Source organism: Oncorhynchus clarkii, chromosome 26 (assembly GCF_045791955.1).
Source record: "Oncorhynchus clarkii lewisi isolate Uvic-CL-2024 chromosome 26, UVic_Ocla_1.0, whole genome shotgun sequence".
Lineage (NCBI taxonomy): Eukaryota > Metazoa > Chordata > Actinopteri > Salmoniformes > Salmonidae > Oncorhynchus > Oncorhynchus clarkii.
Window position 1 is genome coordinate 4,779,369 of NC_092172.1, and position 72,089 is coordinate 4,851,457.

At 41.9% G+C, this 72,089-nt stretch overlaps 2 protein-coding genes across 6 annotated transcripts; both read left to right on the forward strand.

The window, feature by feature from the left end:
- The first annotated feature begins 815 nt into the window (after window positions 1–815).
- Window positions 816–22,225, forward strand: LOC139384785 (retinaldehyde-binding protein 1-like). Its single transcript, XM_071129667.1, has 8 exons — window positions 816–907; window positions 2,615–2,655; window positions 5,604–5,732; window positions 9,192–9,396; window positions 13,624–13,802; window positions 16,209–16,367; window positions 17,574–17,684; window positions 21,179–22,225. Exons 2-8 carry the CDS (start codon window positions 2,647–2,649, stop codon window positions 21,323–21,325), a joined length of 939 nt encoding a protein of 312 aa, XP_070985768.1. The 5' UTR covers window positions 816–907; window positions 2,615–2,646; the 3' UTR covers window positions 21,326–22,225.
- Window positions 22,226–34,360: 12,135 nt separating this feature from the next.
- LOC139385256 (src substrate cortactin-like) lies at window positions 34,361–55,398 on the forward strand. 5 transcript variants are annotated; one of them, XM_071130419.1, is made up of 15 exons: window positions 34,361–34,455; window positions 35,937–36,020; window positions 36,269–36,342; window positions 36,632–36,761; window positions 37,419–37,529; window positions 37,868–37,922; window positions 38,522–38,632; window positions 46,265–46,375; window positions 47,711–47,821; window positions 51,238–51,293; window positions 51,383–51,452; window positions 51,579–51,856; window positions 52,260–52,410; window positions 53,224–53,292; window positions 53,498–55,398. In XM_071130419.1, exons 2-15 carry the CDS (start codon window positions 35,937–35,939, stop codon window positions 53,632–53,634), a joined length of 1,548 nt encoding a protein of 515 aa, XP_070986520.1. In that variant the 5' UTR covers window positions 34,361–34,455; the 3' UTR covers window positions 53,635–55,398. The 5 variants fall into 5 exon arrangements, with proteins under 5 accessions (XP_070986520.1, XP_070986523.1, XP_070986519.1 ...); XM_071130418.1 differs by having other exon boundaries at window positions 34,379–34,513; XM_071130420.1 differs by lacking the exon at window positions 34,361–34,455 and adding an exon at window positions 34,891–35,155.
- The last annotated feature ends 16,691 nt before the right edge of the window (window positions 55,399–72,089 follow it).

A 72,089-nucleotide genomic window follows, 5' to 3' on the forward strand; every position in this document is an offset into this window, starting at 1 on the left:
TTATAGCACTGTGGCATGCCAGGGGATGGTCCGTGTGGAACATTAAGTTGCTTACGTTCTCCTTGCAGCAGTCAGCGAATAGTCTCTCTGGATTATCCTTGAGGAACTTATTTTATTTCCCTTACTTATTCCTTGCAGTGTTATTTTTAATATCCATGGGGTATTGTATTGTAATGACCTCTGGACAGGGATAAGCCATTTGGGGTTCAAAGGCCTCTGCATTTGGGGGGGGGGGGGGACTGTGAAACTCTCCTGACATTGTTTTGGCTCAAGAGTTTTCACACATCTGACTTCACACTTCAGTGCTAATTGAAGGTACCTCCAGGTCGGTTCTGTCCTAGCAGCTTGGTACTGTAGTGCAGTATACATTTATTTAGCTTTCTATAACAAAATTACCTAAGGATTTTTCTGTTACTTTTTGGCTTCAGAAGTAGCTTCAGACTGAAAATGTCTCACCCAGTTTTATGTTGGATGGTATCTCTAGGTTCTGAATGTTTCTTCTGCAGGTTTTGGTTTGTTAAACCGTTTTGTCTTGATAGTTGTTGGTAGTAATAGTCCATTCCGGTAATTGTGTCCAAAACTAAGGTTTTAGGTATGGAAGTTTGATTTGGATTGAAGGTTTTAATGTTGAGGTTAGTATCCTGTATAAGTCCTTGTGAAAAAAAATTCTAGTTGATCGACATTTATCCAACTCTAATTCTATTTTCTTTTGCAGAAGAACTCAGGAGTCTCTCGCTCTCTCTCGCTCTCTCGCTCTCATTATGTCACAGTAATGTAGTGTGACAGGTTAATCCAATCACTCCTCTCTCACTCAGGCATGCCTTATCCTCTACCACCCGGTCTCTCTCGCTCATTTTCTTACTCACTCCATCCCTGCCTGTGCAGCAACCGGACCCCCATCCCCAAGGTAAGGCTTGTACTGTCTCTGTTCAGGAGAAAAGAGACAATACACTTTATTTAGTGTGCTGCTGGTACCTGCATAGGTTATACAGTACAGTCAGAAAAAATGGTTCTTCAGCTGCCCCCACGGGATAATCCTTTTGGGTTCCATATAGAACCCTCTGTGGAAAGTGTTCTACATACAACCCGAAGGGTTCTACCTGGAACAGAAAAGATGTATCCTATGGGGTCAACCGAAGTACCCTTTAAAGTTCAGGATAAAAACCTTTTTTTCTAGGAGTGTACAAATCGCTTGCTAAAACACATTCATAGAGTTTGCTTTGGTTTACTTCCTGGCTGTGTCTGTAAAGAACTTTAAATGGTCTCTTTTTATTTGTTCACTCTTAGAAAAACCAAACAAGGTTATTCGGCTGTCCCCATTGGAGAACCCTTTGAATGACCCCTTTTAGTTGTAGGTAGAACCTCTTTGGGTTCCATGTGGAGCCCTTTCCACAGAGGGTTCTACATGGAACCCGAAAGAGTTCTACCTGCAACCAAAAGGGTTCTACTTGGAACCAAAAAGGGTTATCCTATGGGGACAGCCACAGAACCCTTTTGGAACCCTTTTTTCTAAGAGTGTTCTGATGAAACATGTGTTGTGTTGACTTTGTGGTTATGATGATGATACAATCTAAAAAGTTGTGTAGAGCTTGTTTCACTGTTTCAAAAGACAGGCGTTTAGGTCTGATTCTGTTTGTAGTGATGCTGGAGTGATGCTAAAAGCTGCCATCAAGGCAAAGGGTGGCTACTTTGAAGAATCTCAAACATAAAATATATTTGGATTTAACTTTTTTGGTTACTACATGATTCCATATGTGTTATTTCCTAGTTTTGATGTCTTCACTATTATTCTACAATGTAGAAAATAGTAAAAATAAAGAAAAATCCTTGAATGGGTAGGTGTGTCCAAACTTGTCTGGATACTGTATGTTAAAATAAAAAAATTTGCACAATATTTGAGTTTTAAGAAAAGTCAAATGCAAATCTAGCTGTAATGCACACAGTGATGTGCTCTCTTCTTAAAATTCCACATGTAGTTTTATATCTGGATTAAACAAAAAATTTACTGAAAGAGAAACATTGGTTGATCAGAATAACTATCAGGGGTTGGCTATATGACAAAGTGCTGTGTTATGTCTTTGTTATGTGGATGATAGAGGAAGTAGCTTTACTTTACTAAATATTTTCTTATAGTCAGATGCTTCAGTGATGCATCATTTTCTGTTTTTTTTTTCAGAGAGCTTTGACCACCACGTTTGTAATGCAATGTGAAAAAAATGTAAAAAATACATGGTAATATGTCAATAATACAGTTTGTATTACATGTATTTTGTATGTATAAATACATGGCAGATTACAGAACTGATTGGAAAACATTTTCTGATTCAGAGTGGGGTTCCCAGTGCCCCCTCATTGTAGCCCTGTAGTTAAGAGAAGATGCATGAAATAGGATTATCTTACCCCAGGATCTTTCTTTCTTTCATCACTTAACTTTACTGTTGTTTTCATGCGAAAGGGGCCGAATGTATCAAGCTTCTCAGAGTAGGAGTGCTGATCTACGATTGTTGTATTGAACAACAAAAAAATTATTAGATGGGTTTTCTGGGAGCACAGTAATTCAAGTGTTCTGGAGAGTAAGCCAATGTATTCTCTGTTCCAACTCTTTTCTTTTCAGCGTCAGTGAAACTGCTGCAAGACCCTGTGACAATGGCTGCTGTAAGTTGATTTAGTAACTATTCAAAAGGTTACAAGCCTGGATGCCAGTCTGTTTATACTTTAGCCAACTAGTGAACTATTCTAAAGGCTTTTATAGCTATAGTGGCAGTCTTCTGGCTTAACCAGTGCAACGGTGTTGTATCGAGGTGTTTGGGTTGCCAACAAGAGTTGTTTCCCACTGGACAGCAGTTGCTTCCCACCGGGCACCTGTGCCAAATGTCTAGAGTGGTAGCTAAAGTGGCCAATTTTGAGAAATAACTTGTAATATTGGTAGTAAACATCTGGATGTAGTCTTGGGCTCCCGAGTGGCGCAGTGGTCTAAGGCAATGCATTTCAGTGCTACAGACCCTAGTTCGATTCCAGGCTGTATCACAATCGCCTGTGATTGGGAGTCCCATAGGGCGGTGCACAATTGGCCCAGTGTCATTAGAGTTTGGCCGGGGTAGGCGGTCATTGTAAATAAGAATTTGTTCTTAACTGACTTGCCTAGTTAAATAAAGGTAATTGGGGAGAGTTTGCGCTGCAAGCCGGCCACACAACACGGGACGCAGTGTCCTTCACCTGGAGCCAATATCAGGCCAGGATAATGGCTAAAGCACGTTTATAGTATTGATTTTCACTGAAAATATGTCTACATTTTTGTAAAAAAACAACAAATGTATCTGATAAAAATGGAATGATTCTGAACACTTTCCCAAGTCCCAACTTCGGCAGGCAAGTTTCAAATTCTCGCTGAAGTTTCAAGCCACAACCATAAACTAGCTAGCTGGGAAGGGCTCATCAGGACGATTGACTGAACTGAATCCGTTCCTCTACGCTCGACTCTCATCTGCGCGACATACGTCATCAATTTGGGCACCAGACGTGTTTGTATATCTGCCCCCTTTCGGGGTACAAATGAATGTCACTGTACGTAGTTCGTTAACTCTGTTGTTGTAAAATATGCAGGATCTGGCATGGGCTCCTCCTAATCTAAGAGGTGGCTTTAACAGCTCTCTGTCATACCCTGATCTGTTTCACCTGTCTTTGTTCTTGTCTCCACCCCCACAAGGTGTCTCCCATCTCCCCTCATTATCCTCTGTGTATTTATACCTGTGTTCTCTGTTTGTCTGTTGCCAGTGCGTTTTGTTCGTCAAGCCTACCAGAGGTGTTCCCCTTGCTCCTGTTTGTTTCTAGTTCCTGTTTTCTGGGTTTAGACCATTCTGCCTGCCCTGACCCTGAGCCTGGCTGTCGTCCTGCACCTTGTCTCACCACACTTAATTGACCTCTGCCTGCCCTGACCCTGAGAGTGCATGCCGTTCTGTTCAACTTCTCCCTCAACCAGGATCCAAGAACATCAGGCCGGATGCGTTGTCACGCCGCTATAGCCCCGCAGCTACGCCCTCAGACCCCGAGAACATCCTTCCCATCTCGTGTCTGGCTGTAGCACTCAGGGAATAGGGAAGCAGGGCCTTGAGGTGCAGCGTTCCCAGTCGAATCCCGGGGGGGGGGCCCAGATAACCGGATGTTTGTGCCTGATGCTGTCTGCTCCTTGGGTCCTGGAGTGGGCCCACTCCTCCAGACTTGCCTGCCACCTGGGCTCCCATCGGACCCTGGCCTTTGTGTGACAACACTTTTGGTGGCCTACCATGGTCCCGGACATCCCTGCGTTTGTCACAGCCTCTCCGGTCTGTGTGCAGAACAAGACTCCTCGGCTAGCTCCGGCTGGTCTTCTTCAACCACTGCCAGTCCCTTACCATCCCTAGTCTCACACATCCCTGGACTTTGTCACAGGTCTTCCTCCACCATCTTGACAGTAGTGGACTGGTTTTCCAAAGCCACCCACTTCATTCCTCTCCCCAAACCATCTGCCAAAGAGACGGCCCAGCTCATGGTGCAGAACATCTGCCGGACATGGTCTCCGACCGGGGTCCTCAGTTCTCGTCCCGGTTCTGGAAGGCCATCTGCACACACATTGGGTCATCCCTTCCTTGCTCTACCACGGGTCTCTTGCCCTTTGAGCATTCCCTCTTCCAGGAGGAAGAGGTTGGCATAACTTCGGTCCAGATGTTTGTCCGCTGCTGTCGTCGTACCTGGAAGAGATCCTGGTAGAGAGCCCGGTAGACTCTAGGTATCGACGACAAGCGGACCGCCACCGGACCCCGTCTCCCCAGTATCGTCTCGGGCAGAAGGTATGGCTGTCCACCCGGGATTTGCCCCTTCAGGTGGAGTAAAGCAAATTGTTATTGGCTCTTTGCCCATCTCCAAGGTCATTAGCCCCTCTGCTGTTCATCTTCTGTTGCCCCGTACCCTCCGTATACATCCCACTTTTCATGTGTCAAAAGTCAAACCCATGTCTCACAGCCCTTTGTCTCCTGACCTCTCTCTGCCCTTGACCTGTCGCTTTGCCTGAACCCCTGTTACTTCGACACTGTCTGCATCTGGGTCTTCCCTAAAACATGATACCTTCCCTGTAATAATGTGAGGCAGATTAAACACTCCATTCACTCACTGGTCTGGATTATTTGTGGTCTGTCCCTGGGATGTAGTGCAGGGGGATTTGTGTGTATGTGTTTGTGTCTTCGCTTGAATGTTTGCTTGTATCTGCTGATGTGAATTTCTCAAATGTTTTTGTCTGCACCTGCAGTTTGTCCGTAGACATTGAGATTCCCCCTGTATTGACATGAATTGAAAAATAACTGAGCCCAAACACTCTCTTACAGGGTGAGGTTTCCCATTCCAATTACCTTTCCATGAATTAAGTAAAGGAATGAAAATGTTTTAATTATTCAAATATGGCCACCAAAATACAACAGCAAAGATTCAATGATGTTACTTTCACCGATTTTTAAATCATGTTGGATCAATGATTACACAAGGAAGGGAGGTAATAAGGACGGAGGAAAGGAATGAAGGAATTCAAACAGGTTCTTCTATCAGTGAAACCCTGATTGTGTCCATCTGTCTAGACCGGAACGTTCCGTATGGTGTCGGAGGAGGAGCAGGCCATGAGGTCCAAGCTGGAGCATCTGACTGTGAAGGACCACGGGCCTGTGTTTGGACCCTGTCCCAAACTGCCTGTACACACAATACAGAAGGTACTAACTATAACACCTTAAATCCTTGTTGTTAAATTTTAAATCCTTATAAAATATGTATTATAAAAAATTATGTATTGCCAGTTTTTATTAGGTGCACCCATCTAATACCGGGTCGGACACCCCTTTGCCTCCAGAACAGTCTGAATTCTTTGGGGCATGGAGACGTTGCTCAATTGGTATCAAGGGATCTAACGTGTGCCAGGAAAACGTTCCCCACACCATTACACCACCGGCACCACTCTGTACCATTGAAACTAGGCAGGATGGGGCCATAAACTAATGCTGTAGACGCCAAATCCTGACTCTGCCATGACACTACAGAAACCAGGATTTGTCGGACCAGGCGACGTTTTTCCACTCCTCAATTGTCCAGTGTTGGTGATCTCATGCCCACTAAAGCCGTTTCTTCTTGTTTTTAGCTGAAAGGAGTAGAAGCCGGTGTGGTTGCATGTTGCAATAGCCCATCTGTGACAAGGGCCGATGAGTTGTGCGTTCCGAGATGTCATTGTACACACCACTGTTATACTACACCCTTATTTGCCTGTTTGTGGCCCGCCTCTTAGCTTGCAAGATTCTTGCCATTCTCCTTCGACCTCTCTCATCAATGAGCTGTTTTCACCCACAGGACTGCCGCTGACTGGATATTTTTTGTTTGTCGCACCAGTCTCGTTAAACCCTAGACACTGTCATGTGTGAAAAGCCCAGGAGGCTGGCCATTTCTGAGATACTGGAACCAGCGTGCCTGGCACCGACAAATATACCACTCTCAAAGTCGCTGCCTGCTTTATATAGCAAGCCACGGCCACATGACTCATGTAGGAGTGAACCATTTTCACGAACGGCGTGGTGTACCTAATAAACTGGCCACCGAGTGTATGTAATCAATGTTAGCACTATCATTACCCGTGATTGTGGTTGGTGACAGGTTATGTCTCGCTAAGGCAGCAATATAGAATTGTTGAATGCCGAAACAATTACAGCTAAAAGTCTTATCTCTCTGTCAGTAAGGACACTGTCATCTTTTTTTTTTGTTGCTTTGAACACAAAGCTCTCTGGGTTCGCTTGGCATTATTCCAGCACCACACATTAGGCTAAAGCGACACTGTTTCTCCTTCCATAACCCATCACGTTGGTGCCACAAAAGAGAGTAGATGATGAGCAGGTTCACAAAAAAAGTGCTATTCTGAAGTATTGGTTAGTGATTGTCAAGGATGCACAGAAATTACTGACACAATTTTCAGATTTTAGTTTGCAATATGTGATCTATAGGCTAAGAGCTTCATAAGCTGTTTATTCAATTGTGGGCTTTCAGTAGTGTGAGAAAATCACAACATAGGGTACAAAATCAATCTTAGCTCTTAAAGGAGCAGTAGCCTACATTGGGTGTACAATTTTCAATGACATTATTATTAAATCTGCAGTTATTCTTCTGCTGTTTATTCTGTTACCAATAATATTTACATGTTAATATTACCTTGTGATTATAATTATTATGTTTAATCTTTTGACTAAATGCAATCTATTAGCTTCCAAAATGAAAGTAGGTATATATACAGTGGGGCAAAAAAGTATTTAGTCAGCTACCAATTGTGCACGTTCTTCCACTTAAAAAGATGAGAGAGGCCTGTCATTTTCATCATAGGTACACTTCAACTATGACAGACAAAATGAGAAAAAAAAATCCTAGAAAATCACATTGTAGGATTTTTTATGAATTTATTTGCAAATTATGGTGGAAAACTTTTGTTATTGACCAAATACTTATTTATCTCAATACTTTGTTATATACCCTTTGTTGGCAATGACAGATGTCAAACGTTTTATGTAAGTCTTCACAAGGTTTTCACACACTGTTGCTGATATTTTGGCCCATTCCTCCTTGCAGATCTCCTCTAGAGCAGTGATGTTTGGGCAACACAGACTTTCAACTCCCTCCAAAGATTTTCTATGGGGTTGAGATCTGGAGACTGGCTAGGCCACTCCAGGACCTTGAAATGCTTCTTATGAACCACTCCTTCGTTGCCCGGGCGGTGTGTTTGGGATGCTTGTCATGCTGAAAGACCCAGCCACGTTTCATCTTCAATGCCCTTGCTGATGGAAGGAGGTTTTCACACAAAATCTCACAATACATGGCCCCATTCATTCTTTCCTGGTCGTCCTGGTCCCTTTGCAGAAAAACAGCCACCCCAATGCTTCACAGTGGGTATGGTGTTCTTTGGATGCAACTCAGCATTCTTTGTCCTCCAAGCATGACGAGTTGAGTTTTTACCAAAAAGTTATATTTTGGTTTCATCTGACCATATGACATTCTCCCAATCTTCTTCTGGATCATCCAAATGCTCTCTAGCAAACTTCAGATGGGCCTGGACATGTACTGGCTTAAGCAGGGGGACACGTCTGGCACTGCAGGATTTGAGTCCCTGGCGGTGTAGTGTGTTACTGATGGTAGGCTTTGTTACTTTGGTCCCAGCTCTCTGCAGGTCATTCACTAGGTCCCCCCGTGTGGTTCTGGGATTTTTGCTCACCGTTCTTGGCATCATTTTGACCCCACGGGGTGAGATCTTGCGTGGAGCCCCAGATCGAGGGAGATTATCAGTGGTCTTGTATGTCTTCCATTTCCTAATAATTGCTCCCACAGTTGATTTCTTCAAACCAAGCTGCTTACCTATTGCAGATTCAGTCTTCCCAGCCTGGTGCAGGTCTACAATTTTGTTTCTGGTGTCCTTTGACAGCTCTTTGGTCTTGGCCATAGTGGAGTTTGGAGTGTGACTGAGGTTGTGGACAGGTGTCTTTTATACTGATAACAAGTTCAAACAGGTGCCATTAATACAGGTAACGAGTGGAGGACAGAGGAGCCTCTTAAAGAATAAGTTACAGGTCTGTGAGAGCCAGAAATCTTGCTTGTTTGTAGGTGACCAAATACTTATTTTCCACCATAATTTGCAAATAAATTCATTAAATATCCTACAATGTGAATTTCTGGATTTTTTTTCTCATTTTGTCTGTCATAGTTGAAGTGTACCTATGATGTAAATTGCAGGCCTCTCTCATCTTTTTAAATGGGAGAACTTGCACAATTGGTGGCTGACTAAATACTTTTTTGCCCCACTGTAGCTGTCCGATAACACGGAATCGCTTGTCCTGCACTTCGTAAAAACCCAGAGAGCATAAAGTGAATTTTGGAAAAAGATCTTGGTTCCTTTCTTAATATAGCAACATGAATGTAAAGAGGACTCAGACCACAAAATGGGTAAAGTAAGCTTTCAAGAGAGTCCTCATTCAATGGAGAGGGCAGTGTGATAACAAAGAGAACTGAATTCTTTAGCTTTTTTTACCCCAGAGTTCACTTTAAAGAGGACTGAGATCGGTTCTTTTAAAGAGGACGATATGTGAAAACATCCTGAGCAAGAGTCGCATCTATTCCTTCCAAATGAGATTCACTCGTGTCTCTTCCAGGCGAAGGATGAACTCAATGAGACGGAGGAAAGTCGAGTGTCATCTCTGAAGGAGCTTAGGGCCATGATGAAAGAAAAGGCGGGAGATGGGGATGACCTGGCTAAGACGGTGCAGGAGCGCTTCGGGGACAAACCCGACTCCCTGCTGCTCCGCTTCATCAGAGCCCGCAAGTTTGACGTTGCCAGAGCCCACGAGCTCCTGAAGGGTGAGTGGGAGAGGCTATAGTAAGTGTAGAGTTGCAAAAATATCAGTAACTTTCACAAAATTCTCAAGTTTTCCATTAATACTGGACGATATTCTACTGATTTCTTCCTGATTCTGGAATCTTCCAATCAGGATTTCTGGAAAAACTGCGTAAGAGGTAGAGAGGTTGAGTACTCTGTGTACACTCTCAGAAAAAAGGGTTCCAAAAGGGTTATTCGGCTGTCCCCATAGGAAAACCTTTTTTGGTTCCACGTAGAACCCTTTGGGTTCCATATAGAACCCTCTGTGGAAAGAGTCCTACCTGGAACCAAAAATGGTTGTTCAAAGGGTCCTCCTATGGGAACAGCCCGAAGAACCCTTTTAGGTTCTGGATAGCTCCTATATTTCTAAGGGATACATGTTTTCTGCATTATGCTCCTTTTCTCATTGGCCGGAAAGATCAGACTAGCTAAATCCATCCATCAGGAGTGAATTGGCCAATTGGGCTGGTCCATTTTCAGCCCAGTGGGCCTGTCTGACTTGATCATTATTTGGCAAATAATGGAGGCCTCAAGCACAAAAATTGTCTGGTGTGGGAGCTTCAAAGGAAAAAATGCCATCCATCCACCCACCCACATCTATCTGTGAATCATCCATCCACTCACTTACCAACCCATCCATCCATTAATTCAAGGTGTGGTAAATTATCAGTCAATGAATCAAAGAATTGTAGAGAAGAATATTGGGAAGACATCATATGAAGTGTTGTCATCATCTTCATCCATCCTGTCTGAATGCCCCTGTTCAGATGAACATCTCTCTGTCCAAACACCGCATACTGTACCTCTGGTCTCCCATGTTTTCTCTGCCATAAACGTTGTGCAAAAGATTGAGTAATTTAGGGCCAAATATATATTTTTTGCACTGTCTTGAGTCTCTGAATCCAGTTCATCACTAGGACAGAGAGAAGGCTGTTAATTAATTGTAGACTTAGTTGTTTTCAAAGTCTCCCGGACAAAGGAGCTTTTTTACACACAAATAGGGCAGAAAGTCTGTTAAGCCGATACGCATCCAGTGTTCTGCTGGGAACAGAGACAGGCTGTGCTTTCATCCCTCTTCCTCTCTTTCACGCACACACACAGACGTGCACACACACACACACCTGGCTATAAACATGCTACGGAGATACATGCAAATAAACATGTCTCTTACAGTGGACTGGGTTAAGGAAGTGAAATAGTTGTAACTTTTGTTGCATTATACTGTGATTATGTAACACACACATTCTTTCCTTGTGGGTTCAATGTGAAAGAGGAATGCACTTGTTTCTGGGGTTAATTGGTGGTCCAGTATAAAGGGATTGGCGAGGCACACACACACCGTGAGGTTAATTGGTTCTGCAGTATGAAGGGGCTAGAGCAGGAGAGAAGCGGAGAAACACTGGTGTTATTGTCTTTGCTCACCATGTGAAAGCACAGCGACAAATGTTTACAATTGCAAACTGTCCTAAATACGAGTGGTGGAGCATACTCTGCTTTTAGTTGAGTCAAATGCATCAGCGAGGGTCGAACTCTGTATACAGAGCCCACAGCGCACTCGCCCTCCATGCACTTTACACATTTAGATGTAAAGGTGCCTGAAATAACCTTTTGGGTTGCCACACCGGCGGAACCTTTCTAGTTCAAAAAGGTTCCTTGGGGAAGCCCTCTGAAAAAGGTATTTGAGGAACCCCTGTGTAAAGGTTCAAACCAGAACATTTTTGTGATGGGAGGGGTTACATTTTGAATCTTTTTAATAATATATTATAGAGGTGGCAGCCGAGGCTTACCGTCAAATCAAAGGGCACTCCTTCGATATAAAGTTTGATATTTTTTGTTTTATATTTATTATTTTTTATGAAAATGAAAACGTGTCCGTTTGTAACTTTTCACAAGGTTGGAGTAATAACATGTTCAGTTACTTAAGACGTTGGCTTAGGTTGTGCCATTCGATTTCGAGAAAATGAACAACTAAGAAATCATGTTGGACTTTTTTCTCTGACTTCCCAAACCCCGCCCTGGTCTGTTTCGCAAGCGTTCCTATAAGTCGAGCGATGTTGTGCCTCTGGGTTTAGAAACTCTGTGATAATACAGTTCATGCGAAAATATTTGGATCTGGTAACAGGCCGACATTGGTAAAAAAAAATACTATTTGTATAGAAATGCAAATATTGTGATTTTAGAGCCACAAAGTACCAATAGCCTATGATTAAAGGGACTGTATGGGAACCTATTATTGGGCTCTCTCCATCATGTCACATGCAAAATGATCAGCTTTCTTGTTAGCCTATTTCAATCGCAATTTTTACATGGCAGAGAGTAACAATTCCAGACAGAATAAACTTCAGTTTGTTGGCAAACTCCAAGATCCTATGATAAAGCCTATATGGTTTGTGCGGTTTTCCGAGACATTATAGTTTGACAGGTGCTGTTTGCAGTTAGAGCAAGAAAACAACAACTGATTTGATGAATTGATTCTTAAAACCAAGTACTCCGCACATATTTTACATGAATGGACTACATCAAACTTTTTGGAAATGGCAAGTTTACTTTCTCATCCATTAATGCATCTCAAGTGCAAGTGCGCTGTTCAGCAACTCACGTCAGCAGGATGGGCTGCCTTTTCATTAGGAGGGAGGTCAATTTAAATATTACGTGGACACCTATACATTTGACAGCCAAGCACAAGATATCAGTGTAGCCTTTTATCATCTAGACATGATGTTGAAATATCTTCATGCCTAGAATAAAAACCTCCAGGCTTCCATCATAAGACTCAATTAAATGAAAGAAAAATGAATGCCTTTTCGAAACATCTTTGCTTTCTTTGTTAAATCTTACAAGAAGCTGCTTTAAAAATCATGCAGACAATAGCAGATGAGCAACATCAATTTAGGGATATTGACTAATTGTCCTGTTGATGGTCAATCAGGTGTCAAGTCTTCAGATTGATTATAATGAATCTTTCCTCGATGGAGTCTGGGGAGATTCGGTGTGCTGCTGACAAGTTCGAGGGGATCGGCCAGAACAAACCACAGTGTCTTGCTAAAGGCAATTCCTATTCAACATATGCTGTTTGAGTCTACTTTTCAAAGAAATATTGTAGGCCTAGTTGTATTATTGACAATTAGATTCTAGAGCAAATTGAAAGAAAATGAATTATTAAAGTTAAACACTTTTCTTTCGGTTTCTTAATTTGTTCTAGGCTATTGAATATGTGCACATTTTTATTTATTCATAAATATATTAGTAGGCTTACAGATAGGCTAGTACATTTTTCAAGTAATCCACCCAACCCTTTTTTTATTCTGTCTACAGGGAAGGCAACGGAAGGAGCGCATGCAACTCAGATGATGTTTTTTGACAAAGAAATGCACTATGTTTTTTGACAAAGAAATACCCCCTTTTGCCCTCAGAGCAGCCTCAAGTTGTCTGGATGTCCTTTGGATGATGGACCACTCTTGACACACGGGAAACTGTTGAGCATGAAAAACCCAGCAGCATTGCAGTTGCCGTTGACACAAACCAGTGCACCTGGCCCCTACTACCATTAAAAAGCACTTAAATCTTTTGTCTTGCCCATTCACCCTCTGAATGGCACACATACACAATCCTTGTCTTAATTGTCTCAAGGCTTAAAAATCCTTCTTTAACCTGTCTCCTCCCGTTCATCTACACTGATCGAAGTGGATTTAACAAGTGACATCAATAAGGGATGATAGCATTCACCTGGTCAGTCTATGACATGGAAAAAGCAGGTGTTCTTACTGTTTTGTATACACAGTGTAGTATAGAATCTTTTCAGACAGGTTTAAACAGCCAAGTAGGGGTGTCAGCCTTATGAACTGTACTGAATGAAGGGACTTCATTCAACTGAATTTGCGGGTGTTAGGATTAGTTAAATCACTGACCCCATTTTGCTGGGGTTTTCAGTCAGGTTAATGTATTCACTAAGGTTAATGTATGAACTCTTTAGGATTGACCTCATTGGTGCCAGTCTGTTTGTATACAATGTAAGTCAACTTTGTGTTGCCTAAATTCCTCTGTCACTTCAAACTGGCTTCAAACTGGCTTCAAACTGACACCAATGGAGTAGACAAGAGCCCAAACAGATCTGGGAACTGGCTACATTGGTGTTGTTCGGGCAATGTTAATATGTGCTCTTCAAGAGGAACCTCATTGATTTCATATCTGTGGCTGTTTCTGCACAGGTTATGTGCGCTTTAGGAGGGACTACCCTGAGCTGTTTGAGAACCTAACCCCCGAGGCAGTCCGCAGCACCATTGAGGCAGGCTACCCTGTGGTCCTGCCCAGCAGGGACAAGTACGGCCGTGTAGTGCTCCTCTTCAACATCGAGAACTGGGACCTGGAGGAGGTCACCTTCGATGAGGTAGAGTATACAATCTACTGCTGCAAAATTCCAGAAACTTTCATTTTTTTTGTTTTTATTTTAGAAATCCCAATTGGAGGAAATCCTCCAACTAGGATTTCTGAAAATCCTGAGAACTTTAGGAAAGTTTGCTGAATTTTTGTAATCTTCATCCAAACCCAAAGAGCAGACTGGTTCTGTATGTTCTGTGTAGCCAATGTTGTCCTCAAGTTCCCAGCACCATCGAGGTGGGCTACCCAGGACTATACAAACAGGCTGTCACTCAGACTACCACCAATGAGGCCAATCCTAAAGAGTTCATACTTTGGGCCGGAGAGAGGTGTTAAAGAAGATCTGGACTACCAGGAAAGCTTACCTCTCAAACTGAAAGCCAAAAGCAATGAGCTACTTAATTTAGCACACTGCAGTTTCTCTTAGGACAAACATCAAATCAAATTCTATTCGTCGCATACACATTTCTTAGCAGATGTTATTGCAGGTGTAGCGAAATGCTTGTGTTCCTAGCTCCAACAGTGTAGTAGTATCTAACAATTCACAACAATACACACAAATCTAAAAGTAAAAGAATGGAATTAAGAAATATATAAATATTAGGACGAGCAATGTTGGAGTGGCATTGACTAAAATACAGTAGAATAGAATACAGTATATACATATGAGATGAGTAAAGCAGTATGTAAACATTATTAAAGTGGTATCATGTATATACGGATTTTATTTAACCTTTATTTAACTAGGCAAGTCAGTTTAAGAACAAATTATTATTTACAATTATGGCCTACCCCGGCCAAATCCGGACGACGCTGGGGAAAATCACGGCCGGATGTGATACAGCCTGGATTTGAACCAGGGACTGCCTCTTGCACTGAGATGCAGTGCCTTAGACTGCTGCGCCACTCGGGAGCCCAAGGGAAGCATATAGGGAAGGAGCCTATAAGATGTAGGGTTTTGTAACTGAGTGGTAAACCAGCTAGTGATGGCTATTTAACTGTCTAATGGCCTTGCGATAGTAGCTCTCGGTCCCAGCTTTGACGCACCTGTACTGACATTGCCTTCTGGATTATAGCAGGGTGAGCAGGCCGTGGCTTAGGTGGTTGATGTCCTTGATGATCTTTTTGGCCTTCCTGAGACATTGGGTGCTGTAGGTGTCCTGGAGGGCAGGCAGTGTGCCCCTGGTGATGCGTTCGGCAGACCGCACCACTCTGCGGTTGTCGGCGGTGCAGTTGCCATACCAGGCGGCGATACAGACCGACATGATGCTCGCAATTGTGCATCTGTAAAAGTTTGAGGGTTTTAGGGGCCAAGCCAAATTTCTTCAGCCTCCTGAAGTTGAACAGGCGCTGTTGCGCTGCCTTCACCACACTGTCTGTGTGGTTGGACCATTTCAGATTGTCAGTGATGTGTACGCTGAGGAACTTGAAGCTTTCCACCTTCTCCACTGCGGTCCCGTCGATGTGGATAGGGGTGTGCTCCCTCTGCTCTTTCCTGAAGTCCACGATCAGCTCCTTCATTCTGTTGACGTTGAGGGAGAGGCCCTCACCTCCTCCCTGTAGGCTGTATCGTAATTGGTGGTAATCAGGCCTGCTACTGTTGTGTCGTCTGTAGACTTGATGATTGAGTTGGAGGCGTGTGCGTGACCATGCAGTCATGGGTGAACAGGGAGTACAAGAGGGGGCTGAGCACGCACCCTTGTGGGCCCCTGTGTTGAGGATCAGCGAATTGGAGGTGTTGTTTCCTACCTTCACCACCTGGGGGAGGCCCGTCACGAAGTTCAGGACCCAGTTGCACAGGGCGAGGTTCAGACCCAGGGCCCCGAGCTTAATGATGAGATTGCAGGGTACTATGGTGTTGAAGGCTGAGCTGTAGTCAATGAACAGCATTCTCACGTAGGTGTTCCTCTTGTCCAGATGCGATAGGGCAGTGAGATGGCGATTGCATCGTCTGTGGATCTATTGGGGCGGTAAGCAAATTGAAGTGGGTCTAGGGTGTCATGTAAGGTAGAGGCAATATGATCCTTAACTAGCCTCTGAAGTCCACTCTGAATGCCTCTTCTCCACCGGCGGTGTCTTGGAGTAGCCTCTGGGATAAGTTGAATTGCCCTGGGGGGTACTACCAAATAATCAAATTCGGGAAAGTCTTATTCCTGATCGTAATGCTGTTGAGTTACTGCCGCTCTGATATCCAAAAGTTATTTCTGCCTGTATGTAATAACACAAAGAACTTTCTGGGCTAATAATGTAAGAACTAAAACACACAAAAACAAAATACTGCAAAGTTGCTTAGGAGCTAGAAGCAGAGCTGCCATGTCTGTCGGCACCATATTAGAGACTCATGATACAATCAATCATTATGAATTTCTCTCTCCTTTCACCCTTTTCCCCCACTCTCTCTACTCCTCTGAAATAGACCCTGCGAGCATACTGTGTGATCCTGGAGAAGTTGTTGGAGAATGAGGAGACCCAGATCAATGGTTTTGTACTGATTGAGAACTTTAAGGGTTTCACCATGCAGCATGCCTCTGGCATCAAACCCACTGAGCTCAAGAAGATGGTGGACATGATGCAGGTCAGAGCAGCAACACACACAAATCAACAGATAATATCAGACTTAGAGGCAGCCTCACACAGAAAATAGTTATACCTACAGATTGTTAGTTCTGGATGCAGTTCAGTAAGGCACAATGTAGAAAGACATTTCGCAACAAAAAACGAAAATAGGCATTTTTCATGGGACAGTTCAAGTGGTAACACTTTACTTGGCGATAACCATGTCATAATATGTCATAACAGCAGACATAACATCTCATAACCTTTTATAATATGGTAATAACACTGTCCTTACACATATATTTAGACCTTTTGTGACATATGACACCCACATAAGAGTGTAAAAATCTACCACAGTAGTTATTTTATGGCTCGTTATGACTTTACACCATAGCCTTCCATTACACCATAGCCTATGTGTCAAAAGTATGGTTTTTGTTGATGACCATATTCAATTATTGTAATTGCGCACACATGGACGTCAGACATGAACCTACCCCAATGCTCTGTTGCTGTCATACAGTGTATTTTCTACTAGTTATTAAAAATGTGATGAAAAAAACATGACTGTAAAGAACTCATTACAACAACAACAAAAGATTTAAGAAACAAACGTTTAAACAAAAGGAAACTTCTTGGTAGGGAAAAAAACCAATTTGAATAAATGTGGGTTTTGACATTCTTATGTAGGTGTCATAACCATACATAAAAGAATGCAATATATATGTCACAACACGTGTAAATATATGGGTCATGACAGTGTTATCACCATATGACAGGTTCCGTTAGCTATTATGACATGTTATGACACTGGGTGTCAAGTAAAGAGGCACTACTTGAACGGTAACAATCTGTTTCAGTACATTAAAACAATTATAATAATGAATGCCTACTGAACAAGGCAAAGCCACTGGTCTGATTAGGGCCATCACTAGCATTCGTCCATTCTAACATTACCCTCTAGGAACTACTCAGATCTGATCAGACCAGACAGTCCAAACAAAACAGAAAGATCAATGTGCAGTATGTGATCAGCCTAGCTGTCCCACTTCCCACTAACAGAAAATGAAGACCACTCAGTATGATCCCCGATACTATTTGTATTATGTGCTTTAGGATCCTTATTGGAATGTCTCTTTAGATGTGCTAAATGTGCATATTGCCTACGTGAGTCTGAGTTGAGTTGAGTCTGAGTCTGTGTTGGTCTCTGTTGTGTGCACTGCAGGACTCGTTCCCGGCCCGTTTCAAGGCAATCCATGTGACCCACCAGCCCTGGTACTTCACCACCACTTACAACGTGGTCAAACCATTCATGAAGAGCAAGCTGCTGGAGAGGGTAAGGAGGAGGAAGAGGTGGGGGAGGTGGAGGGTATGAATAGAGGTGCAAGGGGATGGTGGAAGAGGGTGAGATGGAGGAAAAGGAGAATGGCAGAAGGGATGGGGTAGGTAAAAGGAGGGAGAAGGGCAGCAACCCATGTGCCAGTCTGTTTTTTATTTTTATTTTTAGCAAACGCTCTTATCCAGAGCGACTTACAGGAGCAATTAGGGTTATGCTTTGCTAAAGAGCACATCAACATATTTTTCACCTTGTTGGCTCGAGGATTGGCACCAGCAACCTTTCAGTTACTGGCTCAACGCTATTAACCGCTAGGCTACCTGCCGCTTGGCTAGCTGTTTCTCTTTCAGCCTCATCCATTTTCTTGTTTGGCAAGGTTTGTGCACTGTAGCTTAGATACCACAAGATGTCAGCATTAGGGAACATAGGCAATGTATTTGGCGTAATAGTTTTGCTGTAGTTCCATACAGAATAATAATAATAATACAAACAAACAATGAAATAATAATAATAAAAAAACATTGTCAGCAACAACAAAAAATAAATACTGCTACAACTATTAATACAACTAATAAAACAAAGTGTATATGTAATACAGCCATACATATTACATGGTGATGTTTCAGCATAAATACAGCTATTTCACTTTTGTATGCAAAAAACTGAATGATCACTGCTGCACATGCTGCCACTGTTTTGAACAGATTAAATTATATTATTTAGAACGAGCTGCCAGCTGATGTCACTAACCCACGACTTCACCAGGGAGAACGCAACAAGCATGCAAAAGTGAAAACCCATTATCTAAGTGGGGATAGCTAGCTAACATGTCACAAAGGATGATGCTCTAACCAGTTATTAACTTTAATTCTGAAAACTTCATATTTCCAAGTTAGTCAGATATTAGTTTAGGAAGACTTGAAATTGGCATGGGAGCTACCTAGCTAGCAAGCTACCAGCTAGCTATAGCTGTTAAATATAGCTAGCCGCTTATCAAAGGTAGATAACTACTTAGACCAAAAAATCTTCACAATGTTTCTCAAAATTACTGTAGCTGGCTAATTTAATTGGATCATTATTTGTGATTGGATCATATATTTGTGATGCCCTTTGACCTACAATAGAACCTGATGAACAACATGGGGGGAAACAATCAAATTGTCCATGCTTTTTTGTCCTACCAGATCTGCAATGAGAAGGTTCTATTCTATTCTAGTCTATTCCTCTGTCCTTCAACTCTTGTTTGATTATAGTTGGGTGGTTTATTAGGTGCACATGCTCCCATGACTGTTATGATCATTTATTTACAATTAACTGTTTGCTTTAGGGCCATCTGTACCTAATAGAGCAGATCTAGTCTCACTTGTAGAAGTAAGCCGCATGGCACAAGCAACTCATTGGGAGACTAGAGCAGACCCAGAAGTTCTGGCTGAATTGATACATATTTGAATGCCGCAGGACAGTCCATTTACTTTGTTCTGTTAAAATGTATGCTATGAAATCCTGCCATGTCATTGAGGCAATGTTTCACACGGCCTCTGCATGCAGCTGCTGCTGGCAGCAACTGAGGGGCAGAGTAACTGAACTGCTTGTTTTTAACAAAATGTATTTGAAACAGGAAAATGTACACATTTACTGCACTTCTATGAGCATTTAAAACATAATCCATGAAAATGTGTATATATATATGTATATGTATATGTATATGTATATGTATATATACATATACACACACACACTACCGGTCAAAAGTTTTAGAACACATACTCATTCAAGGGTTTTTCTTAATTTTTTTACTATTTTCTACATTTTAGAATAATAGTGACGACATCAAAACTATGAAACTACTATGAAATATTTAGATTTGTTTAACACCAAGAAAGTGTTAAACAATCTAAATATATTTTAGATTTGAGTTTCTTCAAAAAGCCACCCTTTGCCTTGATGACAGCTTTGCACACTCTTGGTGTTTTCCAACAGTCTTGAAGGAGTTCCCACATATGCTGAGCACTTGTTGGCTGCTTTTCCTTCACTCTGCGGTCCGACTCATCCCAAAACATCTCACTTTGGTTGAGGTCGGGGGATTGTGAAGGCCAGGTCATCTGATGCAGCATTCCATCACTCTCCTTCATGGTCAAATAGCCATTACACAGCCTGGAGGTGTGTTGGGTCATTGTCATGTTGAAAAACTAATTATAGTCATTCACCCACACCATTCACCCACACCGCGTCTCACAAAGGCACGGCGGTTGGAACCAGAAATATCCAATTTGGACTCCAGACCAAAGGACACATTTCCACCACTCTAATGTCCATTGCTCGTGTTCCTTGGCCCAAGCAAGTATCTTTTCTCATTGGTGTCCTTTATTAGTGGTTTCTTTGCAGCAATTCGACCATGAAGGCCTGTTTCACACAGTTTCCTCTGAACAGTTGATGTTGACATGTCTGTTTCTTGAACTCTGTGAAGCATTTATTTGGGCTGCAATTTCTGAGGTCAGGGCATTGTGATGGCCACTCCAATACCTTGACTTTGTTGTCCTTAAGCCATTTTGCCACAACTTTGGACCCATTTGCAAACAAGCTTAAACTTCCTGACTGATGTCTTGAGATGTTGCTTCAATATATCCACATTATTTTCCTACCTCATGATGCCATCTATTTAGTGAAGTGCACCTGTCCCTCCTGCAGCAAGGCACCCCCACAACATGATTCTGCCAACCCCCACAACATGATTCTGCCAACCCTGTGCTTTCCGGTTGGGGTGGTGTTCCTCGGCTTGCAAGCCTCCCCCTTTTTACTCCAAACATAACAATGGTCATTATGGCCAAAGAGACCCTTGATGAAAACTTGCTCCAGATTACTCAGGACCTCAGACTGGGGCCAAGGTTCATCTTCCAACAGGACAATGACCCTAAGCACACTGCCAAAGCAACGCAGGATTGGCTTCGGGACAAGTCTCTGAATGTTCTTGAGTGGCCCAGCCAGAGCCTGGAATTGAACCCGATCGAACATCTCTGGAGAGCCCTGAAAATAGCTGTGCAGCGACGCTCCCCATCCAACCTAAATTTCAGTCTGTACCAGAGCAAAGGATTTATCGAGGCAATTCTTATTAAATTCACTTAAGATTATACATTTATTTGACCAATACATTGCATTAACAGTGGTGGTGATATTGTTTATGGAGTCTACTAAATGTAAACAATCATCAATTACTTTTTTTCTTGTAGTTATTTTAATAAATAAACCTTCAATATCGAAAGGGATAATCTCAGTTGAAATCTTCATAGAAATTAATTATTCGAGGATATAGGTTGCTACTGCCCCACCTCAAGTGCACCTATCAATTCTAGATAATATAGAAAGGATTGGATTTTTTACTCAGTGTCTGAAATGTTGGTATTCAACCATGTCTCTGAAATGGTTCATTCTGAACGTATTGTGCACCTACCTTTTCCTCTCCTCTAATTTTGGTCTGTGGCTCCTACCCTTGGCAGGTCTTTGTTCACGGTGATGAGTTGGATGGCTACCTGAATGATTTTGACGCTGACATCCTGCCTGCAGACTTCGACGGGAAAGCCCCCCTCACTGACTGCAAGGCCATCGCTACCAAACTGTTTGGGTCCGAGGACACAGCGCTCTAACACCTTACTGTCACATTATGAAGCAAGGCTGGATCAGTGAGGCAGATCAGAGAGGCAGAATAGGTGGGGTTGACATTTCTACCATGTTGCCTACAAGGGTATTCAGTTCGATCAGCTCTTCAAGTGGGCATCAAGATGAGTGTGTTGGGTTTAGGGGGCTAGTGGTTGATTTGCGACTGGGCAATAGGAACACAAGCGAGAAAGAATAGGAAGGTTGAATAGAGGACATGGGCAGTAAAAGTGCATAATATGAATTGTTTTTTACAGCACAGAAAAGTGTAGCTCCTCCATATACAGAAGTTAACTTTTGAATATGCACAGGGAACAAGACGGTCCCTACTGTATGTAAGAGCACAGAGAATGGCATTTGGTGATGAGATGACCCAACAGCTTATTACTGTAGTCTGAGGTGAATTTGGTGTTCTTTGCCTTAAAGGTTACTTTCACTGTGACTTTACTAGAGGAGCCTATTGCCTAGCCTGAGATTGCTAAAAAAAACATATTAGATATGTATAGAATTTAGTAATACAAGAATGATAAAATAATATATTTAAGTTAAGCTAGTTGGCTATTAAGAATATAATAGATGGTCTATGAACAAATCATATGAAAATATGTACATTCCTTAACATAGTGCCATTGCTTAACTCCCCTGTTCACATTACATTTTGTGTATACCGAAGTGTCTATATACTATGGGAACTCCTATGGTGTGCTTAGCTAGGATTGCAGAGAGAGTATAGTAGACGGTTGATGTCAAAAAGTGATTGATTTTCCTGTGTCAGGGTGTTTGACCTTTTAAGGACATCCTGTCCGGATGTTCTCATGTTGTTTAGTGTGTGCTTATGTAACTTGATACTGCAGCTGTCTCTTTGAAGTAAAGCACGTTTGAAATAAAAAGTAATGGGCTGGTGATTGATGTGTTGTGTAGTGACCTTGCTGAACTTAAGGAAATGTTTTTGTGTTTGAACATTTGAAACAGTTGGGTAATTTTTGCAGTGAACTTAAGGAACTGCTGTGTAGTGACCCCTTGTAGAATGAAAAAGTAATTTCAGGGTAGGTCTGCTGATTATAAGTAAGTGTTAGACTTCTCCTGTGAACACTACGAGCGACAAGAAACTTCAGAGATAAACCACAAACTATAGAAAACATGTCTCCTAGACTAATTCTAGGTGTGATGTGTCCTTCATGTCTGGGCCACAATGACAAAACCATTGATGCCATTCTTTGGGATGCACCTGATTGTTTTAAATGTGGGATTGATATGAGTGAAGGCCATATGGGTTACATTTTCCAACCAGATTATTAATTAAACAGTGAAGATTTTTATACACAGCTGCCTCAACACCCCTTTTCAGCCAATGACCGGGAGTTTGTCTCCTGAGATTCACGAGAGAAAGAGCAAGTCTTACCTTAAGCAAATGTCAGATTAAACAGGCCCTGAGTAGAACATCCCTATACGCATTGGAAGAGGAAGTCTGTGGGTGAGATGATTTGAAGCCATAAGAATCCTTTCAGTAGTGTATAGTCCACACTCCAAAATGACAATTTTAGATTGTTCTGAATTCAACTGCACAAATGCCACCAAATCTGAAAGTTCGTATGTATTTTCAAAAGCTTGCACAGAGGTCAACTATTTTGTGCCTGTCTTTAGCTTCAAGTGGCGAGATTTGTTTAAGGTGCCTGGTTTGATTAAACAAGTGCAACAAGTGCTTCTTCCATTATTGTGAACATATACGAAGATGGTCCCTTCTGTCCTCAAAACAAAACTTGGGCTTAGATCAACCTTCTTCCGCTATCATTGAAAAGAAAATATGAAACCTTGAAGGCCATGGAGAGTGTCACGTCTACTCCCGCTCCTCCCCTCTGGCGTTCGACATCGCAGGGATACTAACCACTGGTTCTGGGATCCATCATTACGCACACCTGCAGATCATTGTGATACTCACCTGACCTCCATTACGTTCCTGATTCCCTCCCCTTTATCTCACTCCCTTGGGTTCCTTCCTCAGTCAGTATTGTTCCTGTGTTCATGCATTATCACCACTGTTATGTTTTCTCGTTTCAGGGTTGTTGGTTTATTAAACATTTCACCTGCTTCTCGACTCACAGCGTCTCCGTTACATAATACCGACTCAAACGATGGTAGCAGCTGGAATATTGAAAATCTCTCATATGGTTGACAAACAGGGTTTGTTTGTACTGTGGACAAGGAGTGTACAAGCTCCAGAGGTGTCCGGCATATCCAAATCTGCGATCCACAAGAGCAGAGGGATGGTCAAGTGATCTTCCACCCCCTGGGGCAGGAGTGAGTATTCCATCTTCATCACTGTCTGCTAGGCTCTTTTTGGTGTCCATCACACTAGCTGACTATCCCTCATGCACTGTGTCTATAGCTTTAGTGGATTCCGGTGTCGCGGGGAACTTTATTGACCAGATCCTTGCCTCCTTCCTTAACTTCATCTCATACCTGCTCTCCTCTCCTTTTTTCGGTTCCTACCTCGGCATTTAGGATCCAGAACCATCAACCACATCACTCAGCCACTCACCCTCACCGGGGAGTCCATTCAGCAGGAGAACACCCCCTTCTTCATTACCAGTGCACCAGTCCACAAAATCATCCTCGGCCTCCCTTGGCTCCAATGCCATAACCCTACCATCTCATGGTAGAGGATGAGAATTACAGACTGGTCAACCAAGTACCGGAGGATCAGCTTCCCTGTCCCCTGTGGTTCCATGTCAGTTGAGAGTCCTATGGTGGCCCTTCAGCCCAACATCCTGTAGGTATACCATTAACTGCGGGAGGTATTCTCCAAGACTCGCGCCAACAGTCTTCCTCCTCATCGCCTCTGGAACTGTGCCATCAATCTGCTCAGCTCCTCCGCGCAGACGCATCTACCCTCTGTTGGTGGCGATGACCCAGGCCATGGAGGATTACATCCAAGAGGCGCTCTAACAATGTTTCATCCACACGTCCAAAAAATAATAATTTCAGGACTCAACGAAATCACCACAAATTATCTCCCATTGGTGACGTCAGTCATTGAACAGCTCCGTGGGGCCCGGTTCTTTACCAAACTGGACCTGCAGAGTGCTTACAATCTCTTCCGGATTCGGGAGGGGTGTGAGTGGAAGGCGGCATTTAGCACAATGTCTGGTCACTGTGAGTACTTGGTGATGCCATTTGGCTTAGCCAATGCTCCCTCAGTGTTCCAGGCATTTGTTAACGAGGTGTTCAGGGACATGATCGGACGCCAGGTGGTTGTGTATATCGATGACATCCTGATCTACTTGGCTACCCTGAGGGTCACAACACTCACGTTCGAGCAGTCCTAGAATGCCCCCTGGCTAATCACCTGTTCTTCAAGGCTGAGAAATGCCAATTTCACCAGAGGGCTGTCTCCTTCGGCTACCAAATCAGCCCGCAGTGTGTGAGGATGGCCGACAAGAAGGTAGATGCAGTCAGGTCATGGCCAGTCCCAACCACCATAAAAGGGTTTCAACGGGTAATGTTATGTGAATATAGTCACGCAACATCTCAAGACATCAGTCAGGAAGTTAAAGCTTGGTCGCAAATGGGTCTTCCAAATGGACATTGACCCCAAGCATACTTCCAAAGTTGTGGGAAAATGGCTTAAGGACAACAAAGTGAAGGTATTGGAGTGGCCACCAACCTGACTCAGTTACACCAGCTCTGTCAAGAGGAATGGGCCAAAATTCATCCAAGTTATTGTGGTAAGCTTGTGGAAGGCTACCCAAACCATTTGACCCAAGTTAAACAATTTAAAGACAGTGCTACCAAATACTAATTGAGTGTATGTAACCTTCTGACCCACTGGGAATGTGATGAAAGAAATAAAAGCTTAAATAAATCTCTCTCTACTATTATTCTTACATTTCACATTCTGAAAATAAAGTGGTGATCCTAACTGACCTAAGACAGTGAATTTTTACTAGGATTAAATGTCAGGAATTGTGAAACTGAGTTTAAATGTATTTGGCTAAGGTGTATGTGAACTTCCGACTTCAACTGTATATTCAAATTCACACTTTCTCATATTTTGGTTGCTAATCGTTTGTTAGATTGGATTGTTCTTTATGTTCTGTTGCCATGCTCACTCGCAACGTTCTAATCCCTTGCTTGCTTGCTAGCTGTGGCTAACACAGTCACAACGTCTACAGCCAGAATAACAGCAAAGTACATATGCTTTAATCATTAATACTTTTTGTGCACTCTGGAAAACAACACATACTTAGTTTTACACACATTCAAATGTAAGGTCATAGGCTTTCTGCAAAACAATGAAAGCCAACTGTAGTTAATATAAAGCATGGTCAACAGTGGGAGCAGTAACATACACAAGTATTGTCTGTATTATTATATATTTTGTTACATACAAACCAATATTGTTAAATGTATACAATAACTTTTATACCACAGCATTGTTGAATACTTATTTCTAATTGACTAGATAGGGCATTGTCACGCCCTGACCTTAGAGCCTTTACATGTCTCTATTTGGTTTGGTCAGGGTGTGATTTGGGTGGGCATTCTATGTGTTGTATTTCTTTGTGTTTGGCCGAGTGTGGTTCCCAATCAGAGGCAGCTGTCTATCGTTGTCTCTGATTGGGAATCATACTTAGGTAGCCTTTTCCCCACCTATGTTGTGGGATCTTGCCCGTGTATTGTTGTTGTTGAGCCTTACAAGGCTGTACGTTTTGCTCATTCTCGTTGGTGTGCTCTTTCTTGTTTTGCGGGTTATCATTAAAGAATATGATTAACCTACCCCACGCTGTATCTTGATCTAATTCCACCAACGACGATCGTGACAGGCATTCTAATATAGATATTAAAACCAGATCAGGACAATTGGAAAATATATTGGGACAATTGGAAAAGATATCGGGACACCTTGGAATCATGACACAATGTACTACACTTGCAGGCAGTAGTTGCTATAAAGTTACAGAAAGCTAATCCAACAAATACACGAACTGAAATTGGATACATTGTAAACACAGGTCCCAATGAGGAAAAAACGTAGTTAGCGAGCTAGCATTGATTGGTTTCTGCAGAGACATATTTTTGTTCTGAACACAATGTGATGAGTGATGAACATGAATTTCTCTGGTCCCCCTCTGCTGCTAAAACTGTCAAATCCTTCCACATGTTTCTAGTTTGTCCAGCTGTTTTCAGCATTTATTTTTTTATTTGGTTTGTCATATTGGCAGGTTTGCTAGCCACAAACTCTTTGGCTAGCTTCTAGCCTAGTGTTTGATATGCAATGCGATCTCCTCGTAATTAACAGTCAGTATTGATGAGTGTCTTGACGCGAAGCCAAACCTTTCTAGCTATACCAGGCAAAATTGGGCATTATCGTTGTTATGTATGTATCTAAATGAATGTCAATGGAAAGCAACTACTTTACTTTATTAAAATCAAATCAAGCTTAATTTATGCAGCACTTTTCAGACATTGAATATAACGCAATGTGCTTTACAAGAAAAAAGGAATAAAAAAACGATGAAAATAAAAGCTGAAATATTTACTACCCAACAAACATAAGACAAACATAATGAAACAAACTGAAAGACTAAAAAGCAAAGCAAAAAAAATTGTTTTAGGATCTATTTTAAATATGTCCCTGCATTCACATATCTGGACATCTGGACAGACGTTAAGCCGCCTTTCCTGCAGTCAATGACCAAATCACCCTCTAGTGGCCTAATGGGTAGAATGCTCAAAATATTTTTCATAATTTCATAATTAATAAACATAAAAAAAACAGACATCTTGTGTTTCTATGTCAAACAGTTTTGTTATTGCAGTCTTCTGTTTTGCTTATAAAGTGTAATATTGGGATGCAAACTTAAAATGTAATACATTTCATCTCCATATCTGACATGGTACAGGTGCCATTTTAAGCCCATAGCCATGTGTGTGAGGTTTATACTTTTGTTCCAAAGCAGATGTGTTTAAGACTACCAAGAATCCCTGTGTGTGACCCTGATTTAGCCCACTGAAGTAAAAGGTTCATTAAAAAGCATATTCATAAATTTGTCAAGAAGCTGAGTATAAAAAGGGTATTCTTCTAAAGAAATAGGTCAGGCCTCTCACTTACTAGTAGAAAGCAGATCATTAAAAGTTATGTTCGTACCAGTCCTAGGCTATGGCAACATCTACAGTATATGAATGCAGCTGCCACTTCATTAAAGTCATTAGATGCAGTTTACCATAGAGCACTTTGTTTTATTACGGGTATAGATTCAGTACACATCACTGCATTCTCTATCAGAAAGTAGGCTGACCGTATTTGATGTCCCATAGGTCGATTTATTGTTCTATTTCCATTTATAAATCTCTTTTACAAAAACTCCTGTTGTACTAAATATCATTAATAACCTTTAGATGTATGAGTTTTACCATACCTGGTCTCGGTGATGGGTTGCTAGAGAAATTCCTTTGGTCTGTACAAAGTGAGGTAAATCAGATTTTTGCACCTTACTTGAGGAATAATCTCAGTAAAGACCGACAGCCTTTATTGAAGAATGCGTTTGTTTTATACGGTTGCGTTTTGTATTCCTTTTTTGCACTTTGTCATTGTATTTTATGTGTATGTCTTTGAAATTACAGGACTCATTTGGAAAAGTTACCGTATATGGGCACAAGGCGAGACCCAAATGCAGACACAGGAGGCAGATGGTTGAGCTCCGATATTAATTATACCAAAAGGCAAAAGGCAGGTCTGGGACAGGAGAGAGTTCATAAACCAGGTCAGAGTCCAAACAGTAGGCAGGCTCGAGGTCAGGACAGGCAGGGGTTCATTGAACAGGTACGGGGATAGGCAGACTCGAGGTCAGAAAGGCCGGAGTAGTTAGGCAGGCGGATATGGCATCAGGGCAGACAAGGGTCAAAACCAGGAGAGCTAGGAAAAAACAGAGACTGGGAAAAATAGGAGCTAGGAGAAACGCTGGTTGACTTGGTAAAACAAAATGATCTGGCACAGAGGGACAGGAAACACAGGGATAAATACACTGGGGACTAATGGGGAAAACAGGAGACACCTGGAAGTGGGTGGAGACAATCACAAAGACAGGTGGAACAGACCAGGCGTGACATCTTGATCTCACTTAATATTACTCTCTGTCAAAATAAAAGGTTAAATAAATTGTTACAACTTCATTGAAACATCTAAAAGAGTTCATGAAACCATTCAGAAATTAATGGAGGTAAACATATTTACTGCATATTGCTTGTTGCAGAAGACTACTGTTGTACATTGAATAGTTATCCCATTATTGTTACAACTCCTTGATTTAATGGTTCTCAGTCTGTACATGTTTACAATCCAGATACTGTAGAAAGGTTATTACCAAAAACTGTATGTAAAATTACAATTATGAACTTTCTTTACCACCAATAATTTGGTGCACAAATCCCCCTCTTTCCATTTCTCCCCGGTTCTCAAATCTTTGACTTTCCCTATCTACACTACATTTCCAAAAATAACTATTGTTTATTGTTATTCTCAATTACTTTTTAAACCTTAATACAGCATTTTAGGGTTTATTCCAAAATAGATTTGCAATACTTGGTAGTACATGTTATTAAACAACTTAAAGGGTAGAAGGCATGAGTTTTTTTTCTCACCAAAGTAACAAAGTAGTGTGGAGAAAGACTTAGTTTTAGTCATGATGTGGTTACCTACAACTCCCAAAATGTGTTAAGTTTTTGGGTTTTGAAATATTTATTTTGGGATATCTTCATAACTACCCACAATGCACTATTGTCAACATCATATGGAGGACCGGTGCTACAGTACCTAGCTAGCTCTAGCTGGCTAACGTTAGCTACTAGCCATGCTAGCATGTAATTACATTCTAGACCAACTGTTGGCATTGGTTAGCTACTATGTTAGCTACTAATTACTTTTTTCCCTCATCAATCTACACACACTACCCAATAATGACGAAGCAACAACAGTTTTTATGACATTTCTGCCAATGTATTAAAAATAAAAAACAGAAATACATTATTAACATAAGTATTCAGACCCTTTGCTATGAGACTGGAAATTGAGCTCAGGTTCATCCTGTTTCCATTGATCGTCCTTGTGATGTTTTTTGACAACTTGAATGGTGTCCACCTCTGGTAAATTCAATTGATTGGACATGATTTGGATAGGCACACACCTGTCTATATAAGATCCCACAGTTGACAGTGCATGGCAGAGCAAAAACCAAGCCATGAGGTCGAAGGAGCTGTCTGTAGAGACCCCAAGACAGGATTGTGTCGAGGCACAGATCTTGGTCAGGGAGGTGACCAAGAACCCGATGGTCACTCTGACAGAGCTCCAGAGTTCCTGGGAGAAACCTTCCAGAAGGACAACCATCTCTGCAGCACTCCACCAATCAGGCCTTTATGGTAGAGTGGCCAGACGGAAGCCACTCCTCAGTAAAAGGCGCATGACAGCTCGTTTGGAGTTTGTCAAAGGGCACCTAAAGGACTCTCAGACCATGATAAACAAGATTCTATGGTCTGATGAAACCAAGATTGAGCTCTTTGACCTGAATGCTAAGCATCACGTCTGGAGGAAACCTGGTGCCACCCCCTACAGTGAAGCATGGTGATGGCAGCATCATGCTGTTAGGATGTGTTCAGTGGCAGGGACTTGAAGACCAGTCAGGATCGAGGGAAAGATATTGACAACTACAAGAAGTTGATGCAAAGAGTCAATATTTGCAGTGTTGACACTTCTTTTTTAAGACCTCTGTAATCCGCCCTGGCATAATGTCAATTAACTTCTGGGCCACATCCTGACTGATGGCAACCCATTCTTGCATAATCAATGCTTGGAGTTTGTCAGAATTTGTGGGTTTTTGTTTGTCCACCCACCTCTTGAGGATTGACCACAAGTTCCCAATGGGATTAAGGTCTGGGGAGTTTCCTGGCAATGGACCCAAAATATCGATGTTTTGTGCCCCGAGCCACTTAGTTATCACTTTTGCCTTATGGCAAGGTGCTCCATCATGCTGGAAAAGGCATTGTTTGTCACCAAACTGTCCCTGGATGTTTGGGAGAAGTTGCTCTCTGAGGATGTGTTGGTACCATTCTTTATTCATGGCTGTGTTAGTCAAAATTGTGAGTGAGCCCACCCCCTTGGCTGAGAAGCAACCCCACACATGAATGGTCTCAGGATGCTTTACTGTTGGCATGACACATGACTGATGGCAGCGCTCAACTTGTCTTCTCCGGACAAGCTTTTTTCCAAGTGCCCTAAACATTCGGAAAGGGGATTCATCAGAGAAAATGACTTTACCCCAGTCCTCAGCAGTCCAATCCCTCTACCTTTTGTATAATATCAGTCTGTCCATGATGTTTTTCCTGGAGATAAGTGGCTTCTTTGCTGCCCTTCTTGACACCAGGCCATCCTCCAAAAGTCTTTGCCTCACTGTGCGTGCAGATGCACTCACACCTGCCTGCTGCCATTCCTGAGCAAGCTCTGTACTGGTGGTGCCCCGATCCCACAGCTGAATCAACTTTAGGAGACGGTCCTGGCACTTGCTGGACTTTCTTGGGCACCCTGAAGCCTTCTTCACAACAATTGAACCGCTCTCCTTGAAGTTCTTGATGATCCAATAAATGGTTGATTTAGGTGCAATCTTACTGGCAGCAATATCCTTGCCTGTGAAGCCCTTTTTGTGCAAAGCAATGATGACGACATGTGTTTCCTTGCAGGTAACCATGGTTGACAGAGGAAGAACAATGATTCCAAGCACCACCCTCCTTTTGAAGCTTCCAGTCTGTTATTCGAACTCAATCAGCATGACAGAGTGATCTCCAGCCTTGTCCTCGTCAACACTCACACCTGTGTTAACGAGAGAATCACTGACATGATGTCAGCTGGTCCTTTTCTGGCAGGGCTGAAATGTTTAAGGCATTTACTACTAAGGTAGTATCTAACATGTTATTAAGGATGGTCTACATGTACACAATACAACACATCTTCACAGCATCTGAGGCGGCATTCACTGATACTGACATTCGATTGTATTATTATGAGAAAGTAGCATAATATAATACATAACATAATAAATGTAGAGTTTATGTTGTTTAAAAGTTTAGAACATACAGTGCCTTCAGAACGCATTTATACCCCTTGATTTATTCAGCATTTTGGCGTGTTAACATGTTTTTAGAATCTTTTCAAATTCAATGACAATTAAATACAGAAATATCTCATTTACATAAGTATTCACACCTCTGAGTCAATACTTTGTAGAAGCGATTACAGCTGTGAGTCTTTCTGGGTACGTCTGTCAGAGCTTTCCACACCTGCATTGCGCAACTTTTGTCCATTATTCGTTTCAAAATTATTAAAGCTCTTTCAAATTGGTTGTTGATCATTGCTTGACAACCATTTTCAGGTCTTGCTGTAGATTTTCAAGTAGATTTAAGTCAAAACTGTGACTCGGCCACTCACCGTCTTCTTGGTAATCAGCTCCAGTGTAGATTTGGCCTTGTGTTTTAGGTTATTGTTCTGCTGAAAGGTGAATTAATCTCCCATTGTCTGGTGGAAAGCAGATTGAACCAGATTTCCCTAAAGGATTTTGCCTGTGCGTAACTCCATTCTGTTTATTTTTTAACCCGAAAAACTCCCCAGTCTTTAAAGATTACAAGCATACCTATAGCATGATGCAGCCCACACTGCTTGAAAATATGGAGAGTGCTTTGGATATGTGTATTCTGTACAGGCTTCCTTCTTTCCACTTTGTCAATAAGATTAGTATTGTGGAGTAACTACAATGTTGTTGATCCATCCTGAGTGTCCTCCTATCACAGTCATTAAACTCTGTAACTGTTTTAAAGTCACCATTGGCCTCCCTGAGCGGTTTCCTTCCTCTCTGGGCAAACCTTGATAGGAAGGACGGCTGTATCTTTGTAGGAACAGGGTATATTGATACACCATCCAAAGTATAATTAATAACTTCACTATGTTCAAAGGGATAGTCAATGTCTGCTTTTTAAATTTCTACCCAACTACCAATAGATGCCCTTCTTTGCAAGGCATTGCAAAACCCCCATTGTTCTTTGTGGTTGAATCTGTGTTTGAAATGCACTGATCTATGTGTGGGGTACAGAGATGAGTTAGTCATAGACTCACCACTGGCATACCGGAGACCCCCGTAAAGAGGGGGCCATGAGTTTTGCGGGCCCATGCGCCTGTCATTGCTGTCTATTTGTTTTCTTTAAAACATCATTTTGACAGTAACGCTACAAAAAGCCTTGCATAAACCACACATTTCCATATGTACTAGGAAGCTAAGTGTTTGTTTCTAGAAACCAGGTGCGGCGGCTGAGGCTGGAGCGTGAGGGGTTGAGACAGGGTAAGCAGGTCCGGAGAGGAATACAAGGGAGTAGTAGAGTGGGGAATCCAGGACAGAGTAGCAGGATGACGTGACGTGGGACTGGAGACAAGGACCAGAGTCAGAGCAGGCAAAACTGTAGCGGAGAGGTAAACAGCGTCAGGCAAGGAAACCAGGCACAACATGATCTGAACAGTAACAAACGGCTAGAAACATAGACTGACTGAGCAGATATTACAATCTGGCAGTGTGGAAGTGGCAGGGCTGAGTATTTGTAGAGGTCTTGATTATGGAACAGGTTGCAGCTGGTGAGGATCTGCTCTGACTCTAGCACACCTGTCTCTGCCCACACAATCACACAGAGAGAGAGAGAGAGAGAGAGAGAGGGAGATGGAGAGAGTACTGGGGGAGTGGCGGCAGCTCAAGGGGACACAGGATGAGCAATAGAGGGCGTTGCAGGAACAGATGTGACAACCACCAACTGTATATTTTTCTTGAAACCATTGCGCAAAGGGAAAATAAATACATCATCATACAAATAAACAAAAATAGATAAATAAATAAAAAACATCCCACACCTTCAGTCATAGTCCAATCCAAATCACACTCCTACACAGGCTCAGGGGCCTGGGAGGAGATCATCTTCAGTCAATATTCCCTACAATGTTTCAGCTGTTAATTCCTAAATACACCAAAACCTTGCAGCTGCAGATATAATTACATACAGCTTCTTGGACTTCTTGCTCGTTCGGGCAGTTCAATTAATCACTTGAACAATAAACGCCATTTCCGTCCTTCCCCTCTACCTTTGACGTTGACCGTCTTCACACTCCTCCCTACTAACTCAACAAGCCCCCTTCCACCATCTCCCCGAAGGCGTGTTTTCCCTTTGTGTGATCTCAACAGTGAAGATGCAGAGCATGGGTTGTGACACTTGCATAAAATGTACTGTACAGCAACGTGATGATGCGAGCAGTGTGCACGTGGCGTTACTTCCCCAACCCTGCTGAATGCTTATGGTTATTGTGAATGAGGCTTCAGGGATTTTACAGCAGAGGCACTACAAGGAATCCTATGATTGAATGCTCCGTCCCCACATGTCCCTGAGCCTGTGTAGGGATGTGATTAGAACTGTGACTAAAGACGTGGGATGGTTTGGATTGATAGATATCTTCTTATTTTTTTATGTCACCCCCCCTCTAGTGGGCAAAAGGCTGTATTATCATGGTCAGCGCAATTGAGGGCTTCCACCATTTTAAAGTAGTCAACTGGGTGGGACATCTAACTTCATTGGTGGACCCTCCTGGTCATCAGGAGGGATCAGCCAACCATGAAGAAGAAAATGACTACTTCAAAATGGAGATTGCCTCAATGACACTGCCCATGCAACTATAATGGTACAGATACTAGTGCCACGTTCGAAACAACTGGGACGTCGGAGAAAGAGTTTAAATTATGATGTCAGTGATCTTCAGGTCAGAACTAATGAAAAAGGGCTGAGTTTCCGATTTGGAATTCCGAGTTGGATTACCGTTCAAATCAATATTTTTCCAATCGGAGCTCGTTTTTTCAGAGTTCCCAGTTGCATTAAACGCAATGAAGTCGTAGTTTCTGAGTTCTGAGTTGTTTTGAACGTGGCAGAATCCTCTGTCTACCTCCATGAGAACCGCGTCGCTCCCCAAGCAGGAAGTGGGATATTAGGAGATCCGGAAGAGAGCGGGCCTAAAAGGAATGTTCCATCACACCTCGAGGACTGTCAAGAGGTGCATTATTTTCACATCTCAAATATATATTTTTGACTGCAGGAAATTTTCATAAAAAGTAAGTCATTTAGATTAACATGAAAGTATCTACTACGCGCTCGCAGGATGAAATGCAGGCTGAATTGAAAAACCAGTCCGAGCTCGACCAGTGCCAAAATAATTTTCGACACAAGCAGAGCCAGTAACTGGAACAGGAAATACTATTAACTTACAATGAACCTCTTCATGTTTAGTAGCTAGACATCTAGCTAAGCTTGTTCTTCATGTCTGTCATTGTCTAATATAAATATATCATTGAATGACTATTGTTGCTACAGTGGTCCAGTCGACCAGTCCAGCTAATACACGCAGAAATACTAGTTAACCACATTGAATACACAGCTGCCTGGATTTTTTTCTTTCTTTCTAGCTGACGTTAGCTAATTAAGCCAATTGTCTTGCATTTGTATTGTGGACGTAGCTTTTCTAACGAAACACTCAATCTACGTGTGTGGTGGTGCTGGCAGCCTTCAATACTATGACTACTCATCGTCAATGGGCAATACAATAAGTGACTCTTGTGGTTAACTTGGATTCGCTAGAATAGATCGGTTAGCTGACAACACTGAAACAATGCGCACGTTTCAAAAGGGCCGAAATCGTGAATAGTTTTGACGCTGGATGGCCAGATCGGGAACAAGAAAATCCCGTGTGGGGAATCGTAAGTGGCTCGTTTTAAACTGGTTTAATCTTGTCCTGGACTTGATACCATGGCTTGTTTTGACTGATTTCACGTCAATGATATGGCAAAAAAATCGCTGTAACGCTGTAAGCCAACAACTGTAACGGTGTATTTGAGAAACAAGTGTTCATTGTGCAAATGTATGTATGTTTTCAATAAACATTGGAGACGAACTATTGTTTACATGTTGTCAACATTTTAAGCCAACTCCGTCTGTTTTGCACCACAGTTGCGCACACGTCGGTTTTGTAGCTTTGCTACACATGGGGTGTGGTATGTATGTCACAACTGCGCCAGAAGGAAGACCATTTTGTTGTTCCAGAGAGAGAGGGAGTCCCATGTAACAGGGTGCATCCTCCCTCCTTTTCCCATCTCGGAATGAATGGAGCCACGTTGCGTACTACCCGCTCATTGAATACAGATGCCAGCCTTGTGCTGAGTTAGGTCTTAGTTAAAAGTGGCCCTTCTTGCTGAGACTTGGATGATGGCCAAAGGCAGCCTAAAAAATACAGATACACCACAATACCCCCATCCCAGCTTTTGAAAGACTTCATACTGGTTATTCAGTTGCCTGATAATGTTTTATGACATTCAGATGGGTTTCAGGTCCTATCAAATTCATAGGAAGATGCATGTTTGAATATTGATATGCCAACGCAATGTTTGTTTCTAACCGCTCCCAGGAAAGTGCATTTCTGGCAGTCACATTATGGGGTGTGTGTGATCGTGTGAGCCAATATAACCAGCATATTCTCCCCAGATGTGGAAGGCAGCAGCAGGTCAGTCCGTCACCGTGGCAGTGGATGATGGAGGTGATGACTGGGAGACAGACCCAGACTTTGAGGTAAGTCAACCATGGTAATGAAGTCCCATTTCGGTTTTAATCCTGAGCAATTGCTGTTTTTGCAGTTTCATCTTATTAACACCTCACTGTAGCCTCTCCTCCCTCCTTACCCCATGCCCACTAAATATTTTTCTTTGACTACTTCTCTTCCTCTCTCTCTCCCTTTGCCTCCCTCCTTTCCCCATTTCTATCTTCCTCTTTCCTCTCCTCCCCCGCTGACCCCTTGCTCCTTATTTCCGTGCTAACAGAATGACGTTTCAGAGAAGGAACAGCGATGGGGGGCCAAGACGGTGGAAGGTTCCGGTCACCAGGAACACATTAAGTAAGTACCGCTGCTTCATCATCCTTGTCGTCAACAACAGTTTTCATCATCAGCGTCACTACATTTCAAACATGATCATTTCAATGTCATTCTAATCATGGTCTTCACATTGTCTACCTGTCGATGATATTACATCTTTAATCGTTTCATTATTCAGTTAACTTTTTTTTATTTTTTAACCTGTCATCAGGTTTTTGAGGATGGCCAGTGAAGCTCAGTCATTCTTACCCTGTTATTTCTCTCCCTCCTCCCAATCTTTTCCCTCCTACCCCCCCCCCCCCCCCTCCAGTATCCACAAGCTGCGTGAGAACGTGTCATCGGAGCACAGTGATCTGAGGCAGAAGGAGCAGGCCACCATGCCCAAGGCCTCAGATGGCTATGGGGGCAAGTTTGGTGTGCAGCAGGACCGCATGGACAAAGTGAGTGGTGACCATAGTAATAGAATTATTAGAATGAGTAATGCCCCTCGGACCACAGCAATTTGATTCAATTTTATTTTGGTGACCACATCTGTAGAAAAGCTGATTATCCATTGATTCAAAGCCCAGGACCGACAGCTGATCGCTATTACAACCGTCTCCTGAGGGAGCGCAGGAACATTATTTTGGAACGGAATTAGTTTAACCTCATCTGATTGGCCTAAATTGCCAATTGCATTTCAGTCTTCTACTGAAATGTTTACTTTTACACATGCGCACACAGGAATGTTGCCGTGCGTTGACTGTGATTTGTGGCAAAAGCAGCTGAGCTCATCATTGCCGTTTGAGTTGTTATCCACAATGCTCTAGCCCTCTCTCACGCTCTCTCTCTCTGTTTGTGTGCACTGTTACCATTTGTGTGTGTGTGTGTGAGAACAGGGTGTGACGGTGAGCAGGCGGGGGGGGCATTTTTAGCCCCCCCCCCTCACTCTGCCTGCACACTGCTCAGTGTGTTGTGAATATTATGACTCAGCACTGTTTACCCCACTCTGTGTGTGACTCTGCTGTCAACACCTGATCAAACCACTGCATACCCAGCAGTCAGCCTCACACTGTTTGCATTTATTCACCTCTCTCTTTCTCTTATCCCCCCCCCAGTCTGCGGTGGGCCATGAGTACCAGAGTAAGCTGTCCAAGCACTGCTCTCAGACAGACACATCCAAAGGCTTCGGGGGGAAGTTTGGAGTGCAGGGCGACCGTGTCGACAAGGTACGCTAATCATGGTCACATTGGGCTCTATGGTCAGGAAAAAAACTCATGACCCATGACCACATACTGATTTTAGGTCTTGACATCAATATATGATGTGGTGTTTTGGGACAGATCTCCCTTGTAAGATAGTTTTTGAGGGACCCAATAGAATACCCAATTATAGGATGAATGAAAATAATAGAATTTGAGTAAGTGCCCATCTCTCAAGTTATGTCATTTAGATGAGAATACTTGAATAGCATGAAAAGATACTGGATGATGGTGCTGAGAAATGCTGCGTTCTCCTTTGGCTGGTGACTTTGTTAACTTCAACATGGAGATCTCTCCCTTTTCAGTCCGCTGTCGGGTTTGACTATGCCGGGAAGACTGAGAAACACGCATCGCAGAAAGGTGATTTTACATGGTCTGTTAAAACAGGCAAACAACACAAGTTGAACAGTTCAGCTCACTATCCTTGTTTAGCCACTTCACATAATTCAGAATTGTCTGCTCTGTAGACCATCGGGATGTAATAGTATCTGGCCCAGTCAGACCTTTATGGTATTAGGATGGGTGTGAGTGGCATCCGATGCTGTGTGAGTGAGTACGCTCCTGGCTTTTAGCTTTCAGTGCTCCCCGGCTCCAGCTGCACTCCTGTGATTCCATGCTGTGACCACCATTGTTCCTCACCCCCATCTAGTTGCTAGCTTTATGTGCCCAATTCCGACTGAACCCCTAGCTCCTAAGGCACTTAAACTAAAATGACTACATTAAGCAAGATGACCACAGCTCCACCTTGCCCTCTGACAAACTAGGTGGAAATGTACCCGTATTGCTCACACCTATACTATTAAACAGTCAATCTGAATTTTACCCCAGACCTACTGTACATGAAGTGCCTAGATGGTATGGGCTAGGGGTTGATTTTTTTTTTGTTGATTTGAGTATTCATCACTGCAGCCACCATTCCCTGCTTCAGTCTTGACCCCTCCCCCTGCTTTGATGTGCAGACTACTCCACAGGGTTTGGGGGGAAATACGGGGTGCAGGCAGACCGCGTGGACAAGACTGCAATGGGCTTTGAATACCAGGGCAAAACGGAGAAACACGACTCCCAGAAAGGTTTGTGTAGCGAGTAATACACACACATAATTTGTACATGGACACACCCACACATACATTCGTGCACACATACATTCGTGGGAAAAAATATGGCGAAAGGTTTGTGTAGCATAACATGAGTACACACAGTCGTGTATATAGTACCAAAAGTTTGGACACCTACTCATTCAAGGGTTTTTCTTTATTTTTTACTATTTTCTACATTGTAGAACAATAGTGAAGACATCAAAACTATGAAATAACACATATGGAATCATGTAGTAACCAAAAAATTGTTAAACAAATCAAAATATGAGATTCTTCAAAGTAGCTACCCTTTTCATCCCAAACCATCTCAATTGGGTTGAGGTTGGATGATGCAGCACTCCACTCGCCTTCTTGGTGAAATAGCCCTTTCACAGCTTGGAGATGTGTTGGGTCATTGTCCTGTTGAAAAACAAATTATAGTCTCACTAAGATTTGTCATAGACGCTTGCTAAAAACTTTAATGAGCAGGCCTTCCTTCATGACCTGGCCTCTGTAAATTGGTATAGAATTAGCTTGATCCCCTCTGTCGAAGTTTGGACCTTCTTTTTTGAGATCTTTAGTGATATTGTTAACAAACACGCCCCCATAATGTAAATGAGAATTAAAAACAGGTTCAGCCCCTGGTTCGACCGTGATCTTGCAGTTACACTACCTCAATAATTGCTTTTGGCTAAAGGCTCGGCACATGCGTACTCAGGCTGACTGGCTCTCATTCAGGTAAATTAGAAATAAGTGCACTCAGGCTATCCGGAAGGCCAAGGTTAGTTACTTTAAGGAGCAGTTCTCTCTCTGTGGGTTTAATCCCAAGAAGTTCTGGAAAACGGTTAAAGACCTGGAGAATAAACCCTCACAGCTGCCCATGCCCCTTAAAGTTGATGATGTAGTTGTTACTGACAATAAGCACATGGCTGAGCTCTTTTATCACCTCTTCATTTAGTCAGGATTCCTATTTGACTCAGCCATGCCTCCTTACCCGTCCAACATTTCCTCATCTCCCACCCCTTCTAATGCGACTAGCCCCGATGCACCTCCCTCTTTTTCCCCTGCCTCGCTACAAAGTTTCTGAAGGAGCTCCTTAAACTTGACCCCCCCAAAAACGTATGGGGCAGATGGTTTAGACCCTTTCTTCAAGTTTTCTGCCCTTATTGCCAAGCCTATCTCTGACCTTTTAAACCGGTCTATCCTCACTGGGGAGGTTCCCATTGCTTGGAAGGCTGCCACGGTTCATCCTTTATTTAAAAGGGGGGATCAGCTTGATCCTAACTGTTATAGGCCTATTTCTATTTTTCCCTGTATCAAAAGTGTTGTAAAAACGTGTCAATAATCAACTGACTGGTTTTCTCTGTAGTATTCTCTCTGGTATGCAATCTGTTTTCCGCTTCGGTTATGGATGTCACTGCGACCTTAAAATGTCCTCAATGATGTCACCATTGCCCTTGATTCTAAGCAATGTTTGCGCTGCTATTTTTATTGACTTGGCCAAAGCTTTTGATACGATAGGCCATTCCATTCTTGTGGGCTGGCTAAGGAGTATTGGTGTCCCTTGAGGGGCTTTGGCCTGGTTTGCTAACTACCTCAGAGTGTAGTGTATAAATCAGAACATCTGCTATCTCAGCCACTGCCTGTCACCAAGGGTGTACCCCAAGTCTCAATCCTAGGCCCCACACTCTTCTCAATTTACATCAACAACATAGCTCAGACAGTAGGAAGCTCTCATCCATTTATATGCAGATGATAGTCTTACACTTAGCTGGCCCCTCCCCGGCTTTTGTGTTAAACGCTATACAACAAAGCTTTCTTGGTGTCCAACAAGCTTTCTCTGCCCTTAAACTTGTTCCGAACACCTCCGGAAAAAAGGTCATGTGGTTTGGTAAGATGCCCCTCTCCTCACAGGTGTGATTACTACCTCTGAGGGTTTAGAGCTTTAGGTAGTCACCTCATACAAATACTTGGGAGTATGGCTAGACAGTACACTGTCCTTCTCTCAGCACATATCATACCTGCAGGCTAAAGTTAAATATAGACTTGGTTTCCTCAATTGCAGTGGTTCCCAAACTTTTTATAGTCCCGTACCCCTTCAAACATTCAACCTCCAGCTGCGTACCCCCTCAAATCAGGGTCAGCGCACTCTCAAATGTTGTTTTTTGCCATCATTGTAATCCTGCCACACACACTATACGATACATTTATTAAACATACGATTGAGTTTTTTACACGTCTCGGCTCGTGGGAAGTGACAAAGAGCTCTTATAGGACCAGGGCACAAATAATAATAATCTAGCTATTTATTTAGCCATTTTACATATAAAACCTTAATTGTTCATCAGAAATTGGGAATAACTCACATGTTAATGAGAATGGTGCATCCTTTCAAGCACACATAATGCTGCAATGTTGTGTTGTATTGGAGAGAGTCTCAGTCTTAAATAATTTCCTACCAACAGTCTGTGCCTGTATTTAGTTTTCATGCTAGTGAGGGCTGAGAATCCACTCTCACATAGGTACTTGGTTGAAAAGTGTCTTAAGTTAACCTCTTGAAACTAGGGGGCACGTTCCCAAAGTAAACAGGCTATTTTTCAGGACCAGATAATAGAATATGCATATAATTGACAGCTTAGGATAGAAAACACTCTAAAGTTTCCAAAACTGTAAAAATATTGTCTGTGTATAACAGAACTGATATTGCAGGCGAAAGCCTGAGAAAAATCCAATCAGGAAGTGACTCTTATTTAGAAACCTCTGCGTTCCTATGCATCCCTATTGAGCAGTGAAAGGGATATCAACCAGATTCCTTTTTCTATGGCTTCCCTAATGTGTCTAGTGCCACAAGACACAGTTTCAGGCTTTTATTTTGAAAAATGAGCGTGAACGACAACATTGCGTCAGTGGTCAGCTGGTGGCTCTCGAGTGATTTTTGCGTAATAGACAAATGCGGCCATTGTTTCTCTCGCTCCTACTAAGAAGCCAACTGTCCCGGTTGATATATTATCGAATAGATATTTGAAAAACACCTTAGTGTAATTAGTGTCAGTTGATTGCAATTCTCCCAGATCTGGGATGGGTAGTTCCAAGATTAATAGCACAATTTGCCAAGGCAGGACCCTCTGGGCACAGTCCAATTACATTTTCACAGAACCACTTGTTGCAATTTCGATGAGGCTCTTTTGTTCAGATATCATAAGTGGACTGGAGGCAGGGCATGAAAGGGATAACGAATCCAGTTGTTTGTGTCATCCGATACGGGTACCTGCGTAATTGCGCACCCAACTAACTCAGGCACTTCGCTATATTACATTTGAAATTGTCTGTAATCTTGAGTCAATTTGTACTCAAAAAACATACACTGATGGAAAGATCTTGTTGTCCATAGCCACGATTTTGTCCAGCACATTGAATATAGTTGCGGCTAGTCCCTGTAATCCTAGATTCAGATCATTCAGGCAAAAGAAAATATCACCCAGATAGGGCAGTCGTGTGAGAAAGTCGTCATACAAGCGGTCAGACAAGTGAAAATGATGGTCAGTAAAGAACTTTAAGCACGTCTCTCAATGAAAAAAAAAATAAAAATGTCTACTTTTTCCCCATTATAACCAGCGCACTTCTGTATGTTGTAAAAGCGTTACATGGTCGCTGCCCATATCATTGCATAATCCGGAAAATGGACAAGAGTTCATCGGCCTTGCTTTAACAAAGTTAACCATTTTCACTATAGTGTCCAAAATGTCTTGCACGCTGTCAGGCATTCCCTTTGCAGCATCCACTGAGAGGCTCTTGTTGCCGTGTAGCAATGGGAGCAACTGCTTGCATGCGCATTACTACTCCACTATGTCTCACTGTCATGGCTTTTGCGCCATCAGTACAGATACCAACACATCTTGACCACCAAAGTCCATTTGATGTCACAAAGCTGTCTAGTACTTTAAAAATATCCTCTCCTGGTTTCCAGGAGACATATGCCAGGCCCACCACGTCTATTGGCCCATCCAGCTGTAACGCATAGAATTCTCTGGCTTGTATGCGAAGCAGTAATTGTTTGAAAGCATCTCCTGCCATGTCACTGATGTTGTTTGATGAAGACATTGTCTGTAGTTTTTTTGGGGCCTTTTCCATCCAGCCATATCTGCGGCAACAGGAATAATTAAGACATCCACAGTAGTATGGGGCTTGCCTGTCCTTGCCACTCGGTAACTCACCATATAAGACACGCTTTCCCCTTCTTATTAATGGTTTCTGTTGCTTTTAGACATGTCTTACTACTCGAAAGTTGTCTTAATTCTTGCTCTAATATCTCCCGTGGCTTATTCTTTAAATTGGCATGTTTTGTTTCTAAATGTCTGCACAATAGTGAAGGTTTTATTGAGTTGTGAGAGAGTACTTTTGCACATATAATACTGTGTCTCAGGAAAGGCACTACTCCCAATAGAAGTGAACCCCAAATCAATGTTGTTCTCATCATATTTGCGTCTCTTCGATGGTCCAACGTCTATTCGGTGCTTTCCTGGGTAAGGGGGCAGTAGCTCTTCGGCTGCATCAGATTCACAACTGTCAGTGTCCATGCTAGCTGGGCTAACAACAAATGTAAAATGACTGATGCTAGCATTGGAAGTGCTCGTGGGAGCAGAACAACTCGTGTCATCGACAGGTGCAGATGTAGTACTGCTGGTAGTAGCAGTACTACCAGTAGAGCTGGGGCTTTACTTTTTTTTTTTTTTTTACCATTACTCAATTTTAGTGCGAACGGAATGAGCAGCAGCTACGTCTGGCTACATACGCACTGTTAGTGGAATTCCCGCAGGAGAGTAACGGTTAATTTGATTGGATGTTAATTATTTGACGAGGCTACCTGTATTTGACATTGTGTTAAACACTAGATGGTTTAGTTTGATATTTGGCAGTGAAAAAAGGCTACTCAGGCAAGGGGAAAAAACCCTCACCCAAACGTATAGCCCCGTTGGAAAATCTAAATGAGTTTAAAATATATATATATATATATTTTTTTATTTATTTGTCATACCTGTATGGGAATACCTGCTCTATCATCACTTCTCTTTCACCCCAGCTGACAAACTAACCCTGTTTCAGATAACCATCTTACCCATGCTACTGTAGATTATGGAGATGTAATTTATAGATCGGCAGGTAAGGGTGCTCTCGAGCGGCTAGATGTTTTGTTTTTTTACTATTCGCCCATCAGATTTGCCACCAATAATCCTTATAGGACACGTCACTGCACTCTACAGTATACTCTTCTGTAAACTGCTTATCTTTGAATACCCGTCACAAGATCCACTGGTTGTTGCTTATTTATAAAAACCTTCTTAGGTTTTAACTGAGATATCTACTGCAGTCCTCATCATCCACATACATCACCTGTTCTGTCAGTCACATTCTGTTAATGGTCCCCAAAGCACACACATCCTTGGGTCACTTGTCTTTTTAGTTCGCTGCAGCTAGCGACTGGAACGAGCTGCAACAAACACTCAAACTGGACAGTTTTATCTCAATCTCTTCACTCAAAGACTCAATCATGGACAATCTTACTGACAGTTGTGGCTGCTTTGTATGGTGTACTGTTGTCTCTACCTTGCCATTTGTGCTGTTGTCTGTGGCCAACGGTGTTTGTACCCTGTTTTGTTCTGCTGCCATGTTGTGCTGCTGCCATGCTGTGTTGTCATCTTAGGTCTCTCCCATATTTTTACTTCAATAAGTTTATTTGTAATCCCAGCCAACATCCCCGCAGGAGGCCATTTGCCTTTTGGTAGGCCGTCATTGTAAATAAGAATTTGTTCTTAACTAAATTGCCTAGCTAACATAAAGCGCAAACCAGATGGGATGGTGTATTGCTGCAGAATGCTGTGGTAGTCATGCTGGTTAAGTGTGCCTTGAATTCTATTTAAATCACTGACAGTGTAACCAGCAAAGCACCATCATACCTCCTCCTCCATGCTTCACTGTGGGAACCATACATGCAGAGATCATCCGTTCACTTACTCTGCGTCTTCCAATGACTTGGTGGTTGGAACTAAAATCTCAAATTTGGACTTATAAGACCAAAGGACAGATTTCCACTGGTCTAATGTCCATTGCTTGTGTTTCTTGGCCCAAGCAAGTCTCTTCTTATTGGTGTCCTTTTAGTGGTGTTTTATTTTTGTTGCAGCAATTTCACCATGAAGTTCCGGATTTCACGCAGTCTCAGAACAGTTGCTGTTGGTGTCTGTTACTTGAACTCTGTGAAGCATTTATTTGGGTTGCAACTTCTGAGGCAAGTAACTTTAATGAACTTATCCTCTGCAGCAGTGGTAACTCGGGGTATTCCTTTCCTCTGGCGGTCCTCATGAGAGCCAGTTTCATCATAGAGATTGATGGTTTTTGCAACTTCACTTGAAGAAACTTTCAAAGTTCTTGACATTTTCCACATTGACTGACCTTCATGTTTTAAAGTAATGATGAACTGTTGTTTCTCTTTGCTTATTTGAGCTGTTCTTGCCATAATATGGTATTTTACCAAATAGAGATATATTCTGTATACCACCCCTACCTTGTCACAACCAATTGATTGGCTCAAACACATTTAAGAAGCAAAGAAATTCCATAAATTCACTTTTAACAAGGCACACCTGTTAATTGAAATGCATTCCCGGTGACTAGCTCATGAAGCTGGTTGAGGGAATGCTAAGAGTGTGCAAAGCTGTCAAGGCAAAGGGTGGCTACCTTGAAGAATCTCAAATATACGTTATATTTTGATTTAACGCTTTTTGGGATTACTACATGATTCCATATGTGGTATTTCATAGTTTTGATGTCTTCACTAACATTCTACAATGTAGAAAATAGTAAAACATTAAGAACCCCTTGAATGAGTAAGTGTCCAAACTTTTGACTGGTATGGTACATTAATCAGAAATGATTAATATAACAGCCTTTTTAAAATGAATTTGTCAAGCAACAAAATACCTAGGACTTTAGAGTGATGGTGAAACTTGGGTATAAAAATGTATTAAGTGGGTTGAAATCTTCATAGAAGTGAAACAGGGTTGACGGAACATCAAAATACTGAATTTGGCGCTTTAGCAAGTCTCTATTCATATAAACAAATTCATTAATTTAATTGTCCATGTAGTCTATTTTGAAGGGCACTTCATTTAATATAACAGCCTTTTTAAAATTCAATTTTTGTGCCCAATTTCTACTTACAATATCAAAGGCCACTCATTTTGTGGAACAACCCTATAGGATGTGCAGGTTTTACATCCTGCCCAGTTCTGACACCTAATTTGGCTTAAGGTTTTTGATGTTGTTTTAGTGCTGGGCTGTAACAAATATCTGCACATCCTGTAGCGCCACCGGTTTTCAATGTTCTTGCCAAATTCAGTGCTTCGTTGTGCTTTAGCTTGATCTGCTGCTGTGCAGTTCCTGTTTAACTTGGTTTTGGGGCTGTGTGTCAGTGACTAACACCTTGCCTGTGTATATAGAATGTGTATCCAGATGGTGCCTTGACTGAACTCTGAATTCTCTGCCTTGGGGGCAAGCCCAACCTATTTTTTTTTTTCTTCTATGATTAACAATATCTGCTATTTTCCCAACCACTTTCCCGGGTATCACCAGATTACACCAAAGGTTTTGGCGGGAAGTTCGGAGTGGAGACGGACAAGGTGGACAAGAGCGCCTTGGGCTTTGAGTACCAGGGCAAAACAGAGAAGCACGAGTCTCAGAAAGGTGTGTCCCCCTTTGTCATGCACACACTAGGCTTGGGCGCTATCCAGAGTAGCATACCGACCTTGTGTGCAATACTGGGATATTCAGTAATACCGGCACTGAACACAAGGGGCCCTGTTTTCAAAACCCACTGATACTCTAATCCAAAAGGTTAAATGCTAATAAGTAAATGTAAAATCTCATAGCGAATGCTAACAATCGCATTGCGCACACTGTGTACAGTCTCCAAACTAAACTATACAAGTAATAAAAAAATGCAAATATTAGACAGCAAGGCTCTTGATCCAGGAGGTGATTCTCTGGTGTTACCAAGCAATTGCTTGATTTTGGAGGAAGCTAAACAGTTAGCCAGATAGCTAACTAGCTACTAAATTAGCACATTAAATGCACAACTGCAGAGCATTTTAGACGGTTAACTTAATAGTTCTAAGATATCTAGCTGGCAAACATTTTAGTTATTCATTCCATACTGTAAATGTATCACCTGGCGCTTTCTGCACAACAGTGAGTGACTCAAGGCTCTGCTCTCGTTCTGTGCTTGTAAACAAACACCACGTGACTGGGGACTATTGGTAAGCTTCATAATGAAAAATTATGTGACCGGTGAAATTAAGAACTCAATCTTCTAACATATTGCACAAGTTGACTGCAGGCATTTACTTAAGTAGGTACAAATATTCCTATTTATTAAAACACAGAAATGGATTCAATGGTATTGATGTTATTGAAAATCATCATTGTGGCTTTTTCCAAATACCCCGGTGTATGGTGTAAGCCTTATGCATACACACTTGTTTTTCTATTGTGCCTGTGTAACAAGAGGGATGAGGCGAGACAGTGTGGGGCCGTCTATCTGCAGAGTATGTACTACACCTCCCTCCGCTCTAATCAGACTAACTCATTTTCTCTCTCCTACAGTGCCCCAAATATCCTACTAGCTAAATAGTTGTGCTTGTAGAATCTTGTTTTCAAACTCTCCTGAAGGCCTGGAAACATGTTGCCTTATCATTAGCTTTCCCTCCCTGATTACGCAATCCCAGGCTGAAGGTATCAGAGAGAGGGAAAGGTGACCTTCCATTGTTACCCATACTGCACCAAGGCAGTGTTTACAGCCCAGGTGTTGGTCACACAATGGTTGAGATGGTGGCTCTGACACGTGTCCCAGAGGGTCTACACGGTAGCCATTTTTGTAGTACAGAATGTTATCAAATATGTTATCTGGTAATGTACTGTATGCCAATCAGCCATTGGAATTTTCCAGACTGTGTTATCTAATTTGGGCCTACCTACATTGCACTTTAGTATCCATTCTAATATTCTCTGTGCCCTTCACAGATTACGTGAAGGGCTTTGGTGGCAAGTTTGGTGTGCAGACGGACAGACAGGACAAGTCGGCCCTGGGATGGGACCACCAGGAGAAACTGCAGCTCCACGAGTCGCAGAAAGGTACCGGTGGTTTGACCTGTGTTTACATGGGTTTTATTCCACCTAACACATATCCTTAGTAGCAGGATAACACACACAGGATGTGTGTTCACACACACTTTTTACTGATGTGGTCATTTTATGGTTTTATTATTGAGTTAATGAGGTTAAAGTACTTCCTTTGTCTGGTGGCGTGGCATCTGCCACAGGCTCATAATAGAGGAAGTGACAACAGATGGAGCTAGACAGACTAAGGACTGATCAGTCTAGTGCTCAGGCTGGATTTACTGGATGTGTATAGCACCTTGGTTCTTTTGGTTTAAGTTGTTAACAAAGTTTTCATTTGTGTGCTTTTTATATACTGTAAGGCAGGATCGGCGTGTGTTTGGTCTGAGTGCAGCTGACCCGTGTACTTGTTTATATCTGTATGTAAATGTGCTTGTGCCTATATATACTGTTGGTGCATGTTTGTGAATTGTGGGTTTGGGGTAAAGGTGCTTGGCCAGCCTCTCCTTGTGCTCATAACCCAGGGCACACTGGTCTTGCTACTCCACGAGTCTCAGCAAGGCACAGCATGCTGTCCTTCCTTTTCTTTCCAAAGTTTATTCTCTCTTTTGCCCCAGCACTGTTTTCAATGTCTCAAGTGCCTTTGCCCTTTACCCGTCCTAGTTCCCCTTCAAAACGTCACCCCTACTGTACAAACCTACCTCGAGAGTCGGACGATATTGACAAAATAGAAATTCATCACCAATAGTGTGTGTTTGTGTCCTTGTCAAAATTTTGGACACCTACTAATTTCAGGGTTTTCCCTTATTTTTGACTATTTTCTACATTGTAGAATAATATTAAAGACTAACATCAAAACTATGAAATACCACACGGAATCATGTAGTAACCAAAAAAAGTGTTAAACAAGTCAAAATATATTTTAGATTCTTCAAAGTAGCCACCCTTTGCCTTGATGACAGATTTGCACACTTGGCATTTTCTCAACCAGCTTCACCTGGAATGCTTTTCCAACAGGCTCGAAGTAGTTCCCTCATATGCTTAGCACTTGTTGGCTGCTTTTCCTTCACTCTGCGGTCCAACTTATTCCAACCATCTCGACTGGGTTGCGGTCAGGTGATTGTGGAGGCCAGGTCATCTGATGCCGCACTTCATCACTCTCCTTCTTGGTCAAATCGCCCTTACACAGCATGGAGGTGTGTTAATAAAGATCATCAAGGACATCAAGGACATCAACCACCCGAGCCACTGCCTGTTCACCCCGCTATCATCCAGAAGGCGAGGTCAGTACAGGTGCATCAAAGCTGGGACCGAGAGACTGAAAAACAGCTTCTATCTCAAGGCCATCAGACTGTTAAACAGCCACCACTAACACTGAGTGGCTGCTGCCAACACACTGACACTGACTCAACTCCAGCCACTTTAATAATGGGAATTGATGGGAAATGATGTAAATATATCACTAGCCACTTTAAACAATGCTACCTTATATAAATGTTACTTACCCTACATTATTCATCTCATACGCATACGTATATACTGTACTCTATATCATCGACGGTATCCTTATGTAATACATGTATCACTAGCCACTTTATACTATACTATGCCACTTTGTTTACATACTCATCTCATTTGTACATACTGTACCCGATACCATCTACTGTATCTTGCCTATGCTGCTCTGTACCATCACTCATTCATATATCCTTATGTACATATTCTTTATCCCCTTACACTGTGTACAAGACAGTAGTTTTGGAATTGTTAGTTAGATTACTTGTTATTACTGCATTGTCGGAACTAGAAGCACAAGCATTTCGCTACACTCGCATTAACATCTGCTAACCATGTGTATGTGACAAATAAAATTTGATTTGATTTGATTTTTGATTTGATTTGATTTTGGGTCATTGTCCTGTTGAAAAACAAATGATAGTCCCACTAAGTGCAAACCAGATGGGATGGGGTATCGCTGCAGAATGCTGTGGTATCTATGCTAGTTAAGTGTGCCTTGAATTCTAAATAAATCAGTCTCACCAGCAAAGCACTCCCATACCACGCTTCACGGTGGGAATCACACATGCGGAGATCATCCGTTCACTTACTCTGCGTCTCACAAAGACACGGCGGTTGCAACCAAACATCTCAAATTGGACTTATCAGACCAATGGACAGATTTCCACCAGTCTAATGTCCATTTCTCGTGTTTCTTGGCCCAAGTAAGTCACTCCTCTGCAGCAGAGGTAACTCTGGGTCTTTCATTCCTGTGGCGGTCCTCATGAGAGTCAGGTTCATCATAGCGCTTGATGGTTTTTGCGACTGCACTTGAAGAATCTTTCAAAGTTCTTGAAAATGTCCGTATTGACTGACCTTCATGTCTTAAAGTAATGATGGACTGTCATTTCTCTTTGCTTATTTGAGCTGTTCTTGCCATAATATGGACTAATATGGTCTTTTACCAAATAGGGCTGTCATCTGTATACCACCCCTACCTTGTCACAACACAACTGATTGGCTCAAACGCATTAAGAAGGAAATAAATTCCACAAATGAACTTTTAACAAGGCACACCTGTTAATTGAAATGCATTCCATGTGACTACCTCATGAATCTGGTTGAGAGAATGCCAAGTGTGCAAAACTGTCAAGGCAAAGTTTAGCTATTTGAAGAATATCAAATCTAAGATATATTTTGATTTGTTTAACGCTGTTTTGGTTACTACATGATTTCATTAGTTTTGATGTCTTCACTATTATTCTACAATGTAGAAAATTAGTACAAATAAAGAACCCTTGAATGTGTAGTTGTTCTAAAAGTTTAGACTGGTAGTGTAGTTGCTATTACAAATGCATATAAATACATTCATTTTGGACATTCCTATTGTATGGTAACGCAACCCGTATTCATAAATATGAACATAAACGCAAGTAGGCTACATATTATGGCTGAAGAGAAAGGTAGTGTGAATATCGTGGAAACTGACAACTGGCTAAATGCTTATCAGTGCACATTTGTTTCGCGATACCAACAAATACACAAAGTATTGGCCAGCCCTACCCTTTCTCCATTGTCAGGGCGGCAGGTAGCCTAGTGGTCAGAGCGTTGGGCCAGTAACCGAAGGGTTTCTGGATCGAATCCTCAAGCTGACAAGGTAAAAATCTGTCGTTCTGCCCCTGAACAAGGCCGTTAACCCATTGTTCCCAGGTAGGCCGTCATTGTAAATAAGAATTTGTTCTTAACTGAGTTGCCTAGTTAAATATAGATTACATTTATATTTCTTTATACCATGAGCTTCATTCCTTTTTTTTTTTACTAACCCTTTCTTAAATTTATGCGATGGTTCCCTAAAAAAATCACTTTACGGGTGAACTATCACTTGAATCTGTGAATTAAAGTCATTCTAACTATTTATTCTCCGCTGTTTACAGACTACTCTCATGGGTTCGGAGGAAAGTTTGGCATCCAGAAGGACCGAATGGACAAGGTACAATGTCTCTATACCTAATATCTAAAGACTGGGGAATTCTCATCTATTGTCTGTAATTACTCTCCTCCATCTCGTTTGAATGGCAGAGTGCAGGTAACTTTGAGGATGTGGAGAAACCAAGCCCTGCCTACCAGAGGACCAAGCCTGTGGAAACTGGTAAGTAACCACAAAACCAGTGTGTGTATGTAAATGTGCAATATGTTTGTCAAGATCATTGCAAAATCTGAACTTAAACCACTGGTTTGATTATGATCTGCCCTCCCCTGTGTCATCCCTCCCTAGCCGGCAGCAGCACGGGCAGCATCAAGGCCCGCTTTGAGAACATCGCCAAGCAGAAGGAGGAGGAGGACAAGAAGCGGGCGGAGGAGGAGAGAGCTCGCCGCCAGGCCAAGGAGAAGCAGGAGCAAGAGGAGGCGTGGCGCAAGATAGAGGAGACAGCCAAGGCCAAGCCTGCCTCCCCGTCTCCCGAGCCCAGCCTTACCGTTAGCCCCACCCCTCCTGTCCAGAAAGCCGCACCTTTGCCTGTACCTGCACCTGCAGCTGCCGACCCAGTTTACCAGGTGAATGACAACCGGTTCCACCAATCACTGCACTCCCACAAATGCCTGTTTGCTTAACATGCCTACATGCTCATCACTTTTCTTTTGCCAGTAGTTAGTTTGCTGTGTAAAATATAGATGAGTACATCCTTAAATGGATGCATCAGTCCTTCTTGCAGTTTAGTGACATTGGCGTGAACAAGGATGGTCTGATTTTTATTCCAATGCCGCAGTCCTCTTCTCTCTTTTCCTTTGACACTTGACTTTCCTTCATTCTTACTATGCTTTCTGTGATGTTTTCATAGAGGAAGAAAAAGAAGGTAAAGTCCCAAAGATTGAAAATATTCATAGTTAAGGAGGAATTTGAATTGACCCAGGGGTTAGGAGCTGTTTTCTGACTGTCTCCCTCGGCTGGCTGTGTCAGGACTCTGGTGTGTACGAGGATCCTGCAGCAGAAGAGAATGGGGAGGAGCTGTATGAGGCGGAGCCCACCTCTCGTTCCTCTGCTGAGCAGATGTATGAGGAGCCTCCCGTCCAGGAGGAGGCGCTCTACCAGAGTCCTGACGAGACAGGAGGTGAGAGAATGAGAGTGAATGAGGTGAGAGGGGAGGAGCAGGACATGCCATTTGCTGAGTCACTGTGAACCCCATTTCTAGCTTGGCTCTTTCTCATTAAAAAAATGTCTGTCCTATCTATTGCACTGGTCTGAAAGAACTGACCAGGTGAAAGCCAGTCTAATGATGAGCTTCTACCTAATTGTTTTCACCTGTCAAGTCTTTTCCAATCAGTGCAAATTTAAGGAGGGAAGATGTGTGAACGACATTTTTAAGCGATTGAGCCATTGGGAGAATCTCGATTGGATTTGCTCAATTCCTTGCGTCCTCTCCTCGATTATGTGAGGAGGGGAAGAGGGAGAACTTGGATACAAATGTATTAAATGACTCCCTTTCTCCAGTAGCTTGTCATCAGGCAAATTGCCTTTACAGGGGAGGAATCCCAAAATGTGTAAGGTAGTAAAAACAGGAGAGCTAGTGCCAGACATTTTATTGATAAAAAGATTACTAGAGTATTGTTTTTAATCGTGTGCATTTCATCCTACATGAAAACTACAGCTGATTCAAAGGGGGTGTGGTGGATTACAACACTTTTCCCCGTAGGATATACACTTAAGTATCCTCGGCCGGAGAAGAGTATCGAGGAGAGGCGCATGCTCCTCCGTTCAGCTATTAAGGAATTGACATTCATATATGGTGACAATTTAGAGGTTTCCAGGTCATGAGGGAGAGGAGGATGGAGGAGTCAAGGAGAGGACTGAATTTTGCCCAATAGACAATCTCCCTTTGTGTTCCTGTGTCTTCTGTGAATGACCTGTGACCTTTTCCCTGCAGACGCCCAGACATATGAGTACGGTGAGGACTTGGGGGTAACGGCAGTAGCCCTGTATGACTACCAAGCAGGTGAGTGGAGCCAAGCCCTCTATAATCTATACTTTAATCACATCTATCAAAACTCTATTTTTTTAAGATCAAGAGCTCCTCATAATTACCCCCAAAATACAATAACTCGGACACATTCATGATATACACAAACCCTTTTGACATTATTTATAATATGAGGGCAATGGAATGCAAAGTCAACTGCTATGGAATGTTTGCCTTCCAGCTGGTGATGACGAAATCTCCTTCGACCCTGATGACATCATCACTAACATTGAGACTATTGACGAGGGCTGGTGGAGGGGTGTGTGCCGGGGTGCCTACGGCCTCTTCCCAGCCAATTACGTTGAGCTTCGGCAATGAGCCCGCCCACTACACCAAACAGTCTCTCCCCATCCCTCCATCTCTTCTAAATCCACTCTTGCGCTCTGTCATATTGTTGATCACGGTGCTTCTTTCAAGTGTGCTCGACATTCTCAGGTCTTTCAGCTGTCCCAGTCTTTCTTCCGTTCTCTCCTCTCCTTGGGAAGAGGCTTCAGGCTGATGAAGGACTCAGAATAAAAGGAGAATCACGGACAACACTCACCCTGGCTCGGCTACGCAGTAGAGCGAGAGTAAGCGGGCGAGCCCAACTTTGACAGAAAGGCCTTTTTATTGTAAAGCAAGTCATCAGAAAAACACTACTCCCATTATAATATCTAGTTATTTTCTTGGTTCTATAACATGCCAGGCACTCTTGCTGCTTTGCCCCACTGGCACCTGTTAGTTAATTTACTTATAAATTGAAATGTTTCCTCGTTGACATGTATTCAAACTTCCAAGGTATCGATTGAGACCTGGCGGCCACATTATCACGCACAGTATAGGTATTACGATCACCAAAGATCGAGATCACAGAGGTGACGTAGAAATGAAGCCCAGGCTTTATGTGCATATAGTGAATTTGGGGTCCTCTTTTTATGACGATATGAAGTAGCTTTTAGAACAAGCTTGGAACTAGTATGATGCCAAATACAACTGGACATTTTTTATTATGTTTTGATTAAATAATGCCACTTCCGGAAGTTGATTGGGGAACTAGCACTTTGGATCAGTTTTGTAATAGTACAGACCAGTGGTGAATTGATTGGTGTGTAGCTGGTTCGGAGAGAGGTCTGACATAGTGCATTGTCTGAGCTGCGGCGATTTATTTCTCTTTGGAACTCTATTGTTTGCTTTAGTTAGCAGATATCAGATAACCCCAAGAAACCCAAATAGGGATTTCGGTTTTTGAGGAGGTGTTGTTGAAAACGGGATGTTTGCCTGGGGTCACCCACATTTTTGGTGTAAGGCCTGCATTTGCTTAATCATGGGGCCAATACGATCACCGTAGATGGTGTGAATCTCTGTTGTCTCGTCTCCACCTCTTCTCATTGTCATGAAAGACACCAGAAAGCATTAGAAGAAAATAAACAGTGTAATTGTCTTGCTTTTTATTCACCTGCCCATAGTCCTGCGGTAGATCGTATCAGATAGCATGCTGGAAGTAAATGATGTACAGAAAGGTGTTTTTATGATGCGCTGAGAAATATATTGGGTAGAGAAAGTACCAGATTTTCGAATCCCTGCCGTCGCTGCGTGTTCGATGTGGACAAGACCTGTCTACATCGGAATAGATCGGAGTCTGTCACGTGTTCTGTGTCATGTCTGTTGCGTGTTCATGTACTGTATGTGGGACTTGGTATATTATTATGTCTGGGGCCACATTGACATCCTTATGACCAACGTGTACTATTGAGTACTACTGAGTGACTGCAGAGTGATATTTATTTATAGGGGGCTATAAGTACTAAATAAGGCTCTGAAGTAATATTTGGCTATAAGGGGATTTTGACTGTGGTTGTTTCTAAAAGGCAGAGTGATTTATTTTAACCGATGACAATCTCACCCCAATGTCACGGTGATCTAATGCAGTAGTGTAACTTCAGTAGGTGTGTGGGGATGGGGATCTCATCAAATCAATTATTTGAGGTTTTATAATAAAAAGTGACCTTTTTATATTTGTTTATTTCTACTTGCTCAAGTCGCCACATTATCTGCTTGTTCTTTTTTTGTAAGTCAATTGTTTGAATAAACGTATGGATAGTATTTTGGTTACTTCGATTCATCTTTACAACTACTATGTACATCATGAGGATTTGTTATACAGAAGCTGTTCATTTCAGGAAGGGGTGTTAATTGGCTTTATTGGCATGGTTCCCTTGCACGCTGAATAAATGTAATTCAACCACTGAAACCCCTCCCACTTGCTGGCCAACACATTTTCTTGTGGAGTTGTCATTCAATAGGTGTTTAAGTACATTTATCTTGCGCCTTCCCTTTAAATACTGTATACTTTTATTTATTTTTGCTAGAATTTTGTCCACAGACTCAATAGAATATATAGCGAGAACGGGTTCAAATATTAGGGGTTAATGAAAGAGAGCCATTTGATTATATGCAGATTTGTCTCTTCCAGCACTAATTGGTAGATTTCAAAATACTCTGATCTTGTAGATTATTTAGTGTTAGGAAAGTATTTATGAATCATAAACTGGTTTGGAGAGACTTTATGCATGAAAGAGAAGTGGTTTGATTCTTTCTGAAAATTACCACATTCAGTTCTTTCACCCATGGTAATGTTGGAGATTGGTGTACATATATTTATAATGGGGAGAATAGTGTAGAATAGCAGTATTGCGCCATGCTTTGCCTTTTAAACTGTTACTGCTTGGTTTGCTCTCCACTCCATAACCATTGAATTAGCCTATATGTATTTTATTCTATATCAACTGTTACTAATGATCCTCAGCAACAAACACCTGGCCGTGACAGCGTTTACAGAGGAAGCAAATTAAGGTAAATGAAACAATGTAATTAAATGGAATGTTAATACAGTAAATTGTCAGTTGAATTTGTTAACAAAAATTACACGACTAGGTTTCAGTTTAACGGCGTTTGCTTCACCGTATGACCACAGTACATAGTCGCCATCACACTCGGGCCAGGTCCATCTCCAGTGAGACTCCTGTGCAGGCGCACTAATAACAGAAATGTAGGGATACTTAACATGATCATAAGTTATTAGGTCTACTTAAGGTTGATGGCTAATATTTAATGTGATAGAAATAGGCAGTGGTGGAAAAAGTACCCAATAGCCATACTTGAGTAAAAGTAAAGATCCCTTTTTAATAGAAAATGACTTAAGTGAAAGTCACCCAGTATAATACTACTAGAGTGAGTCTAAAATTATTTGGTTTTAAATATACTGAAGTATCAAAAGTAAAAGTATGAATAATACAAATTCCTTATATTTAAATAAACCAGATGGCACAATATATTACATTTACGATTAGCCTGGGTCACACCCCAACACTCGCATAATTTACAAATGAAGAATTTGTTTTTAGTGAGTCTGCCAGATCATATGTGGTACGGATGACCAGCGACGTTCTCTTGTGTGTGAATTGGACCACTTTCTGTCCTGCTAAGCATTCAAAATGTAATGAGTATTTTTGGTTGCCAGGGAAAATGTATGGAGTGAATTGTACTTTACTTCACTACATTCCTAAAGAAAATAAGTTGTCAAAAATACAAATGGTAAAGTACATCTACCAAAAAATAAATCAAATACTTTGGTATTTTAAAGTATGTTTACTTAAGTACTTTACACCACTGAAATAGGAAACAGAAAAAGTTGGTAGCCTATAATTAAGACATTCGAGAGTGCCCATCCCTGCAAGTTAAAAGGCCCTAGAATGTAAATGTTGCATAATGGCACAGCATTTCATAAACTTTACTGTGGGAATGTTATGTTCATATGCTTCAGTTTACTTACATATGACTGGTTTCCCATTTTGTCTTAGGTATCCGTGTGCATTTTAGCATCTGGCAAACAAAAAAAGCATGCCAGCCAACCCACAACACTAAACAATACATTAATTGATGTACTTATCTCAAGGCCATCAGACTGTAAAATAGCCATCATCAACAAGCCATCAACATCGAGAGCATCCTGACTGGATGCATCACTCGCTGGTACGGCAATAGCTCTGCCTCTGACCGCAAGGCACTACAGAGGGTTGTGCGTACGGCCCAGTACATCACTGGGGCTAAGCTGCCTGTCATCCAGGACCTCTACACCAGGCGGTGTGAGAGGAAGGCCCTAGGAACACAAGCATTTCACTACACCAGCAATAACATCTGCTAAAAATGTGTATTTGACTAATAACATTTGACTTAATTGCACTATAACCGTGACAAACCGGGCCTACATAAAGCTGTCCCAACAGCAGAGCTTTCTTTTCAGCACCATGGAGTGAATCCTTAGCCAGGTGTAGCCGTGACGTCAGCGAAACAACATTGTCTGGCACCAAAACTGTTAATTCAGTTTCATTTACTGCCTTTAAAAAAAACTTAGTCGATATGACTGACTTGCTTAAACAAATGTGGTTTCTACTGACAATTGAGATGTACAAACTATGGCATAAGGGTACGGATAAGGATAAGAAGCAATCCATTCATTTCGATTAAGACAATGACGGTGCTAAGACGGACATCGTCAATATAACTTATTTGTTCAGCACTTTTGAAATGTACAGTGGTTCCTCATAAAAGTTGCTGCGGTATGGTACAGCATGTTAGTGCATGACGTCATAGTATTTTACTGTCAGCCATCGTCAGCCTTAATGCTGTTAATGGTCGTTGAATCCACCAGAAGATGCCATTGAGGGGGACTTTATGAAGCTTGTTGGCGCTTGCTTACTTTCCCAAATAATCCTACAGAGGTTCATGCAGGCCAGACGTTTTAGTTGCTATACCTGACATAGCATACGTTAATTAAAATTGTTATTTTATTTATTTATTTCACCTTTATTTAACCAGGTAGGCTAGTTGAGAACAAGTTATCATGAACAACTGAGACCTGGCCAAGATAAAGCAAAGCAGTGCGACAAAACAATTTTATTTATATGAAGCAACCATAGCCTCAGCTACGATAGCACAGAGAAATGCATCTCAAAACATGCTATTCTATTATTTTGTCTTAGTATCATGTTTTTTCTATGACCTTCCTAAACACAATATTAATGGATTTATTTGTGATTTGTGTATAAATGCATTTATTAGACTGGCAGATATTGGTAGGCTACTTGTTGAGTCCCAGCTATTATACTGTTAATATGCATACCGCACATCGGACCCCCCATGGGTTTTTAAGGATGAAATGCTCAGTAAGTTTGTCTTTTTTTATGATATTTATCTTAATGTAAGCATACTGCTAGAGTCTAAAATACAAATATTTGGTAAATTCAGGGACGTGGGTTCAAGGTTTTTATTGAAATGACATGTAAGGGCTGTAGGACGAAGAGTCCTGTTTACTGTAGTTGTCTTAACTTACATATTGGCCTAAAGGACGACTTCAATATATATCAATCTATCATTCCATCATTACAGCACACGTACATCTCGCCGGGCCGATGTAGTATGGAGAGCGTTTGCACATTGGCTAGATGTCGCCGAGACGTTTGCATTAGATCGCATTTGCTCGTCAGCCACTGTTTAGAAGATGCATGTCAAAACTGCTAGATGATACTTTAATAAGCAGGCAGAGCTTACTCCTTGATCTCCTTAATGTCATTATCATTAATAGGCAAACATCCATTAATACATTTCAAGTCCCTAAAAATAGAAATCTACTTTGCCGGAGTCTGTTGTCCTGCTAGCCCACCATGGGTGGCTGGCTTCTTTTGTATTCCAATGTTTTGAACGAATGTATTAATTACAGGTCATTTATCATTCTCGGAGTGGGAAACGTTGTTTGCAGACCTGCTAAACATGTTTTCAAAATGCCTCCAGCTCACATTGTAAAGCGTTGGGTGACGCTTTGATAGCCTGTTGCCTGCACTTGAATGGTGAATGTGAGGCACTCTTCAATTACCAGTTGAGAAATAAAATAATGCTAATTATTCTATAAACGGATAAGCAGGACTTCAAATGTACTTTCAGCCAGAAATTTAGATTTTTTTTTTGTAGGGTGAATTGTGTGGATTATAATAAATTGACGTATTTGTAGGGGTTGTTGCATTTGTCTGGGTGGCCAGATACAAATGAGTTTCGATCACCCATTTGCTATTATGAGGATTTCGGCTGGCTATCGTCCAATTTAATGGCGCATCAATGCGTGATCTGTGACCAATGTCCATCACTACTGTCAGCCGAGAACTGTATTCTAAAAATAATAACAGCATCGATAGTGGTAGAAATATATTATTGAATTAGATATGCATTTTGAAAGTAAAAAATAAAATAAAAAATTGTTTATGGGCTACTGTGCAGTGAGGCTAAAACCAACAGGACAATGAAATGTTTACTGTAGCCTATATACTGTATGCTTAATTCCTTAGCCTGATTTCCCTTATCAATGTGCCTAGTGGTGGCACTACAGAACCTGGTTAGATCCCGGGCTGTATCACAACCGCCCTTGATCGGTAGTCCCATAGGGCATCGCACAATTGGACCAGCGTCATCTGGGGGAGGGTTTGGTTGTTTGGCCATCATTTAAAAATAATAATTTTGTTCTTAACTGACTTACCTAGTTAAATAAAATAAATGTCCAGACTTTCTCGGTGACCTCAAGTACTCATTAACTCTGTCTCATTATTTTTCGGGTTGCATCACTCATGGACAGAAACTTCGGAAACACAGTATTCATGATGAATACTCTGAGGTTCACTGGTAAGCCAAATTTGCCTCGGGATTCATCCCAGTTGGTGTTCTGTGTCCACTTGTGGTATCACTCATGGTGAGCAGTTCGTCAAGTTCTGTTGTCAGAAGAGGAATGGAAATGTCAGGGTGAACCGACGACCTGACAAACCCGCCACAATTGTTGCCTCTGCCTGTCGGAGGCGGAGTTCCACAGCTCACAGGTGTGTCTGTCATCCCACTGGTAGCGCCGTAGTTTTCAGCAAGCCAGCTTCTTTCTATGTCCACGAGTGGACACAGTCTGTTCTCTTTGGTCTCAATGAAAACATTGAGAAACAGGCATTTTTAATGGTAATTATTTTAAGGGCAGAGTTTAGGGTGGGGTGAGGAGTACTGGAAATTTGTGACTCCAGGTTACAATAGGCCATAAGTATACAGCAGACTTCCCACTGTCCTCACTTTGATTATGCTGTAGCACATACTGTAGCTAAACTCAGCAAAAAAATAAACGTTCCTTTTTCAGGACCCTGTCTTTCAAAGATAATTCGCAAAAATCCAAATACCTTCACAGATCTTCATTGTAAAGGGATGTTTCCCATGCTTGTTCAATGAACCATAAACAATTAATGAACATGCGCATGTGGAAAGGTTGTTAAGACACTAACCGCTTACAGACGGTATGCAATTAAGGTCACAGTTAAAAAAACTTAGGACACTAAAGAGTCTTTTTACTGACTCTGAAAAACACCAAAAGAAAGATGCCCAGTGTCCCTGCTCATCTGCGTGAACGTGCCTTAGGCATGTTGCAAGGAGGCATGAGGACTGCAGATGTGGCCAGGGCAATAAATTGCCATGTCCGTACCGTGAGACGCCTAAGACAGCACTACAGGGAGACAGGACGGACAGCTGATCATCCTCGCAGTGGCAGACCACGTGTAACAACACCTGCACAGGATCGGTACATCTGAACATCACACCTGTGGGACAGGTACAGGATGGCAACAACAACTGCCAGAGTTACACCAGGGATGCACAATCCCACCACCAGTGCTCAGACTGTCCGCAATAGGCTGAGAGAGGCTGGACTTGTAGGCCCGTTGTAAGGCAGGTCCTCATCAGACATCAGCAGCAACAACGTCGCCTATGGGCACAAACTCTCTGTCACTGGACCAGCCAGGACTGGCAAAAAGTGCTCTTTACTGAAGAGTCACCGAGGTCTGTACTCTGGAGCGGGATCGGTTTGGAGGTGGAGGGTCCGTCATCGTCTGGGGCGGTGTGTCACAGCATCATCGGACTGAGCTTGTTGTCATTGCAGGCAATCGCAACGCTGTCCGTTACAGGGAAGACATCCTCCTCCCTCATGTGGTACCCTTCCTGCAGGCTCATCCTGACATGACCCTCCAGCATGACAATGCCACCAGCCATACTGCTTGTTCTGTGTGTGATTTCCTGCAAGACAGGAATGTCAGTGTTCTGCCATGGCCAGCAAAGAGCCCGGATCTCAATACCATTGAGCACATCTGGGATCGGTGGGTGAGGGCTAGGGCCATTCCCTCCCAGAAATGTCTGGGAACTTGCCTTGGTGGAAGAGTGGGGTAACATCTCACAGCAAGAACTGTCAAATCTGATGCAGTCCATGAGGAGGAGAAGCACTGCAGTACTTAGTATCAGGTGTGGCCACCAGCTGCATTGACTGTTACTTTTTTTTGACCCCCCCCCCCCCTTTGTTCAGGGACACATTATTCCACATGTCTGTGGAACTTGTTCAGTTTATGTCTCAGTTGTTGAATCTTATGTTCATACAAATATGTTAAGTTTGCTGAAAATAAACGCAGTTGACAGTGAGTGTTTTTTGTTGTTGCTGAGTTTATGACAATGACCCAAAACACACTGCTGACCAGATTTGCATTGCAAATGAGGGCATAAACTCTGTCAAGACGCCAGCAGAGTAAGTAGACCTACAGTACAACACTTTCAAGTGGGGGGGAGCGCAATTTAAATGTAGTTGAAATAAACACCTGCATTTTGAATGAGTCTTTTTTTTAAATCATTATTTTATTAACGAAAGCATAAAGATGTTGATGAATACTGTATATGCGTCTTTCTTTTGTAAAAATATAAATCATGACCTATTGTAAGGTTGACTTGATTATTATGTGGATTAAAATAAATTTACATTTGTAGGGGGTTGATACATTTTTCGGTAGGACAAATCGGGTCTGTGACATTTCTAACTTTAGTCTTGTATCAGGTGAACTGTTGTGTTCTCACATTTGATCTGATAATTTCCCCATAATCTCCCAAATGTTTTCTTTCAATGATACTTCAATATACACTACTGTTCAAAAGTTTGGCGTCTCTTAGAAATGTCCTTGTTTTTGAAAGAAACACACTTTTTTTTGTACACTAAAATAACAAAATTGATCAGAGCTAGAGTGTAGACATTGTTAATGTTGTAAATGATTATTGTAGCTGGAAACAACCGATATTTTCATGGAATATATACGTAGGTGTACAAAGGCCGATTATCAGCAACCATCACTCCTGTGTTCCAATGGGTCGTTGGGTTCGATTACAGGCTCAAAATGGCCAGAAACAAAGCACTTTCTTCTGAAACTCATCAGTCTATTCTTGTTCTCAGAAAGGAAGGCTATTCCATGCGAGAAATTGGCAAGAAACTGAAGATCTCGTACAAGGCTGTGTACTAATCCCTTCACAGAACAGCGCAAACTGGCTCTAATAGAAAGACGAGTGGGAGGCCCCAATGCACAACTGAGTAAGAGAACAAGTACATTAGAGTGTCTAGTTTGAGAACAAGTCCTCAACTGGCAGCTTCATTAAATAGTACCCGCAAAGCACCAGTCTCAACGTCAACAGTGAAGAGGTGACTCCGGGATGCTGGCATTCTAGGCAGAGTTGCAAAGAAAAATAAAAGATTAAGATGGGCCAAAGAACACAGACACTGGAGAGAGGAACTTTTTTTTTACATTGTTTGCAAACTAATATGTGACATGTATTAATGCCAAAATAACATGCAAAACTGTGTGCAAACGTGTGAGAAAGATGCAAAAAATGTGGAATACATCAAGGTGTATGAATACTTTCTGAAAGCACTATATATCTAAAACAAGTGTCATTTGTATTTACAATTCCCTTATCCAAACGGATTACTCATTTACCTAGCTCTTTCTCAAGTTGCAAATTACAGTGCATGGAGAATGGTGTTATTTTATTTATGTATATGTATTATAAAAAATGATCTAGATTTAAAAATATATATTGAAACATTTTATTTTACCCCCTTTTCTCCACAATTTTGTGGTATCCAATTGGTAGTTACAGTCTTGTCTCATCGCAGAAACTCCTGTACGGGCTCGGGAGAGGCGAAGGTCGGGAGCTGCTTCTTGACTAGGGATGGGTATCGTTAAGATTTTAACGGTATTAACTACTCTTACCGATACTGCTTAATGATCTGGTACTTCAATGGTATACTTATCAGTTATTTATTTATTTTTTAACGGAAAAAAAACGAAACACATTAAGGACAGAATTAACATTGCTTTATTTTCTGAAATGTAAAATAAACACATTTTTACATCAAAAGAAACAGCAATGTTTTGAACAAATCACTTTTAGACTAATGTTGTGATGATGGAATTGCAAAAACAAATGAAAAACAATATTTTCCTGCAAAAGAAAATACAGTGGTATAGAGCAGGTAGGCTGCAAAAGGACTAATAGTTCTTAGCAGTTCTTCTGGAGAAAGATCAACATATTCCCTTCTCTGGTAGAATTTGGGACCTCTCCTGGCTTATTGTGTTCCCTGCAGTCGAAAATACCCTCTCGGTAGGGGTTGAGGACGCTTGAGCACAGAGGTAGCTTGTTACAATGTTTGTGAGTAGCTCTTCTCCCACCACCACGTCACAGGATCTTCAGCCATGGGGATGGGAGGCAGGCCTTTATAGAGCTCGACCTCTCGCTGAGGGTGAGGGACGAGGGGGCCTGTTGGATCGTCAACCTCAACTCCCTGTCCTCCTCTGAGAACAGCTCCTCCAAGGATCTCCTTGTTTTGTACAATGGAGGGACTGTCTCCTCCATTTCCTCTCCTCCTTCAGACTCCTCCTGTTGCTGGTGCTCTGTGTCTCTCTGATCCGGCTCCTCTGACAGCCCTGGTGTTGCTCCCTGTCACGTTGGCTTCAACAGTTGCCTTTCTCAGCCCGTCCCAGGTGTCGTCACTCACCGACCTCCCTTTAAATCTGGTGTCCATTGCTGTGGCCTCATGCAGGAAGGCCTGAATGTCCTCATCCTGATAGCGCTCTGAGAGGTTATCCTACACCTTCTCTTTGATGGTTGCCACAAACATATCGTCATGCTTCACAGTGAAGTGCTCTTCCAATTATTGGAGAATGGGTATGATCTGTCCACAGGTGGCATTCTTGTCACATGACACACACAGTGTGGATGTATAGAGGAGTCTCATGCCAATGACTGTAACGAATTGCAAAAATCACTGAAGCTGGAGACTTATATCTCCCTCACTAACTTTAAGCATCAGCTGTCAGAGCAGCTTACCGATCACTGTACCTGTACACAACCCATCTATAAATAGCCCACCCATCCCCATATTGTTATTTTTTGTTGTTGCTCTTTTGCACCCTAGTATATCTACTTGCACATCATCATCTGCACATCTATCACTCCAGTGTTAATGCTAAATTGTAATTATTTTGCCACTATGGCCTATTTATGGCCTTACCTTCCTAATCTTACTACATTTGCACACACTGTATATAGATTTTTATATTGTGTATTGACTGTACGTTTGTTTATCCCATGTGTAACTTTGTGTTGTTGTTTTGTCACACTGCTTTGTTTTATCTTTGCCAGGTCGCAGTTTTAAATGAGGACTTGCTCTCAACTGGCCTACCTGGTTAAATAAAGGTGAAAAAAAGCCCTATTTGGTGAAAGACAGAGTCCATTTTATGGCAAGAACAGCTCAATTAAGTTCTCTATATATACACTGCTCAAAAAATAAAGCAGGATGGGACATCAATGCGAGCTGTGGCTAGAAGGTTTGCTGTGTCTGTCAGTGTAGTGTCCAGAGCATGGAGGCGCTACCAGGAGACAGGCCAGTACATCAGGAGACGTGGAGGAGGCCATAGGAGGGAAAAAACCCAGCAGCAGGACCGCTACCTCCTCCTTTGTGCAAGGAGAAGCAGGAGGAGCACTGCCAGAGCTCTGCAAAATGACCTCCAGCAGGCCACAAATGTGCATGTGTCTGCTCAAACGGTCAGAAACAGACTCCATGAGGGTGGTATGAGGGCCCGACATCCACAGGTGGTGGTTGTGCTTACAGCACATCTTACAGCACAACACCGTGCAGGACGTTTGGCATTTGGACAAACTCCTCAGCCTTATGGAAGCCACCTCATCAGGAGCATGCCCAGGCGTTGTAGGGAGGTCATACAGGCACTACTGAGCCTCATTTTGACTTGTTTTAAGGACATTACATCAAAGTTGGATCAGCCTGTAGTGTGGTTTTCCACTTTAATTTTGAGTGTGACTCCAAATCCAGACCTCCATGGGTTGATAAATTTGATTTCCATTGATAATTTTTGTGTGATTTTGTTGTCAGCACATTCAACTATGTAAAGAAAAAAGTATTTAATAAGAATGTTTCATTCATTCAGATCTACGATGTGTTATTTTAGTGTTCCCTTTGTTTTTTTGAGCAGTGTATATACAGTGGGGCAAACAAATATTTAGTCAGCCACCAATTGTGCAAGTTCTCCCACTTAATTTAAAAAGATAAGAGGCCTGTAATTTTCATCATAGGTACACTTCAACTATGACAGACAAAATGAGAAGAAAAAAAATCCAGAAAATCACATTGTAGGATTTTTGGGGGAATTTATTTGCATATTATAGTGGAAAATAATTATTTGGTAAATAACAAAAGTTATCTTAATACTTTGTTATATACCCTTTGTTGGCAATGACAGAGGTCAAACTTTTTCTGTAAGTCTTCACAAGGTTTTCACACACTGTTGCTGGAATTTTGGCCCATTCCTCTATGCAGATGTTTTGGGGCTGTTGCTGGGCAACACAGACTTTCAACTCTCTCCAAAGATCTTCTATGGGGTTGAGATCTTTAGACTGGCTAGGCCACTCCAGGACCTTGAAATGCTTCAGCATTCTTTGTCCTCCAAACACGACGAGTTGAGTTTTTACCAAAAAGTTATATTTTGGTTTCATCTGACCATATGACATTCTCCCAATCTTCTTCTGGATCATCCAAATGCTCTCTAGCAAACTTCAGACGGGCCTGGACATGCACTGGCTTAAGCAGGGGGACACGTCTGGCACTGCAGGATTTGAGTCCCTGGCGGCATGGTGTGTTATTGATGGTAGGCTTTGTTACTTTGGTCCCAGCTCACTGCAGGTCATTCACTAGGTCCCCCCGTGTGGTTCTGGGATTTTTGCTCACCGTTCTTGTGATCATTTTGACCCCATGGGGTGAGATCTTGAATGAAGCCCCAGATCGAGGGAGATTATCAGTGGTCTTGTATGTCTTCCATTTCCTAATAATTGCTCCCACAGTTAATTACTTCAAACCAAGCTGCTTACCTATTGCAGATTTAGTCTTCCCAGCCTGGTGCAGGTCTACAATTATGTTTCTGGTGTCCTTTGACAGCTCTTTGGTCTTGGCCATAGTGGAGTTTGGAGTGTGACTGTGAGGTTGTGGACAGGTGTATTTTACACTGATAACAAGTTCAAACAGGTGCCATTAATACAGGTAACGAGTGGAGGACAGAGGAGCCTCTTAAAGAAGAAGTTACAGGTCTGTGAGAGCCAGAAATCTTGCTTGTTTGTAGGTGACCAAATACTTATTTTCCACCATAATTTGCAAATAAATTCATTAAAAATCCTACAATGTGATTTTCTGGATTTTTTTTCCTCATTTTGTCTGTCATAGTTGAAGTGTACCTATGATGAAAATTACAGGCCTCTCATCTTTTTAAGTGGGAGAACTTGCACAATTGGTGGCTGACTAAATACTTTTTGGCCCCACTGTGTATATACAGCACCAGTCAAAGGTTTGGACACACTTAAACATTCAAGGGTTTTTCTTTATTTTAACTATTTTATATATTGTAGAATAATAGTGAATACATCAAAACTATGAAATAACACATATGGAATCATGTAGTAACCAAAAAAGTGTTAAACAAATCAAAATATATTTTATATTTGAGATTCTTCAAAGTAGCCACAGCTTTGCACATTCTTGGCATTCTCTCAACCAGCGGTAGTCAATTAACAGGTGTGCCTTGTTAACCTGTTGCGACGACCAAACCCGGATCCGGGATTCTATTTATAGACCTAAGCTCATTACCATAACGCAACGTTAACTATTCATGAAAATCGCAAATGAAATGAAATAAACATGCTATCTCTCAAGCTTAGCCTTTTGTTAACAACACTGTCATCTCAAATTTTCAAAATATGCTTTTCAACCATAGAAAAACAATAATTTGTGTAACAGTAGCTAGCTAGCGTAGCATTTAGCGTTAGCATTAGCGTTAGCATTTAGCAAGCAACTATCACAAAAACAAGTAAAGCCTTCAAATAAAATAACTTACCTTTGAAGAACTTCTGATGTTTTCAATGAGGAGACTCTCAGTTAGATAGCAGATGCTCAGTTTTTCCAAAAAGATTCTTTGTGTATTAGAAATAGCTCCGTTTTGTACATCACATTTGGCTACCAAAAAAAAATAAAAAATAAAAAAAAAAAAAATTCAGCCCTCAAAACGCGAACTTTTTTCCAAATTAACTCCATAATATCGACTGAAACATGGCAAACGTGGTTTAGAATCAATCCTCAAGGTGTTTTTCCACATATCTCTTCGATGATATATCCTTCGTGGAAGCCTGGTTTCTCCTTGCTCTCAAATGGAAAAATAAGTGCACCTGGCTTTGCGCTCCAATTTCGACGCAGGGACACCAGGCGGACACTTGGAAAATGTAGTCTCTTACGGTCAATCTTCCAATGATATGCCTACAAATACGTCACAATGCTGCAAACACGTTGGGGAAACGACAGAAAGTGTAGGCTCATTCCTTGCGCAATCACAGCCATATAAGGAGACAATGAAAAAAAGAGCTTCAGAGATTCTGCTCATTTCCTGGTTGACGCATCATCTTGGTTTCGCCTGTAGAATGAGTTCTGGGGCACTTACAGACAATATCTTTGCAGATTCTGAAACTTCAGAGTGTTTTCTTTCCAAAACGGTCAATAATATGCATAGTCGAGCATCTTTTCGTGATAAAATATTGCGCTTAAAACGGGAACGTTTTTTATCCAAAAATGAAATAGCGCCCCTAGAGATCCAAGAGGTTAAAAGTTAATTTGTGGAATTTCTTTCCTTAATGCGTTTGAGCCATCAGTTGTGTTGTTACAGGGTAGGGGTGGTATACAGAAGATAGCTCTATTTGGTAAAATACCAAGTCCATATTATGTCAAGAACACCTCAAATAAGCAAAGAGAAACGACAGTCCATCATTACTTTTAAGACATGAAGGTCAGTCAATCCGGAAATTTTCAAGAACTTTGAAAGTTTCGTCAAGAGCAGTCGCAAAAACCATCAAGCGCTATGATGAAAGTTCATTAGTTACCAGCCTCCGATATTGCAGTCCAAATAAATGCTTCACAGAGTTCAAGTAACAGACACATCTCAACATCAACTGTTCAGAGGAGACTTCGTGAATCAGGCCTTCATGGTCGAATTGCTGCAAAGAAACCACTACTAAAGGACACCAATAAGAGACTTGCTTGTGCCAAGAAACATGAGCAATGGACATTAGAATGGTAGAAATCTGTCCTTTCGTCTGTTGAGTCCAAATTTGAGATTTTTGGTGCCCAACCGCTATGTCTTTGTGAGATGCAGAGTAGGTGAACGGATGATCTTCGCATGTGTGGTTCCCACCATGAAGAATGGAGGAGGAGGTGTGATGGTGTGGCGGTGCTTTGCTGGTGACACCGTCTGTGATTTATTTAAAATTCAAGTCACACTTAACCAGCATGCCTACCACAGCATTCTGCAGTGATATGTAATCCCATCTTACTGGGACTATCATTTGTTTTTAAACAAGACAATGACCCAAAACACATCTCTCGGCTGTGTAAGAGCTATTTGACCAAGGAGAGTGAAGGAGTGCTGCATCAGATGACCTGGCCTCCACAATCACCTGACCTCAACCCAATCGAGATGGTTGGGATGAGTTGTTCGCAGAGTGAAGGAAAAGCAGCCAACAATTGCTCAGCATATGTGAGAAGACTGTTGGAAAAACATTCCTCATGAGCAAGTTGAGAGAATGCCAAGAGTGTGCAAAGCTGTCATCAAGGCAAAGGGTGGCTACTTTGAAGAATCTAAAATATAAAGTATATTTAGATTTAAAAAAAAATGTTTTAGTTACTACACGATTACATATGTGTTATTTCATAGTGTAGATGTCTACACAATTATTCTACAATGTAGAAAATAGTAAAAATAAAGAAAAACCCTTGAATGAGTAGGTCTGTCCAAACCTTTGGCTGGTGCTGTATATACAGTGACTTCGGATAGTATTCAGACCCATTGACTTTTTCCACATTTTGTTACGTTAGACTTATTCTAAAATTGATTAAATAACAACAACAGCAATTTACACACAATACCCCATGACGACAAAGCGAAAACAGGTTTTAAGACATTTTTGGAAATTTGAAAAAAAAAAAAACAGAAATATAGTTTTCAGACCCTTTCTATGACGCTAGAAATTGAGCTCACGTCATCCTGTTTCCATTGATCATTCATAAAATGTCTCTACAACTTGGAGTCCACCTGTGATAAATTAAATTGATTGGACATGATTTGGAAAGGCACACACCTGTCTATATAAGGTCCCACAGTTGACAGTGTATATCAGAGAAAATACCAAGCCGCGAGGTTCGAGACAGGATTCTGTCGAGGCACAGATCTGGGGACGGGTACACCAACATTTCTGAAGCATTGAAGGTCCCCAAGAACACAGTGGCCACCATCATTCTTAAATAGAAGAAGTTTGGAACCACAAAGACTCTTCCAAAAGCTGGCCATGCAATTAAACCGAGCATTCGGGGGAGAAGGGCCTTGGTCAGGGAGGTGACCAAGAACCACATGGTCACTCTAACAGAGCTCCAGAGTTCCTCTGTGAAAATAGGAGAACCTTCCAGAAGGACAACCACCACACAGGACTGGCTTCGGCACAAGTCTCTGAATGTCCTTGAGTGGCCCAGTCAGAGCCCAGACTTGAATCAGATCGAACATCTCTGGAAATAACTGAAAATAGCTGTGCAGAGACGCTCCCCATCCATCTTGACAGAGCTTCAGAGGATCTGTAGAAAATAATGAAATTAACTCCCCAAATACAGGTGTGTCAAGCTTGTAGCGTCATACCCAAGAAAAACCTAGGCTGTAATCGCTGTCAAAGGTGCTTCAACAAAGTACTGAGTAAATGGTTTGAATACTGATATTTCAGTTTTAATTTGTAAGAAATAAAAAGATAAAAAAACGTTTTCTTTTGTCACTGTGGGGTATTGTGTGTAGACTGATCTATAAATCTATTTAATCAATTTTAGAATAAGTCTGTAACGTAACAAAATGTGGAAAAAGTTAATGGGTCTGACACACTCTGGACTCCGACATTGCTCTTCCTAATATTTCAATGTTTCTTAATTCCATGATTATTTGCTTTTTTTGATTTGTTTGTGTTGTGTATTGTTAAGATATTACTGCACTGTTGGAGCTAAGGAACACAAGCATTTCACCACACCCGCTATAATATCTGCTAAATATGTGTATGCAACCAATACAATTTGATTGTGATTTAAAGGTGGTGGAATTATGAAGGATTTAAGTCAAGGTCAGAATATGGATTATCTACTGTATAGACACACCTCCGCCACACCTTAATTTATTCCATCTCCACCCACAATGAATAGCAGGTGTATAGCACCCGGTTCCCATGCTTAAGTTCAAGGTGAGAATATGCAGAGAGAAAAGCACATAAAAAAGGAATAAAAAAAAGGATATCCAATATCAGTCTATTCAACGTCCAGTTTGCCAACGACTATAGAAAAACAGTGCTAGCTGAGTTGAATTGGTTAACCTCGCTCCACAGCTTGCAATGTCACCACCCGTGCCATTAAATTGTGTAGTGAGAGGGTGTTCCCATGTAGTAAGGGCTTGTGAGGAAGGAAGCTATACTGTTGAGCGGCAGCGTGACCACCATTACAGTGGGGTCATGACTGGGATACCTTGTAGTGGACTCGGGAGGTGCAGCTCTTTTTCATGGTCCTTCGAGCCGGATCCAAAGAAGCACAAACACAAAAATAGGCACATCAGGAATTAAATTAATACAACCATAGTGCAATATTATATTTATTTCTTACAGTAAATTTTGGTTGCCATACAAGAAGTTTTGAGGATTTTGGGGGGAAGGAAGAGTGCAGTTACAAGGAACTTCTCTTTCTTTTTCATTTTTGATAATTCGATAGTCGACTCTACGCATGAGGAATTACAACATAGAGAACACGAACACAAATATACACAAAAGAGACGGAAACGTCTTGGTATTTATGTAGAATGAAAAAGAAAAGAAGAGAAGAGAAAATAGGAAAAGTATCCAAACAGTTGCCGATGGGTAAGTGAAGGACTGTGTTGTGATGGTAGGGGGGGATAGTGAGCCATGCCAGTCCTTATGTAGCATAGCCTTATAGTCACACAGTGATGATTTGTATAGCATCTTAATACTACTACTATTTCACATATAAATTAGCTTAGTGATATGTTGTTTTTTTCTCTCCGTGAAATCAACAGTCACAACTCATCTTTTTTTTGTACATTTCTATATATGTTGAGCATAAAAGTGTCATCAGGACAATTTTCAATCCAGTGGACTGTGAGGATATGTATAAATGTAAAGCGGTTCAGTCATTTATACACACATTTTATACAGACTAAGCGATTTGGAATTGTTAAAAATTACAATATTCAAGATAGGCAGGTGATGGCCAG

Bases quoted from the DNA above. Each gene is read 5' to 3' on its own strand.
- LOC139384785 (XM_071129667.1), top strand. The intron at 5,733-9,191 runs GTACTAACTATA...TGTCTCTTCCAG, and splicing joins CTGTACACACAATACAGAAG to GCGAAGGATGAACTCAATGA. The intron at 17,685-21,178 runs GTAAGGAGGAGG...TACCCTTGGCAG, and splicing joins AGAGCAAGCTGCTGGAGAGG to GTCTTTGTTCACGGTGATGA.
- LOC139385256 (XM_071130419.1), top strand. From the start codon at position 35,937: ATGTGGAAGGCAGCAGCAGGTCAGTCCGTCACCGTGGCAGTGGATGAT. The intron at 36,343-36,631 runs GTAAGTACCGCT...CCCCCCCTCCAG, and splicing joins GGTCACCAGGAACACATTAA to TATCCACAAGCTGCGTGAGA. The intron at 51,857-52,259 runs GTGAATGACAAC...TGGCTGTGTCAG, and splicing joins CTGCCGACCCAGTTTACCAG to GACTCTGGTGTGTACGAGGA.